Consider the following 54,680-nt stretch of genomic DNA (forward strand, 5'->3'; position numbering starts at 1 on the left):
AAAGGGTAAGTGAACAAATACGGGAATCAAGGCTCAAGAACAACGAAGAAAAACAGAAAATTTCAAAATTCGAACACGAGGTAACTTCCTTTTTTTTCGAGAATGGAACCGTCTGCATGAATGAGAGCAAGGCACGGAGGAAAACGACGTCGTGATATAAAGTGGGCCTTGATAATTCTTAGGCCCAGAGAAACACCACTTGGCACTTTAGCCCGGCAAAACAGTCGAATGGGCCAACCAGATAAATGGGCCCATGAGAGAACTTTCACAAAAGGAATGTGAACAAGAATCAGAGAGGGGTCAGCACAGATAATAAGACCAAAACTCCCTCCGATAAACAGTAATTGCTATTGATCAATAACGCATAAACCAAGAGAGGATCTGAGACTTTCAAACCGGTTAGCATCCAAAGCCTTGGTGAAAATATCTGCAAGCTGTTTTTCGGTGTGAATGTATTCGAGTTTGATCTTCTTTTCTTCTACAAGATCTCGAATGAAATGATGCCTGATCTCTATATGCTTGGTCTTACTGTGTTGAATAGGATTCTTTGAGATGTTGATCGCGCTAATGTTGTCGCAGAACAATGTCATGACATCTTGTCCAACATTATATTCAGTTAGCATCTGCTTCATCCATAGAAGCTGAGTGCAACTACTCCCAGCGGCGATGTATTCAGCTTCAGCTGTGGACAAGGAAACACAGTTCTGCTTCTTGCTGAACCAGGAGATGAGATTGTTTCCAAGGTAGAAACATCCACCAGAGGTACTTTTTCTATTGACCGTGCTACCTGCCCAGTCAACATCACAGTATCCCACAAGCGTGGAGGAAGTATCATAAGTATATAAGAGGCCAAAATTGGCAGTTCCTGAGATGTACCTTATGATTCGCTTGGCTTGAGCCAGATGACTAGCTTTGGGATTGGCTTGATATCGCACACACACACCTACAGAGTAGGCTATGTCTAGTCGGCTGGCAGTAAGGTAAAGAAGACTACCAATAATTCTCCTGTAGAGGCTTTGATCAACAGATTCTCCATGCTCATCCTTAGAGAGTTTGATGTGAGTAGCGGTAGGGGTCCGCTTGTGAGAAGAATTTTCCAAACCAAACTTCTTTACCAAGTTTTTGGCATACTTACTTTGAGAGATAAAGATACCATCATTCATTTGTTTGATCTGAAAGCCCAGAAAGTAGTTTAACTCACCGACCATACTCATCTCAAATTCAGACTGCATTTGTCGGACAAAAGGTCCACCATCTTGTTAGACATTCCTCCAAAGACGATATCATCAACATAAATCTGAGCTATCATGAGATTGTCATTCTCCTTTTTCACGAACAAGGTCTTGTCAACTCCACCCCGGGTATAACCATTCTGCACAAGGAACTGTGTCAGTCTCTCATACCATGCACGAGGAGCTTGCTTAAGACCGTAGAGAGCTTTTCTGAGTTTGTAGACATGCTGTGGAGAGCTAGGATATGTAAGCCCTTTTGGTTGTGATACATAGACTTCCTCATTCAGGTACCCATTGAGGAAAGCACTCTTAACATCCATCTGGTAAAGTTTGAAGTGCAGGTGACAAGAGAAGCCCAGCAGGAGTCTGATAGCTTCAAGTCTCGCAACAGGGGCAAATGTTTCATCAAAGTCTACGCCTTCCACCTGTGAATAGCCCTGCGCCACAAGTCTAGCTTTGTTCCGAGTTATATTACCATGTTCATCAGATTTATTCTTAAAAATCCACTTAGTTCCAATGACATTTACATTGTCAGGTTTAGGAACTAGCTCATAGACTTCATTTCTTTCAAACTTAACAAGTTCTTCTTGCATAGCATTAACCCAGTATTCATCATCAATAGCCTCATTAACATTCTTAGGTTCAATCTTAGAAACAAAACAGAGATTACCAATCATATCCCGATAGTTAACCGGAGGTTTTGGACGAGTCTTTATTCCTTCACTGATTTCGCCAATCACCTCGTGAGCAGGATGATTTTTCTGGATTCTTCTGGAAGGAATTCGTTGTTCAGTCTCAGGAGGAGATCCTTCATCTGGAATAATTTCGCTCACTTTGTCATCAGCACCAGTCCTGACATTTGGGTTTTCGAAAGAGATGTCGTCCAACTAGTTTTCAGCATCTGTCCTGACATCTGTGTTACTAGGAAAAACTTCATCCTCATCATTAGTACTGTTAGTAACATCATGATCATCGTTTACCACCACATTTATGGATTCCATCATAGTCTTAGTGCGTTTGTTAAAAACACGATAGGCACGACTATTTCTAGAATATCCAAGAAATATACCTTCATCACTTTTCGGGTCAAATTTACGCCGAGGATCTCTGTCAGCAAGTATATAACAAACAGCACCAAAGACATGAAAGTATTTCACATTCGGCTTTCTCCCCCTCCATATTTCATAATGAGTGATGGAAGTACCTGGACGAATAGTAACTCTATTGTGAATATGGCAGGCAGTATTGAGAGCTTCAGCCCAGAAATGTGGTGGAATATCTTTGGCCAATATCATCACTCTAGCCATCTCTTGGAGGGTTCGATTTTTTCTTTCAACAATTCCATTTTGTTGTGGTGTGATTGGAGCAGAGAATTCATGGGCTATCCCTTCTTCAGTACAAAACTTAGCAAAGCTCATGTTCTCAAATTCCCTCCCATGATCACTCCGAATTCTGATCACTTTGCCGATGCTCTCTCCTTTTTCTCTCTGAACCTTCTTACATAGAGCTTCAAAAACAACAAAAGTGTCAGATTTCTCACGAATAAAATCAACCCAAGTGTACCTGGAGTAGTCATCCACATACACAAACACGTATCTCTTCCCTCCAAGACTCTCGACCTGCATCGGTCCCATCAGATCCATGTGAAGAAGTTCCAGAACACGAGATGTGGTAAGATGTTGCACCATCTTGTGAGACTTCTTGACCTGTTTCCCAATCTGGCATTCACCACAGATTTTTCCTTCAACAATCTTCAGATTTGGGACACCGATGATGGCTTTCTCAGAGACAATTTTCTGCATGCTTCTGAGATTCAGGTGACCAAGCTTTTGGTGCCACAGCTTGGTTTCGTCAGCTTTGGTCAGGAGGCAATTGTTGTTTGGTACGGGTGACCACATGTAGCAGTTGTCATGTGATCTGGTTCCTCGCAGAAGTTCATCCTGTTCCTCATTAATCACCACACACTTATCACAAGTAAAATTGACTCGTAAGTTTAGATCACAAAGCTGACTAATACTGATAAGATTAGCAGTAAGTCCTTCTACCAACAATGCCTCAGTCAAGCAAGACATACCAGGATAGTTTAACTGACCTTTACCCACAATTTTGGCTTTTACTCCATCTCCAAAGGTAACATGACAGTTAGAATAGGGTTTCACGTTGGTCAGGAAGGTGTGATCACCTGTCATGTGACGAGAGCAACCACTGTCGAAATACCAGTCACTCCCGGTGGATGCACTCAGAGATGTGTAAGCAATATTGGCATGATATGACGTATTTTTCACTCTCCATTCCAGCCGAGTAGAAGGTTGTTGACGAGGTGGGACAGTCCTGTAACTGGACTTTTGCTGACGAACATTTCTCCCGTATAAACGATAGCAAAAAGGTCAAATATGGCTCTTTCTACCACAATAATGGCATACCCAACGAGGTCTGTTGACTAGAGACCTGATTCGTCCAGAGAGATGATTCCGAGGAAAAACATGAGCATTGTCATTACCAGATGGTTGAGGCATGTTTCGCGACATCTGGCCGGTCTGCTTTTGGGGAACGAACGTAGTCTGGGATGATGAAGCTCCACGGGTATATCCAAGCCCCTTCATGTTCTTCGCAGGTTTGCCAATGGTGAGGATTTTGTCCAGGCTGTCAGTCCCAGAGTTCAGCATTCTAACTGATTTAGTCATTTGATCAAGTTCCCCATTCAGCCGACAGACTTCCTTCTTCAGATCCACAATCGTCTCTAGGAGCCTTGCCTTATCTTCAGTCAGAGTAAGAATGAGAGCACTCTGTTTGTCTAGAATCTGGGATTCCTCAACCCATTTTGTGTGCAAGGTATTGTATGCTTCATTCATAGCATCGTCAGATAATTCTTCATCAAAAACATATTTCTGAGAGCATTCACCAAATTCATTAGTGGACTCATGAGTATGGACAGAGGCAGTAAAGGCTACAAAGTTACTTATCTGATCTGATTCGCTATCTTCATCTTCTTCATCCGAGAGAGTAGCGTTGTATCCCCTTTTCTGTTTCTTGAGGAAGTTGGGACACTCCTTTTGAATATGTCCGAAACCTTCACATTCGTGGCACTGAATGCCTTTGCCTTTGCCAGATCGTTCACCACTTTTACTATTCCTGTGAGGATTAACATTCTTCTGGAATCGTTGTGGAAATTGTCCTTGACATCTTGCGAGACATTTTTCTCATTCATCTGGTTGAGTCTTTTCATGAACCTACTATAATTTTTTGCAAGCATAGCTATAGTATCGTCAATATCATTGTCAGAGTCTGAGTATACATGTTCCTTTTGTTCATGAACAGAGCTTTTGAGGGCCATCCCTCTGTGTTTCTTTTCCACCTTAGGAAGGGAAAGCTCAAAAGTCATGAGGGATCCCATGAGCTCGTCGAACTTTAACGTCTTTAGGTCATGAACTTCTTCAATGGCCGTGATTTTCATTTTGAACCTAGGGCTCAAGGCTCTCAGGGTTTTTCGAACAAGATCTTCGTCGGTCATTGGTTTCTCGAGAGAATATGATTCATTGGCAAGATCACGGATGCGAACGTTGAACTCAGCAACTGATTCATCCTCGAGCATCATGAGGGCTTCAAAATTGGTTGTGAGTGTAGCGACTCAAAATTTAAGCTTAATGTCGTAAATTAAGTTAATCAAAGGACGAGAAAATTATGTAAATTAATTTTCTAAGAAGTATTTCCAGTATTTTTGGATTTGAAATATATTAAGGTAAGGAGAAATCTCGGAATAAAATAAAGGATTTATCGAGTTCGTCGCGAATAATAAATTATTTTCCGATGAGATATTCCGGAATTTGATTTAAGAAGATAAATTCTCAAGGACGAGAATTATTTCCGAGAAACCTTAAATATATTTGAATTAATCGAAAACGTACGAGAAAATTCTCGGTTTGAAGCTCTAAATTAAATGTTCGTTCAGTTACGGTTGAAGTCACAAAGTTTTGTGACAAGGATGTAATCGTCATGTTTTTCTGGGCTCATTTGAAAGAAAACTTGAGTTCTGGGCCAGTTTAATGGAAAAGGAAAGTACAAGGGGTTTATTTGCAAAAACAATTTGAAGAATTCTTCTACATTCTTCTTCTCCTTTCCTTTTTCTTCTTCTTCGATTCACTTCTTCTTCTTCTCCTCATTTTCGCTCACGCCACCTGCAAAAGAGAGCAGAGAAAAGAAAAAAAAAACACCACCGAGAAACCTTATCATCCCGTCCACCATCACCCTTCACTCATCTTCTTCTTCACTCTTCTTCCTCAGCTCTTCCTCGCGCGACCCAGCCCCGAGACCGAGCATCGCCGCGCGGGGCCCCGCCGAGGAAAGGAAATCGCCGCGAGCTCACCGTGGCCGCCGCCCGAGAAAGAACCACCGGGATAGAGAGAACACACCCCGGAGAGTCCAAATTCACAAAAGAATTGGGTAAGAAATCAAAACCCAAGATTGATTTCGTGAATTCTAGGGTTTGAAGTGGATTTTGGGGCTTTTTGGATTTCGGGTTGTTTGGGTAAAATTGTTTGGCTTTTGATGATCGTTTAAGCTTGATTGTGATGTTTAGAACTCGAATTCACGGATTGAAGTTGTCATTTGAATTTATTTGGATTTTTGGCCTTGGCCATGGATGTTATGTTTTGGCCGTGAGTTTGTTGGCCGTGTAACTTTGGGTTTAAAATTTTGGTTATGTGTAAGTGATGATTCGAGTCGTATCATGTTAACGTGTCTTGCCGTTTTGTTGTGAGTTTATGTGTCGAGGGTCTAGACTCTGATATAGGTGGGCTACGTAGAGCCCAAAACATCGAGTTCGGGACGGCGAGAGCGTGACCGGGAGACGACGGAGCTATCGCGCGAGCGTCGACGAGGCGAGACCGAGACCAGGTGAATAACGACGTTTCGGTTTAGGCTCGGAGACTCGCGAAGTGTTCGTCTAGATTTAACGAGTTATCGTTTTTATAATTTGTAATTACGACGTTTAAGTCATTTTGTACAAATTATTCTAGATTAAGACGTCTTTATATTTCAATTTTAAGTCGTTCCGAGTGTACGTTAAACGTTTAAGTTGTTTAAGGTTCAAATGTACGTTATCATAGTAAATGAGCTTATTAATTTCGTGAAAGCTCGTTTAAAGTTTTTTTTAGAAAGTAAGACTCGACTTGAGTTAACGTTTGGTATCTCGGTTACTCGAGCGTCGCGATAAGAAATTTGACTATGTTTTCCTTGAGATTCGGAAAAGAAAAGAAACGATCTTTATTTTGTTGGAGTTATTTTCTAATCTCATTTTGGATAAATGAAATTAGTTTTATTCAAGGAAGCACAAGCTCGCTTATTAGAGTTATTTCTCGGTTTTGAGAATTATCGTAGTTTCTCGTTCGAGTTTACACTTTCTCGTATCGTTTGAAGTTTTGTCCTGAGAACTTGGATTCCTTATAGTGGATATGTCTTTGGGTTCTATGATTTGTAAATCGTACGTTAGAGTTTGAGTATTATAGATTACTCGCAGGATTCTGATTAAGGATCGGTTTGATTTATCGTGATAGGACTCGAGATTGAAAGTCGTTTAGAGGGTTCACGGAGTAAGTGAACGTCTGGATTCTCGGTTTTAGTGAATATTCAGGTTCACAGGACGAGCGAACGTCTCGTGGAAGAGCGACATAGACGCTTACTCTCGAGGTAGGTTATTATAACCCTTTTCTCCTGATTTTATGGTTTGGCCTCAAGTATATATTATTTTCGAAATGAAAATGTTTGTGAACGTGCCACAAAACCCAGAACCGTTTTTAGAAAATGTGGCGGAACTTCAACTCGGGATATCCGATAATGAAGTTGATAATATTTTCGATATTATACATATATCCCGTATTTACGAAATGAAATGTTTCGTATATCCTGGACAAGCCGGTTTCACACACATGTATACGGTGCGGAGAGTGCACCTTGCTCTGATCAGAGGACTGTCACGAGTTATGTTGACAGGGGCTCAGGAAATAGTATACGTTTAAATGGGCGTAGATGCACATTTAAATTCAATTTCATTTCTTGCATTTACATTTCTAGCATCAGCATTCCGTCATTTACATTTCTGTCATTTACATTCATGAAATTTACATTCCTGCAAGTTATACTTGTGCGTGTATGGTGATTTACACGTATAAGACTATTATTATACTTGTACGTGTATGGTGATTTACGCGTGACAAGAATATTAGTATTATAAAGTAAGTATTATTTTCGAAAATCTTTTTAAAAATCAAACCATTACTATAGCACCCACTGAGCCTCAGGCTCACCCCTATTTCCTCAAATTTTTCTTATAATCAGGATGTGAGAAGGAGAAGGGTTAGGAAGACCTCGGGATTAAGTGTGGTCGAGAGTTTGAAGGTTTTCGTTGGATAGACTATCAAGTGTCGAAGGTTTGTTTTATTTTCGTTTTCTTTCTTTTATCTTTGGACTTGTAAAGTAATCAACTGAGTATGCACTGTGGGTTAGTTTTGTAAAGTTTATTAGTATTCATTTTATACAATAATCACACCCCACTTTTCCCGGGGCGTGACAGAGATATTGAAGCTTCTGCTCACGGACCTTTGTAGTTCCTTCATAGGCAACAGCGAGGATTTCCCAGGCCTCTTTGGCACTAGTGCATGTATTTATCAACATGAAAACATCTTTATCGACTCCGTTAAATATAGCATTAAGAGCACGAGAGTTACCAAGGGCCGCCTCATCTTCAGTGGGGGTCCAGTCTTTTTTCGGGTTTTGTGCCAGTACGGGCTCCTTTGTCATCAGTAGTCACAAGAGCTTCCCACCCGTGTATCACAGCTTTCCATGTTCGGCTATCAAGGGACTTCATGAAGGCGGTCATGCGTGCCTTCCAATAACCATAGTTGGTTCTGTCGAGTACTGGAGGGCGATTGACAGAACCTCCCTCTCGGGAACTATCCATAATAGGTAATCAGAAAAAAAAATCCAGGAAACCACCAAAAAAGATCAAGGCGCCTGCTCTGATACCAATTGAAAATCTGATTAGACGCACAGACAAGATGTCGCACACAATGTGTTGACAATGTGTCCGACAACTTACTTGAGCACAGATTATGGATAAACAACAAAACAGTGCAGTAAACAAAGTACACACGATATGGTTACCCAGTTTGGTGAAACACACCTACATCTGGGGGCACGCTGCCAGTGGAAAGGTTTTTCACTATCTTGTAGTCAATAGTACACATAAGGTTTATATCTGATTACAATCAACAAATCAATAAAACCTAGAGACTATTACCACCAGTGATCACCTAGTCAGGGACTCCCCCTGAATTTGAGCTCCGTCTCAATTCCACCCTTCGAGCAACCTCCTGGCTCGGATGACCTTTAGTCTTCAGCTGTACGTGAACCTTCAATCACGAGAACACAAAACCCAACTCTCACAGACACTCAATCTTTGTGGAATAGTGTTTGAGAGAAAACACCGCTTATCACCAAAACACACAACCTCCCAGTCCACCGGTCTTGTACGCCTAAGAGCTCTGAGTGTTTGATGAAAAACGTCGAGGCTGCTAAAGGGAGCGCATGGCTTTTATAGCAGCTGAACAATCCTGGAAGGTATCTCGGGTTTCCTTACCCGGCCTCAAGCGAATATCACAAAGTAAAGATTCCAGCGAGGCGAATATCGTGCAATGAAAACAGCAGCGAGAGATATATTGTAATGAAGGCACCAGCAAGGCAGATATCTCGTAATGAAGACAGCAGTGAGGCAATAACTCAACAATAAGTCACCAGCGAAGCAATCTGTCAAAGACTGGAAACTTGCCTGAAAAAGAGTCTGCACACTGGAGGAAAGATGTCATACCAGAAGATGAAACATAACAACCGACATCTTTCCACACATCTTGCACTAAAAAATAAAGCCAATAAATAACGAATCAACAAATATTATATGCACATGCTCTTCGGGAGCGACCTAACGCAAACATGCAAACTGACCATGTTATAATATGATTAGTTTTTAGCATCAATTTTGAGAAAGTATCATCTGTAACGGAGTCACGCAGACTAATAATAACAAAAAGTAGAGGAACTTAAACTTTAAAAAATAAAATAAAAAAGAATTTAATACCACACGTATTTCGGTTGAGAGGTCTTGGATTCAAGCTTTATGAGCTACAGAAATGTATGTCTCTTTAAAATTTATCATAAATTATGTAATTTTGGTCAATAATATCACTTGTGTTTGCACTGTTAATATATCATGTTATCTTGACCAATAATACCATTTAGCAATTTTTTTTAATAATAACAAAATATATAAAAAAAATAAATAATAATAATAATAAATTGAGGCATGAGGCACACCTACGTCCCTCAGTACGATAACATACATATTTATTACATATATATATAAAAAAAAGGAAATTTTTACTATTAATATAAAAACATTTAACTATTAACTAGGTTGTTAAATGTCAATTTTTTCCTTACAATTACATAACATTTACAAGTTTACCACTATGATTAAAAACCACATAAAATCACAGATTTTTCATGCATGTAAATATGAGAATCCTTTTAATATCCAAACATAAAAAATATTATAAGTTTGCCATTGTTGAACTTTCTCACTATCTCCAGAAAAATCTTGAACATTTCAAACTTCTCTATGTGTAGCAGCAGGTAATCTTCTCTTTGCAAATACTTGGTGGACTCCTCCTCTATATTTCATGCTTGGTGTTTGTTCTCAGTTTTTCTCTATTTTTGTGTCATCTCCCCAATGCCCAATAAATTATAAATAAAATAATATAAACTACAAATTGGTTTAAGTTGAGATAGACAAAATCAACCAAATTAACATTAATTTTGAAAGTAAATTCTTAGAAAAACACATATATCATCACTAAATCGATAATATATATATATATATATATATATATATATATATACACATATTTTCTTGATATATTTGACAGAAAGGAAGGATAATATATATATATATATGTATACATATATATATATATTCCTTGAGGCGATGTTAGTTGTTACCTATGAAATGTATGTATTGGTCACAAGTGACATGTGTGGTTCGAATCTCCTAAATCGTAAAAGTGGTGATATTCCGATGCAGCCTAACCACCGTCGTAGTCAGCGCTCTCTTCTCGTCATCTCTTGACTGTACTTTCTAGAATCAAAGTATGTAAATAAAATAGGAGATACTATTGATTAGAAGGCATATTTGACAAAATGGTCTCCCATAAAATAGGAGGGACGTAATTGTGTCATAGAGCTTCTGAGGCAAAATTTAGAGCAAATTTGGAAAGCACACAAGCTACCATATTACATAATCTTGGAATGTAAATGACAAAGAAGAGAAAAAATCCAATGCAAGAGTTCTAATATCTTCGAGAACCCGTCCAACCTCTGTGATGGGAAGTTCGCTGACTGAGGAGCTTAGGCAGGGTATCACAGTAGGTTTGGATCTGCATGTGAGTGATGTCGAGAAGATGGCATTCGAGATGATGTGTTTAATCGCGATGGCCTTAGCAATTGTGGGTCAGATGGTGACGTTGATCTTGGCAACGAAGGATCCGCGTACCAGCCATGTTGAAGTCCGAAAGACTCCACTGAGCCGCAATGACGACCATTCGCAGAGAAGGTAACATCGGTGCTAACGGCCACCACTCTAGGAGTCAGGCGATGTCAGTGTTGCTGGCTGGGGCCAACCTGAGCTGAGACAGGACATCGAGCTTTTGCAGAATTTCTCATGGTGGTGGAGCGTGTGGTTAATGAAATCCATCGTAGACCTTGCTCGATTGTTGTGGATGATGTCATCCCGACGATTCCAAGAGGCCCATGCAATCATTATAAGAGCATCAAAGTCATGCTTACCCAGTAAGTCTTTTACATGGGAGAGGAAATCGATCACGTCCTCGTGGAAGCTCGTTTGGATCATAGTCCACCAACCCGTCGACTTCCATATCCCTTTACTATCCGAGCAAGGCGTGGAAGGCAGTATCTCGATCGGCAAAGAAAGTAGGACAACGACGATCAAGCTTTATGCCTTGGGAAACCAGATTTTCCACGGTATCCAATCTTGACAAAGCTTTCAAGAAAAATAGCATACTTTTGGAGGAACGTGCAATTTCCAAAGATGTCGCCAACATCAAGATGTGATGAGAAAGGGTGACGATTCTCCAAAAGAGTTTCCTCCAAAGACCCGAGGCGTCACGGGAATTGAAGGCATTGAAGAAGTTAGGATCCAAAAAATAGCTTAGCTTAAGAACTCGGGACGCAAGTGATGAAGGGTGGCAGAGAGTTCTCCATCCGGTCTTAGCGAGGAGAGATTGATATGTCCACACAAGGTTCTGGAACCCTATGCCGCCAACCACTTTCCAAAAGCAATATTTTTCCCATCGGCCCCAATGAATTTTCTTTTTCTCCACTTCACTTTCCGCCAAAAACTTGCCGTGAGCTTGTGGAGATCGTCGAGAAGAAGTTTTGGGAGTTTGAAGCAATGCATGATGTAGCTCGGAATTTCTTGCACCACGGGCTAGATGATAACCTCTTTCCCAGCCGCGGAATAAAAATTGCTCTTCTACCCCTTGATCTTGTACCAGATCTTTTCTCAGATGAAGGAAAAAACTTTCGCTTGCTCCTACCAATGGCCAAGGGAAGACCAAGGTATTTATCGTGCCCTTCGGTAAGGCGAACCTTGATTTCCCAAGCCACTCTAGCGCCCAAGTGCGCCTTCACCGATTTCCCAAAGCACAATTTGGACTTGTCGTAATTGATAAGTTGGCCGGAGGCTCAGACATAGGAATCGAGGCATGAGAGGAACTCTCGCTGATCTTTGACCGACGCCCGAAAGAAGATCAAACTATCGTCCGCGAAGAAGAGATGAGACACAGAGATGCCAAGGTTCTCAAATCTTAGACCGCGAATAGAGCCGTAAGACTCGGCATTTCGAAGTAAAATGGAGAAACCTTCCGAGTACAAGAGAAAGAGGAATAGAGAAAGTGGATCTCCTTGTCTTAGCCCACGTTGAGGAGTGATGTCACCTTTGACCTCGTCATTGAGGACGAATGAGAAACAAACGGATCGGACGAACATGATGAGATCGACTCAAAAGGGACCATATCCAAGACTTTTTTTTTATTATTTATTTAAAAAAACTACTATTTTGTACTCATGTCCTACCATTTTAATCAACAAGACCTAAAGCTACACCAAATATATAAATAGGAGACTTTTTTCTTCTCTAATAAGTATTTGTCATAGTCGCAAATATTTTTTTCATACAAGGACAATATATTCATCAATAGACAAAATTGTATCCTTGTATGTTCTTAGAATGACGAGTTATATATTATTTGTTTGAAATTTAACTATACATGTTTATTCTGTTTATATTATCATTTATTAGTGAATTATTCATGATTATATCAGTATTAGTCCTTTACTCATTATTTTATTACTTTTTATGGTGTAGAAAGTCTAAAATAGCATGTTAAACTAATGTTTAGAGCATATTATCACATAAAATTAGAGATGAAATTGGATCAGTTCGGTTTGATTTTGGTATTCTCGAATCTAAATTTTCGGTTTTAAATATGGTCTAATAACCGGTTTAATTTAGTATAAGACCGAAATTTAGTCAGCCGAATATTCGGTTATCTTTCGTAATATATATATATATATATATATATATATATATATATATATATATATCAGTTATCTAGTTTCATAAATAAAATATCTAAATTTGATACCCGTTTTTCAAAATTCGGTTATTCAGTTCTAAAAAATTCAGATCCAGTTTTTAAAATCAAGTTAAATAAACCAGTTATCCAATTCTTAAAATCCATAACAACTTTGAAACTAGTTTTTAAATCCATACATGATTCTAAAAATTAGTTTAATGATAAAAAAATCATGTAAATGAGTAATATAATCCTAACATAATTATTTATTTTATTTTTTATTTTTTTAATTTAAAAAAAATCGGTTAAATATCGATGACTGATTTCTCCAAAATTAAAAATCAATATCTGGTCCAGTTTTTGAAACTGGATCGGTTATCCGAATCCAAATTTCAATTATGACGTGAAATCGATTTTTGGTTTCGGATTGATTTGGTTATAAATATTTTCAAAATGGATTAAAAGTGTAAAAAGAAAAATTTAGGGGGGGGACTTTAGCCCCTCGATCTACTGTAACTTCCGACCTTCAATTGTTGCGTTTTCTTGACTTTGTCAATTGTTAAACATGATTTTCAACTACGTATTTAGGTTCTAGCCCCGTTTGACATAACTTTGTTTTTAAAAAAAGTGTTTTTAGGTTCAGTTTTCGAAAAAAACTGTTTTTTTCAAAAACTGACAAGGTGTTTGGTAAACTGTTTATAAAACAGTTGTTGCTGGTAAGAAAAACTGATTTAGCGTTTGGTAAAACAAATATATTATAGTAAAAAGACTAAAATAGACATGTTCTTAATAATTAAATAATAATTATTAATATGCTTATTTATAATTAAAACATATATATATATATATATATATATATATGAATAATATTTTGTACGAGGATATTACAGTAATTTATATACCGAACTTAAAAACACTTTTTTTTTTTTCTAAAAACTAATAATCCTAGCTTTTTCATCTCATGTACAAAATCTAAAATCACTTTTGAAGTTTTTTGTACAAACAGTTTTACCAAACACCAGATAAACAGTTTAGTTTTTTTCTAAAAACAAAAACAAAGCTTTTAATCTGAACCAAAACTTTAGTTAGACTTGTTTCGAGTTTTGATAAGCATGGGATGTATACAAAGGCTGGACATATTTGAATTTTATTAAAAACAAACAGACTGATAAAAGAAAATAGAATATATTATTCATCCCCATATGGTAATGTAACTAAACTGTAGCCTTGGCAATTTTCAATAAATACGGAAGACCCAGTCAACCACCAAACTTGATTTATTATATTTGAAATTATTGCCTTTGGATTGGACTAAGAAAATTAATAATAGTAAAAAAAAAAGCATCTTTAACACATCATCTGTGCGTGCTAATTTGACATTTTTGAGCTAACTATACGTTGATTAGTTGACACCGACATGCTAAATATAAACTACTTATTTTATGTTGAAAAATAGAAGTTCTATGAGTAAAGTTAGAACTTCACCTAAGTATTTAACTTCGGTCAATGTTTGCTAAAAAAACAACTTATTAGGTCAACTTTATATTTCACACATTGTCTTACCAAAGTCTTTAAGTGATCTTTCTTCTCGAAGCAAACGCTTACGTGGCATTAAATAAAAAGGTTGGTAATCTTCCCATTTACATGCCTCCTTAGTCCCTATTCCCTAACAATTAAAATTGAGTGTTTGGAAAATCAAGATCTACTGGCCTAGCTGCGGCTAAATCATTATAGTATTGAATTATGATCCCCAAATTCATAAAATAATTTTAAGCCATCATTACGTCCAAAGTTTCTAATCCTTTTACCAAATCTTTGATCAAGTCCAAGTAGCATAAAACCAAACGCCACACTCTTCAAAGTAAAAATAAAGCGGCTTTTTTCAAGCATAAGAAGCGATAGACAATAATTAATAAATAAATTTGTTTGGAAATATTAAGTGTGTATGCTTTTTATGCGTTGTCTTAAAACTAATGCAATTTTTTTCTAACTCACATGACGTGAAGTGGGTTAGTGCATAAACATCATGTTTCATACGCGTGGAATTATGGCCAACACTAGTTATTTTAGCTAATAAGCAATCATGAAACTCAAGATTTTACATATTGTTAATGCTTGGTGTTCATAGTGAAACATGTGGGATAAATTATGGTTATGAAATGATTACATTGGCTAATTGATCGTCGAGTACAAATATTGCATATCCTACGTTTGATCGTGATATAATTAAAGGTGACTAAAAACATTATATTTGGAGTCCAAACCACTTTACAATGAAGCAAGGAATGGATAAAACAAAGTTAAATGTGCTCTTATCTAATTCTATTATTGAGTGAATGAATAATGAAATTTTTTGATATAAAATATTAAAATACTCTATTTAATTACAAAATAATTTAAAAACTTATTATATTTAACATGTTATGCGTATATATATTAATTAATAAAATGTTTTTCGTTTTCGATCGTTTTATAAAATCTTGTGGATATCCTACTACAATATGTCAAGACTGCACTCTTGATATTATTATAGTTATATTTACTCAATATAAATTATGGAGTGTCTACTAATATATTCACCACGAGAGTATCGATCTCTTTGGTTCCTCTAGTGACTAGAATAGTGGATATTATCATTATACCTTTCAAGTTAAATATGAGCCATAAATAATAGTGATTCTCTAGTGAGAGATTCTTTCACTTATATTATTACAAAGTGTGTACAATCTATCAATTTCCGTTGAGCATTAACTCTTTTTTTAGAGTTGGTGGCATTTAAATTTCTATATCGATCATACTTAGTCACCCAAAATACAAGTATTCAAACATAGATCTAGATGCCAATGGATAAAATACCTTAGAAACATAACTTGAAATCTATGATCACGATAGAATTTGGATTAATTATTACAGTGACCATAATAAATTTTTATATGTCAATCATAACGATACCTTAAACGACACATTAAAATGAAGTGTTTATAGATCGTGTATAAACAAATTTACACATAATGCTCCACTTAATGTACACATTTATTCTATATGTATGTGATTTAGAAGCAAGCTATTTAGATTAATCATGTACTAATTTTTAGTGCTGCATCAAAACTTATATATTTAGTACTCCTGTATAAACAGCTAAAATAGTTATTGCAAAAAACTATTGATACAATGAACACTATTAAATCAATATACGAAATAAATTTTATAATCATATAATAAAAAATATCTACTATCGAGAGCCTTTGTATTTAAAATTGATTATATCTTTTTTTATAGGCATCAAAACCCTTTTTATATATATATGCTCAGGCTTATTGCAGCTAGCTAGATATTATATAGGATTGATCCATCAACATATTATATATAATTGCACATGTATAATATAATTTATTTCTGATGACAGTTTATATTTAATAGATAATATTCTCTCCCAACACTGTTCGACAAAGACAAACTCGATCTTTTCTTCGATTACGTATATATAAAATAAACTATTGACATAGGCACTAGGGTGCTAAACAGCTCATAGTGTTGGATAATGAATTATAAAATAAGACATTTTGTTTTCTTATGTTAATCTGTGGAAAATATATATTCATAAATATAATTTTGGTATAAAGATTTTGGCTAAAATCGGCCCAGTACACTGCTCGTACGTGAACCATAATCTGAACGGAAAGCGTATGGATTAAGGAAAATATTATCTAGCATTTTCAAAATTGTTTAGAATAAAAGAAAAGATGTTCATCCAAGCAACTTCAATATATAAAAGTTTACCTAAAACTAATGTATTAAAAATCAACGAATAAGGAGGAAAAAAAAATCATATTTGGACAGAATTGAATGAGACAGTAATAATATTAGGCATCCCAATCAAGTAATTAGGTGAAAAAATAGATAGTTTATTGATTAAAATTTAAGATTATTAAAAATTAATATTTTTTTTTGAGGAATATTAAAAATTAATATTGTCACGTCCTTTAATTTTTTTTTTTAATTTTGTATTAAAATATTAAATCAAAAGTACACTTTTCTTTTAACCCGGATGCTTTTCCTAGGTTAAACTTAAACCATAGACCACGTGTTCCTAATTTTTAATGAAAAGTTTAATTACTACGAGAGGCGTGTTTGTTTGCTTCTCCGCTGGCCAAGCACGTGTGATGATTTGAGCTGGCTCAGACACGTGTGGTTGACGTGAACAGTGACAATGATTCTAGACTCGAACTACACACGGCTTGAGAAAGTAAAAGTGGTTTGACTATTTTCAGCTCATTTCTCAAGACCCTCTTTCATTCGTCTTATTTTAAAGATCCGACGGTCACACGTCATCATCCAAGAAGTACAGGCGTGCGCGCCGAACACGTGGCATTTCGAAAGGGAAGTTACAGTGCCCACAGGTTGTGACTGGAGTCTCGTCGCGATATCCCAACACGGAATAGAATCTTTTACCAGGTGTAGTAAAAAATTCGTTTCAATTATTTTTATTACCGAGGGTGCTCTTGTGATTTCCTTTTAAAAAAAAAAAAGTGGATGAAACGGTGGCGTTTTAAGAGTTGCCGACGGTCCCACGCTGGGCAAACCTGATCGCCAAACAAGGCTGTGATTCACGGTCACGTCAGTCCAAATCTCGGCCGTCGATTTCCGAGTGAACGTCGCGTCCCCTGAGCATCAGATCTATCCGATGAAACGTCGTTTAGTGGCTGAGTGGGTCCACTTGAGAAGACCTGACTGTGACCATATATCCTATTTATTTAGACGGCTGTCCCAACACAGCCCCGTGAGTTTATCTTTTATACCCAAAACTTTTATTAAATCCCACAATCCACTGGCTCATCATCTTCTTCACTCTTCAGCCAGCCTCTGGGTTTCTCTTTACTCTCCCCTTTTTATTTTCTTTTTCTTTTTCTTTCACCGCCATTACTACCACTTTGGCTGTATCAGTGAGCTCTAGTTTCGCCATGAGATTTTAATTGTTTGATAAGGCTGTAACTTTGTTTTGTGAAATTCTCTGAACTCGCTTTGGATTTTGACAATGGTGTCTCTCGAAGATTCGCACGCCGTTTCGAACCGATTTCCCCTGACTCGAAGCTACTACGCGGCGTCTCCGAACTCGTCAGGAATCAGCAGAAACATTGGGCGTTCGATGCGGACGATTCGCTCCACCTATTTCCAGGACGATCGGAGCTGTTCGTTCGCCGGCTCTGTGGCTCAGCCTTCAGGCTTCGTCTCCGAAAACCTAACGGAATCGGTGATGGACATGAGGCTCGGCGAGCTCGCCTCTCGATCCTCCAAGCCGCCTAAGCCGACCTCGACCGACGAAGAGCTTCTCGACATCTCTCAGGCCTTCAGCGACTTCTCCGCTTGCAGCAGCGACATCTCCGGCGAGCTCCAGAGGCTCGCCTGCCTGCCTTCCCCGGAAAACGCACCAATCACAGAGTCCGAGGCGGAGGAGGCTTCCTCGCCGGAGCCGGAACCGGAGCCGTGCCGAGGATTCCTCCAGAGGGACTCATTCTCAACGGAGATAATCGAGAGCATTTCTCCGGAGGATCTCCTGCCGACGGTCAAGATCTGCGTCGAAGGCCTCCAATCTCCGTCGATCAACATCAAACGCTCCGCCGCGGCGAAGCTTAGACTCCTCGCGAAGAATCGCTCCGACAACCGCGCGTTGATCGGAGAATCCGGCGCCGTTCCGGCGCTCATCCCGCTCCTCCGCTGCAGCGATCCATGGACTCAGGAACACGCGGTGACGGCCTTACTAAACCTCTCTCTCCACGAAGGAAACAAAGCTCTGATAACGAACTCCGGCGCAATAAAATCCCTAGTCTACGTGCTGAAAACCGGCACCGAGACATCCAAACAGAACGCAGCTTGCGCGCTGCTCAGCCTGGCTCTGGTGGAGGAGAATCGGAGCTCGATCGGAGCGTGCGGCGCGATTCCTCCGCTGGTGTCGCTCCTCATAAACGGATCGACGAGAGGAAAGAAGGACTCGCTGACGACGCTGTACAAGCTGTGCTCGGCGCGGCAGAACAAGGAGAGAGCGGTGAGCGCCGGCGCGGTGAAGCCTCTGGTGGAGCTCGTTGCGGCGGAGCAGGGGACGGGACTGTCGGAGAAGGCGATGGTGGTTCTGAGCAGCCTCGCTGGGATCGACGAAGGACGAGAGGCTATTGTGGAAGAAGGAGGGATCGCAGCCCTCGTCGAGGCCATCGAGGACGGCTCTCTCAAAGGGAAAGAGTTCGCTGTTCTCACTCTCCTTCAGCTCTGCGCTGAGAGCCTCAGAAACCGAGGGATGCTCGTCAGAGAAGGAGGAATTCCTCCGCTTGTCGCTCTCTCTCAGTCCGGAAGCGTCCGAGCCAAGCACAAGGTTTGGAACCCAGATTTTAGTATTGAAAATGAAAATTCGTGATTTTGTTTATTCATTGCGAGTAGGTTTTGATTGCTTGTCAATTTGCTTATATGTGCAGGCTGAGACGCTTCTTGCTTATTTGAGAGAACCCAGGCAAGAAGCTTCATCTTCAAGTCCTTGAACTACTCTTTTATTATTTGCCATTATATAAAATAGTGAGGAAATTATACAGTGTGGAATGTGGATGGTTGTTTATGTGTACATACGGGTCAGGTTGGCCTTGTTTTACCAGTTGTTTGTACAGCGTAGAGAGTGGGGAAGAAGAAAAAGAAGGTAAATTAGAGTGAAGCTAGTGAGTAAAATGTGATGACTTGCTTAGAGATGTATGGTCTTGAAACTAAGTTTTGGTCTCTCTTTTACCCTTTTTTTTGGTTTTCTGTTCAACTTTGTTCTTCCGTAGAGGCTGCGGAAGAACGAATTACATGTTTTGGCTTGTGGGGTTGGGTTAAACGTCCCTGTGTTTAATTGGGACGACCCTTTTTGTTTAAAGCTACATCTTTTTTTTTTAGTATTTTTCAACTGATCTTTCTTGCTCTATTATTGAGAAGAAGAAGAGACGAGGAAAAAGCATGTTTGTATTTTGGGGAGTATTAAATTTTCCCAATACTCACATCAGATCCAGATTGCAAGTTTCTCTTGTCTTATGTGATGGATACACTATTTCAATCTCACTGGGAAAACTCTGAACTAATTTCAAACCCATATTCAAGTATTTTGTCCGAACCTCTGTCTTATGTGATCATCGTCAGTCAGACCATTCTTTATTCTTGGCTTCACAAGCAGGATAAGAAGCTGGGAAAGCAAACTTTGAATAACAAGCTTCAGAAAACTAAATCTAGAATAATTTAATTGCCCATGGGTTATAAATTAAATTAGATATATGAGTAGGGTCAATTTAGCAGCATCACCACATGTCGTACACGTACACATCTGGCAAACTTCACCAGCCGATACAAACCCCACCATCACTACCACCACCTTCAAAAAGGCCAAACAATGCAAAAGAGAGATTGGAAAAACAAATTTTTTTTTTTTTCCGGAGCAAAGCAGTGTCAAATGTATGTGAATGTGTTATGTACTTATGTTTCTCTTTCTTTCCTTTGTCGTGACTCTATCATTCATTAGCTGGCAGAGCAGGTATGTTTCTGTCTGGCTGTTTTTTTTTTGGGGTTTGGTTTGGTTTGGTTTGATTGCAATCCTTAAAATTAAAATCCAGTCTACGCTTTGGGTTTGTACTTGTAGTTTTTTTTTTTCTTTTCGAATGACTAGTGTCGGTGCGTTCAATTATAACCCTTTTTTTTAGTCTGATAACGATGGTTGTGTATAGTGTTACATGCTAAGCTTGTAAAAGGAGACCCGGGAAGTTTTTTCAAACGTTGTAAAACTAAAACAAGACCAATAATACATATTATAGAAACTGAGAATCTTTTAGCTTTTTAACCGTTGCCCATTTTAAATTGTTGTTTAACTTCATGATGTGAGTTAATAAGTGTAGCGTTTTTAAAAGATGACTCAATTTGGTTACGGCATATAGATCATAAATGTTTCTTTTTTTTTTTTGTCAACGGGCATTGAATTATTTCTGCAGGCACAACTGTTGGTCAATGGATCAGCTTTTATGCTTGCCTCAAAATGTCAAAGAAAAAAAAACGTTGTATTGTAACTCGAGGTTTTCTGAGTCATTATCTATATATCTATTTATGCAATTACTTCCTGCTGGATCTTTATTCAATGGTCTATTTCCAAGAGCTATTAAGAGCTCTATTTCAATTTCCAATAGTTGTCAAATTGTACATGATATTGATGAGCTGTGGATACCTTTTAATTTTTAATTTCCTGTGAGACCGAACCAAAAAGGCACATTTTTAGGCACAAACATATCTGAAAACAGCCAAAACCATTGGCATTTATATTTTAACGCAAAAATATTTACATTATTGACAATACTTGGTCCACTGTGATTAAAGCTCTCGAGGACAGATCGGGAAATTTAACCAATTGTTTTTATCCCAAAAACAAACAGTTTACAGTCCTCTGAATCTCAGAAATAATTGTAATGTTTGTACCAAGTTTTACTTATTTTTACCAAAAAGGGCGGCACAGTAAATAAAAAAGTACCACGACTTTTACAGATAAGATTGTACTCTCACACTTATCCAATATCCTTGTCTTGAGTAAAATATATTTGTCAATATACATGCCAGTAAAATTGTACACGATACGCCCTGGATTCTATGCAAAATGGAACATATTTGTCTATTATGAGTTATCGATTTTTTTTTTTTTATCAAATCAAATTTTTAATGTCTCAGAGGCTAACTCGAAGCAGATAAACACCAAGAACAATGAAATGAAAGAGAATTCTTGATTAAATTTAAAGCATAGACTTTGTGATGATTTTATCTTGTGCTTAGTTTGGTAAGCTGTCAAGTTGGTCACGGCATTGTTCTAGCTTTAGGTGACTTTCCAAGGGAAAAATAACATTCAATCACATTCATACAAAGGCTTAATGATCAGTGGTCTTGTCAGTTCTAAAAATCAGCATTTGGTGGACTACAATTTTCATAAAACACAATAATTATCACTTATTTAGTGGTCTGTATTTATTTATTTGGCTCTCTAAATTTCTGTCAGTGATAGACCCCCAATGAAGCAATGCAAGCAAGTTGTGACGTTTTCCTTGGACGTTATTTATTTATCATTCCCAACCACTGAGATGTTGCATTTGAGACATTGAGCCCTGGTCTCTTTCATTGTTCATGTATATTACTAACAAAAAACTTCAATCAAGAATTAAATTGCCGATAACGATTTGGCCAAAGAAGATTTTTAGCCATGATAATTCAATTCAACCACACGCAAATAGATTATTAATTACTAGAGGTGAGCCCGGGGTTTGAACCATTTTAATGGGCATTAAAAAAAAAAAAAAAAAACAACTACGCTTTATGTTTTCAATGTGATAATAATGACGAGTTTTTTTTTTCATCTCATTAAGAAGATTTTTACAAGACAAACCAAGAGAAGGGGGGTGATGAGTTAAACAAGTAATTTAAAAATCTCCCCAAAAAAAAAAAAATCACAGCTGAAAATACATTCCAAGTGTAAGAATTTGATTTAAAAAAATCAAGGAATGTCTTGATCCTTGCCATTCTTCGCGACGACCTCTTTCGAACGGAAAGCCTTGGGCGTGTACCTCGTCTTGAGCATCTTCTCGACCTCCTCGAATTGCAAACCTTTGGTCTCGGGGACGAGGAAATAAATGGCGACGAGGCCGATCAGAGAGAATCCGGCGAAGAGTAGAAAAGTCCAAGACGAGCCGATGGCGTTGGTGAGAGTCAAGAAGGTCTCGCTGACGATGAGGTTGGCGGTCCAGTTCGAGACGGCGGCGATTCCTCCGCCGGTGCCTCGGTACCTGAGAGGGTATATCTCCGAGTTGACGATCCACGGCACCGTTCCCATTCCCGGGGCGTACGATATTATGTAGAGCCCCAAGAGCACCACCGCCAAGAACCCCACCCTGTTCGGACACCCTTCACTGTACCACACTCTTCTCTCTCCGCGGCACAACCTTCTCACATCATCTCCCCCCGCCAAACATGCCCCGGGACCGAACTGATCATGGCAACCCCAAAAATTAAAAAAAAAAAAAATCGCGGTTATGACCACTTTTACCGACTATTATTTAAGGAATTAGTATATTTGTTCCGTGCAAACTTAACTTTATACCTCTAGTTCGCCAAATGCTAATCAAAAAAATTATTTACTCTACAATTAGACTTAATACTATACTAAAAATTGCTGAATGATACTCCTTAATTATTACCCATTCCTTATTACTGTAATTATAGTACTAGAATTCTCTCACATTTAGAGGTTATTCAAGGAATCAGTATATTTGTTCCGTGCAAACTTAGACTTTATACCTCTAGTCCGCCAAATGCTAGTAAAAAAAAATTATTTACTCTACAATTAGACTTTAGACTAGAATAAAAATTGCTAAATGATACTCCTTTTATATTGTTACTCCTTAAAGAATTGGCTTGTTCCGTCCGAATCGAAACCTTTTGATTCAATTTGTATGTTTGTTTCTACTCACCGCATTTCCCGGGGCGGCGCAGAAACCGCAATCGGTCTTCAAGCACGACATACAGTTCCAAGACGGAGCGTTGACGGCGGAGGCGTAAGCGGAGCAGGTGGAGTTGCCGCCGAAACGAGCGGACTCGAAGGCGCCGACGGGAGGGGCGTGGGAGGCGGCCTGAAAAAACACGGCCGACAAGGCGACGAGGCAAGCGATGATCCCAAAGAGGGAGACGATCATGAGCCTTCGGCGGCCGTAGCGGTCCACCATGCTCATGCTTATGACGGTCCCGACGACGTTGAGCCCCGAAGTGACGAGCGAGAGAGCCAGTGCCGTCTGGTTCGAGGCAAACCCCGCAAACTGGACTATGGTGGGGCTGTAGTACATCACCGTGTTGATGCCCACGAATTGTTGGACCACTTGGACGGTGACACCTGCGTATAGACCTCTTCGGACCACTTGGTTCCCCAAAGCACCTTTCACCTTCGAGAAGAACCCCTCATCCTCCGACAACGCCTTCTCCGCCTCTACCGACTCGTGGAGAGCCGCCACCTCGCCCTCCACCTCCTCCGCCGGGTAAATCCTCCCCAAAATCTCCCTCGCCTCCGCTTCCTTGTTCTGATGATAAATAATCCCACAAATTTCATTTTTTTTTTTTTTTTACTTGGGTGTTATGGCTAGATTTGCTTGTCTAAAGTGAGCGCAATAGCTAAAATTTACAAAAAAAAATGAGCAGGTATCAGGTTTCAATAATTTTTAATGACAACGTTAAAAATAAAACGATTAGACCATGTAACTTTGACTTTTTTTGTTGAAAACTTATAAGTTTGAGGCAATTTCCCGTTTTAAATTGGGTGTTATATCTAGATGGCTAATTAAAATAAATAATTTTGCAAATTTTGGTCTGGAATCTCAATGCAATGGCTAAAATTTATGACAATGAGCAAGTAAAAGGTTTCAATATTTAACGGCGTAACTTTGACTATTTTGCTGATCATTCAACTTCAAACCATTATTTTGTATAATTTCTCCATTCGATTTCACACTCTCAAAAACCCTAATTTTGTTTACCTTTCTGTAGAGCCATCTAGGAGACTCGGGCAAGGAGAGCATGAGAACGAACTGGACAAGAGCCGGTACGGCGGCCACGCCGAGCATCCATCGCCACGTCCCGGGGGCCTGAAACCGATCAAATTCCTCTCGTCAAAAATCAAATATCTAAAACTTATCGTAAAAATTGGTTTCGGTAATAGGCTTGTAATCACTTTGGTAAAGGCGAGGTTGATGAGGTAGGCCAAGAACTGGCCGCCGGTGATGAGGAGCCCGTTGGTGCTGACGAGAGCTCCTCTGATCCTCGCCGGAGAGGCCTCGGAGATGTAGAGCGGCGAGGTCATCGACGCCATTCCCACTCCGAGGCCGACGATCACTCTCCCGATTATGATCACCCACGGCTGCGGAGCCACCGCCATCACCAAAGCTCCGATCATGAACAGAACATCCGCGACCAGTATCGACTTTTTCCGGCCAAACCTGTCGTTCATCCACCCGCCCACCGCAGCCCCGAATATCGCCCCCGCCACCGCCATGCTCACAATCGTCTCCTGCCATTTTTTTTCATCAATCAAAAATCACTAATTAATATTTATTTTTTATTTTTATGACATCATTCTCTCTCTCTCACACACACACACACACCTGAAGCCATGTTTTCCGGTCAACTTGATCGAAATCCTCCCGGATGTAGAGCAGAGCACCGGAAATCACACCTGATGTTTGTCGATTACAAAACATTAATTAATTAATTAATCAAAAGTGCAAAACATTGTCGTTTATGAATTACGTACCAGTGTCGTATCCGAATAAAAGGCCTCCAATGCCAGCTGACATGGCGAGTCTCATGATGTACGGAGTTTTCCATGTCGTTCGCCAGCACTCTGTGAAGTCAGTCCTCTCTCCGGCCTCAACAACGCTTTCCATTCTCTCCCACCAAAAAACCTAAACCCCAAATATTATAATACTAATAATAAAGTGCGGGATTATTTAAACTCCCCGAAAATCCCACTCTTTTCGGGGTTTAACAAATCTCCTAATTTCTCGAAAAATAGGGAATCCAGCCTTGTATTAGTCATCAACTCCCAGAATTATTTGGCTTTGATTTCCAGAAAGAATTCAAGATGTTTGAGGAAACAAACTTAACGATAGTCCAGTGAAGCTGAACTGATTATGCCTAAATATATATGAGAATGATTAGATATGTAAATTTCCAGATATGAACATACCTTACTCGATGCTTTTCTCTTCCGACCTTCTGTGCGACTTTTTTGTTTTTCTTTATTTATTTATTTAATATTACTATTTCCGGGATGTTTGTATGCAAATGATGGCATAAGTACGCTTTTAAGTCAAGAGTCAAAAGAAGACGAAAAAAAGAAAGATAAGGATGATTGTATGTTACCGATGAGTGTGACAATATATTATATTTAAGATAGGGAAGTGTGAAAAATAATAACAAAAATGACGAATAACATGAGAAAGACGGAATATAGTATCAGAATCCCGAAATTTTCGACTGTTTTATATAACTGAATGATTGGACAGAACAGCTACAGTGATATTGCATTTAAGGAAAAATGACATATATGTATTATATTTTTAATAAAATATTGAATTTAATATTCTGTTTTTTCGAATTTTATATAATTAAAATGACAAAGTTATATCATAAAATAGATAATGGTGTCACTAATTTTTTTTTTTTATTGGTTTTCATTAATGTTGACTCAATATTTATATGTAATCCTTATTGTTATATATGTAATTTATTTACAAATGAATAACAAACAACAATCTTTGAATTGTAGAGAATACAAACAGAGAAAGTGGGTCAAAATCGACAATCAATAGTCATCAAAATCACTTATTAGAGCGTGAAATCCAAAATTCAGAGTTGTAATTCGAATGCGGAAAGAAATCATTTATTGGAAAGTACGTATTTTATTAGTCTATTTCGATTTAAGACTATTTTTATGTTAAAATTGCGAATTTGGGAGTTAAGACATTGTTTGGGGTTTGATTTGATTTCTTATATCAAAGTTAACATCAATAAAAAGTCAATAAAAGGAAGATCCGTGATACTGTTATCTATTTTAAGGTATAATTATGTCTTTTTAATTAAACAGAGAGTATTAATTCGACATTTTTGAAAACCAAATGTTAAACTCGATATTCACTAAAACACGAGATATATATGTGTTATTTTCTCAACAATTAATAGAAAATATAATTTTGCAAATTAATAAAACAAATATCATCCATATCCCTGACCTTCACTCAAAATAATGTATTTATACCTTTGTTTTTATAATATAACAAATTTATATATAATAAATGTTTTAATTATTTTTTTGTTAATTTATCAAACTGGACATAATAAAAATACTATCTTATTACAATGTATAATAGGAATATGAAGCCAATGTTGTCCAGAATAATAAAGATTTATACGATAATATCAATGATGCTCATTAGCTAGTAAAAGTAACAGTAAATTAAAATGTCGATTTATAGATAATTTTTTAATAATTGTGATATTACTGTTATTTTATAAATTAAGAACAAAAAAGAAATTAAAATATTTTGTAAGGCATAAATTTAAAAAGAAATACCGTAAGAATACATAAATAGCAACTTTCTCCCAACAAAATTACATAAATAGCAATGAGGGTTATGATTGTAATATATTTGAAAAAAAAAGGTATGAAGACTGAAATTTGACTAAAACTAAGGGAATATGAATGATATATTTTTTCTTTTGCAAGCAAATATACGGATTTTACATTTTATTGTATATGAACGTCATAGAAAATTTGAGAGAAATAAAAATAAAAAGAGTGCAGAGAGAGACACACTCATTGTCCCTACAAATTCCTATCTTGTACTCGTTTTCCAAACGAAAATAGCATGTTACTTTTTAGAGGGAAAAAAAATATATATTTGAAAGAGTGTGCGAGAAAAAAATTAAATAATAAATTAAATTAATTATTGTGTTTGAAAGTGTTAGAATATTTGAAGGAAAAAAAAAGGGTGCAAAGAGAAGAACACACATCATTCTATATCTTCTTTTTTTCCACTCGATTTAGAGAACAATAAAATATTATCACTTCTAATTACTTCTAATTATACATGTTCTCTTCAGAAATGGTTTCAAACGTTACAATTCCATGAGGAAATATTAATCCCTACTCATTGTCTTTGTCGTTTCTTAAGTTTCAAACTCCAGATTTATAAGAATATATAAAAAGAGTATTCTATTATGGATGTACGTGGTGAAAAACAAGGCCGTGAAAAGACAAAATCTTCAACCAAAAGACGTACTTTTAAACAAGTTAAAAGATAAAAATTCCATTGAACAAGACAAGTAAAACGACATACATACCACAATCTACGGAAAAACCACCTAATCTTTGATGGCTATCCAGAAAGAAACCCCGCGAAGCTTTTACTCATAATTTCACGATTTACTCGATAAAATTAGAACCATAACTTCATATGTTGATCACTATCGGACTATCGGTTATAGAGTTAGTAAACGACTGGCGTATATAATATATAATATTCAACTCTACCGGCATAATTTAATTGTATATAAATTTAATTAAAAGGCAACCTTTATCTGAAATATAACTAAATTCATTTTTTTTAATCTGTAATTAAAAAAGTGAAATTCAAAATATAATCCTCAACCAAACAGGACTCTATCAATTATTTCACACAATTTATATTTATAACAAATAAAAACATATCTTTCATGTCGCATAAAATCCGCACTATAATCTGGCTATTGATCAGCTACAGAAAGCTCATGTTTGTTTTGGAAAGAAGAAAAAAAAAACAACGATTAGTTTAGTGGTGGGTGTGAAGACTCAAAATTCGGTGCTATGATTTTAACATAGAACTTATATGTGACATGGATGCTTAAAGAGAAGAACAAAAGCTCAATAATGAAAGTAGGCAAAATGCAAAACGACTAGAATGTACTGGATTGAAGCACAATACATATAGAAAACTTCCACGGATTAAACTACTTGAAATGTTGGATTTGTAATTTAGACAACGTTTTAAATATATTTAAAATTTAGTCATATTTGATGACGTTGCCTCATTAATAAGATAATATTTTATATTATTGTCTTTTAGTATTGATAGATATACGTTAATATTGGTAAATGACTAATTTACTAGAATAAACGAAATATTGACTAGTTCTTTAAAATCAATTTTGAAATTGGTTATATAACTACGGAGCCAATAAATATATGAATTTTAACATATTGTCTTATCTAAATAAGATGGTTGATAATAATTTAAGAACATTTTATCTAAATAAGATGATTGATAATAGTTTAAGAACATTTGAAGCTGGTATCAATGTTAGTTTTTTTACACGTCCCACCCCTCTCCCATGATGATGCAAAAATGACCTCGCCAAGTTTATGAGCAAGTTGAACAAAGCATCTACGGGATAAAAAAAAAACAAAATTGGTTTACAAGATGTGTGATGTTAGTGTTGGAAATTTTGTCGAGGTTTTGAAGACGTCCGAGCTTGAATCGTGTATGAAATGCGCTTTACTTATAACATTGCTTGCCCCTCGACATTATATTGAAGGTCTAAAACAATAATATCGTAGGATAAGACAAACTTGTATTCAGTCTGCACCAACACTTAGCGAAATTCAAATGTAGGGTAAGAACAATTTCTTGAAAAATGTGTTTACGAGGGAGATATGGAGCTTCAACTTAGGAGTCACGAATGCAGCGTGGTTTATATATAGAAGATTGTACACATTCATGAACGGAAATGATAGACTTCGCACCTCTGTATATTAACAGCATTTATAGTTGCAAAGGACACACGTGTTGGCTAAACAATCGTTCGTACAAAATAATGTCATTCTTTGTTCAAGGGAGTACAACTAAAAAATATTTGATGCACATAGTGAGAATTGGCACGTGAGAGCTCGCAATGTCGTGCCTTGGGTTCACCATAATGCACATGTCCCTCGAGTTCGCCTACAAGAGTCAATAGGCCTGGATGCTCGAGCCTAGAGCCTGAGTCCGCACCTGCTTGAACAAGCAACACACAAAGGATTTCAAGTGACGCTCTCATTGCTCGATAACATCTAATAGTTATTTCGCTAGACATATATAAAGAGCTCAACTTCGCATTTTTTTAATAAATCTAAAAAACACAATACACATTATTTTTTATACAACTCTTATATATATATATATACACACACACACACACTAGCCACCTTCTTTTGGCCGAGTAATTTTCTTGTACTCGAAGCTGTTTATGTCCACCTTCTGTTGCGTAGCCTAAACATAAACGGAGATTGCGAAGTGTGAGCTACAGAGAGAGAGAGAGAGAGAGAGAGAGAGAGAGAGAGAGAGAGAGAGAGAGAGAGAGAGGTGATGTTGGGAAAACAAAAAATGCAAAACATTATTATTTTTTAGTGTCAGATAAAAAAACTAATTGAACATGAGAAGTTGGGGAGAGATATATAAATAGGGAGAGAAAGAGAGAGAAAGGTGATGTTGGGAAAATAGGATTGAGGTATCGTGATGTTACAGGATGAAAATAGAATAAATAATATGTGAATAGTAAGTTATTCTGACTTGTGATATTGTGTATATATTTTAATGGTGCGCCGTTGATTTACGATATTGATGTTGTTATTCTATGATCTATCGCATTTGAGTACAATGAATATAGATGACTCGATTTCAATAGGCTTGCTAGCTCTGTATAATAAGCAAATGTCACGTCCATTGTGTAGCGAATAGATGTTTAGTTCAAACCAAGGTTTTAAATGCCGGTAAAAATCCCGACTTTCGCCTGTAAAGCTGCTGTCGGAGCATAAACGGCCGACGATAATTAATATAGTTTGTCGTTTCGTCGTTGGATGTAGTTCGAAAATCAACGAAACGACATATCGGGAAAAAGAAATGAGTTTACAATATTCGTTGAAGCATGTTTTGAGTCTGTATTTTATTGGAGAAGAAGATGAACAGTGTTTACCGTCTCACAATAAATTTCGAAATTTGCAAATCGTGAATGTCTCTTCAATGGAGTGTTGTTATATTTCATTCGAAGATGAAGACGGAGAGAGAGAGAGAGAGAGAGAGAAAGAACGCATTAAGGTTCAAAATATCCGCGGTCGTGTATCCCACCATCTCTGCGTTTCATTTTTTTTCTTTGTTTTTTTTTTTTTAAAAGCGGCAGGTGCCGTATCAGGTGGTTAAAAACAATTGAAGCAAATAAAAGAAAAGCCCACGTGGCCCTTATATGTATTATTGGCCCAAAAATATAAGTAGTTTTTCAATATGTATTATTGTAGTTAAAAAAAAACAAAAACCACTACGTCAACCTTATATGTAAATATGTCATGTATTCAATTTATGATTACAAAAATATCAATAACAATACCATAATTATATGCATATAGCATTATTATTGAACTTGTCTGTAGAAAATGTTTTATTGAACAAATTTAAGTGTATTTAACTGCCCTTGAATACTTTATTTTGTATTTATAATTTAAGTGTTTTAATTCTTATATATTTATTTATTTTCAATCATTTTGAATTTTTAAACAAAAAGGAAAATAAATAAAATGAAGATTAAATAATACATATGTAAAATTATATCTATTTTTATTATATTCTGCAATATTATTTCCGTTCGTTTTTTCATCGGCGTGTTGGTTTTCCATCGAAAATGTTATTTGAAAACGGCATATCATTTATCTTTTTCTTCTTTTTTCCGTTCGATTTTTCATCGGCGTATCAGTTTTTCGTAGATAAAGAAGCTCGAAACGGCGTCGAAAACAGCATTTCGAATCTTGGCTCAAACCCTTGAACTTTTATTTCTCTCTCTCTCTCCCAAAACTTAAAAAATCTCTAAAAATGAGGAATATTAGTCCTTAAACTTTCAAGAAGGCCGAACATCATCTTTTTTTTTTTTGTGGGATAAGCTCTTAATGACCTAGCTGAGTGCATTATTTGTTCTCTTAAGAGTCCTTCAACCCACATAAGGATATCCTTGTATAAAATAAGCATCAATTCTTGCCACGGGGAAAGCTTGATAAAATTATAGTTGGCCTTTAAGAACTTATTTTTTCATTATTTTTTTTTTCCTCATTTCCTTTACTTCTTTTTTTTTTTTTTGAAGAAACTGAGGGGCCTCCAAACCAGAGCACCCCAAATTCATTCCATAACAGTATCCCTTACAATCACATCTTTCACAGAGGATAAGATGTTTCCCAGATTACAAAAACCAAAAACAGTAGAATATAGAGCCCATTTGACCAAACCATGAGCCACTTGGTTACAATCTCTATGATTCCACACAAAGTTACAACTACTAAGACCATCACTAAGAGATAATATCTGCTCATACAGAGGGATACAATGCCAAACCGGACAATTTCTTCGCTGAACGTTTCCTTTACTTCACTCGATCTCTCTCTTAGATTTCGCCAATCGCGACCTCATTTTGCCACTGCTCCACCAGTACCTCTCCCTCATCTCTATAGCACTCTCTCCCTCACATTTTTCAGATCCATAAGTATTTTTTGTTCGTATATGCCATTACCGACTATTAGCAATTATTAGCATAAATAATGTGTGTTATTTGTTCGTATCCCTATTAACTGTTACATTCAATTATTATATTCTGCATAACATATGACAGTTATAGTTGTAAATAATCGTTAATGTGTATTATAGGCATAAAAAGGCAAAAAAAAAAAAAAAATGAAGAACAAATATGTAGTTCCCTTAATTCCACCACCATCACACATGCAACAATTATCGATTATTAACAGGTATTCCTAAACACCACCGCGTTGCCAATCTACCACCATGCATGTCGTTGTCCTGCACCCGAACTCCCCTTCCATAGACGACTCGCATATGCTTTGATCGTGTCGTCATCGCCAAAGTAGAGAGAGAGAGAGAGAGAGAGAGATTTTATTCATTATATCTGAAGTTGCAATCAACGTGGATATGCAATACTAACCAATACCTACCAATTAAGAAAGTTATGGGCCTTAGCTTCTATGATTTTGGGTTCTCCTCTTTACTTTATTCGTAGAAAAATTTAAGGAGTTTATAATTGTAGTTAATAAAATCAATCATTTAAAAAAAAAATTGAATGAAAAACACGTATTGTTGACCTGTAAAATTAGTACAACAATATCTCACGAAAATACACAGACTCCGAGTACGAAGCCTCCGAGTACAGAGGTGATTTAGGCGAGACTTTCTCTTTATACAGACGAATCAAATACAAGAGAGCAGTGTTTTCTAGAGATTTCAAGTGAAAGAAAGTGTGTGAAAAAAGTCCGTGCTTCGTTCTGTGCTGCTGCCTCTATTTATACTCGTCTGGTCGTGTCTTTGACGGTTATTCAGAGGAACGTGGGGTGATCAATCCCACGTTCTGGACGGTTATGGGTAACTGCCTTTCGCCTCTCTCTGAGGTGGGCGGTTAATGCTCCTCGTGTGGTTCCTGAACCGTCAAGGTGTGCGTTTTAGAGCTTGAAACATGTTTTCTATTAGTTTTGACTAGTCTTTGACCCACGTTCTTCTCTTCTCTTCGAAGTTCTGATCGGTGGGTTTCGTTCTTAACTTATGAACGGTTCGTTCCTTTTCAATGGATGGCCCTTGGGTTTACTTAACCTGAGCTCGGTGCTGGATTCTTCTCGCTGCTCGGTAGTCCGACTAGCCAGCTCGGAGTCTGACTAATTTATCCCGTAACAGCTGCCCTCCAGTTTCTTAGTTTTTTCTTTAGCAAAAATGGTAAGGAACTATTTCGGTTTGCTTCGTGACCGTGTTCATCTTTGCTTACTCGTCTCGGGATGATCCGAGTAGAATTCTTCATTCTTTTGCTCTTTTTCTTTTCTTTTTACAGGACGACGTCGTTTGTCATCTGGCCTTTCTGAACCGTAGCGTCTTTTACTTCGACGGTCAGATGTGTTTGGCTTCCTGAACAAGCTTAATCCTCGCCGTTCGTGAGGTCTTTATATAAGGCCTTTTCTCAACTTTTGACTTCATTTCGCTTTTTCTTCTAAATTCTATTCTTAGAGCGTTCTCGGCTTGATCTGCTTATTCAGATTGTGCTTTTGGCTTTTTCGTTTTTGCTCGGATCTTCCGATCTTCAATCTCGCGGGTAAGGTCTTTTTATCATCGTTTTGATACATTCCTTTTGTTTTGAGATCGTTGTTCGGCGATCGGTATCTTCTTTATTTATCGTATTCGGACCCTTCGGACTTTAGGAATCTTAGTTTCTCAACTTCATTAGGACTATGGGAGGACTTGCGCGTCCTGATCTAAGCTTTGATCCTCGCGTCGTTCGGCGATCGGAACCTGATCCCGATAGTGTTACTTTGTTGGATGGGTCCAAGTTTCCTTTCCTCAGGAGTCCCGTGTGGTATCATGTCCCAGAGATCGGATGGGACCGTCCTGTAATGGCATATGATGAATCATGCGTGCCTCCCAATCCTGAGTCCGAGGGGGTTGATAACGAGAAAAAGGTTTTTGACTCGTCTTCCCTGTCGTGTAGGGACACCATGGTCGTGGAGATATCGTCTTCGTCCGCTTCTTCGAGGGAGAGCGGGTCGGAATCTCGTGATACGACGAGCCTTTCTCTTTCGCAAGACCGAGGAGAGGGCTGCTCTCAAGGTATTCCGGGTCCAAGTGGGAGGACCTTTGGGGTTGATCTTCCAGAGGAAGAGGAAGAGGCCCTGGTCTTTGAACGGAAAGAGGGCCAGTTTTCGGCCAAGGTTTGGACTTCTCGGGTTACCGAGAAATATATACAAGGGTTGAGGGAGGAATTTGAGATAGCTGATGGAATTATCCTCTCGGCACCTTTGGAACACGAGAGAGCCGATCAGCCTCCTGTCGGAAAGATTGCGTTCAATAGGGCTATTTTGAACGTGATCGGAGGGTTGCCAATGCATCCTCTCATTTCCCAGTTCGTTTCCGACCTGGGTTGTTCTCCTACCCAGCTCGTCCCCAATGTGTATAAGATCTTCGTCGGGATGGCCGTGCTGTGGGCGAAAATTTATGATCGCCCTGTCACTTTGCAAGATTTTTCGCAATACTACTCGTTTAAGTCGGCCCCAGGGCAGCATGGTTACTATTATGCTCGGGCCAATGACGATCAGTCTAAGGTGGTTACTCGCCTGCCGACCAGCCAGAAAAATTGGAAAGATCATTTCTTTTGGGTTGAAGGGAATGCTTCTTATGAAAGGTGCCCCATAAGGGCTTCGTTCTCGGAATTGGGTGTGATTTTGGTCCAGAATTCTTGTTTGATAATCTGAGCCAGGCTTTTGTTCTGGGTTCTTATATGTTTTATGTTTGGTTCCAGGTTCCCTTCCGCAATACTCCGAGGAGGAGCGACCACTTCACTCGGAAATTTTTGATCTTTCAGAGGCTGATCGGTCGACGTTTTTGTTATCGGACCCGGACCTGCTCGACCAATATTATTATTACCCTTATTCAAGTAAGTATTTTACTTGCCCTTTATCAACTTGCATATGTTTCAGTCTCCTCTCATTTTCATTTGTGTTTCTTAACAGAGATTGCCCAGATGGCGAAAAAGAAATCCGCTCCCGAGCTGATCCCTCCCAATCCGAAACGTGCCTAGGCTTCTAAGGCTTCGGCTGCTGGCAAGCGGGCGGCCTCGTCTATTTCGAAGGTTTCGGAGCCTCTGAGCTCCTCTCCGGTTAAGAGCCTGGCCGAGCTTTCTTCTGCCTCTGATCCTTTGGCTCCGGTTGTCACTTTTCTCCGCGAGCGTTTCCCTGCCGAGAAGGTTCAGGAGGTTCTCAGGTTCGAGCCTTTGGAGAGGCTTAACCAGGCCACCGATTCGGCGATTTCGGTAAGTTTTTACTTGTCTAGTCGGCACCTTTTCCCCTTTTTGATAGCTCATTGAGGCTGACCATTTGCTCGTTGCAGAGTTTTGTCAGTATGACCGGTCTCGTCGGACTGCTAGGCTCCGAGCTCACTTCCCTGAGACAAAGGAATGATCGATTCCTCAAGGAGAGAGATGCTGCCAGGGATGAGACAGCCAAGGTTAGGTCTGAGCTAACCCGGAAGTTCCGAGAAGACCTTGAGGCTGCTCGTTTAGCGGCGGTGGAAGAGTACAAAGCTTCCGACGATTATCGTGATATGCGCGATGATCTCTATACCGCTGGAATGACCGAGGCTGTTCGGCTTCTTGGTCCGAAGAATCCTACTCTGGATGCGACGGATCTCGATCACGACTCGGAGTCAAGGGCCAGCGAAGAAGGCGACCAGGAGTAGAATTTATATTTGTTGTTGTTTTATTTTTTTGATTTCTGCTAACCCGCTTGGGTTTTGAACAATTGATCCGAGGTCGGATCTTTATTATGTAATTTTCGTTTTTCCCTTTCGGGATTTGAACAAATGATCCTTGGTCGGATCTATATTTTGTGTAAATTCACTTAAGTTTCAAAATTTCGGCAAAGTAAAGTATTACTAGGTATATTTTCTAAAAAACTGTTTGTTAGTTATCTAGCCGCCCAGTTCACTTTGTTGAAATGAAAGATAATTAACACATAACGTGATAAATAATACATAATGCGATTCTCTGACCACATAAGTAATTCCGAGCAGAAGAATGAAAGACGAACAATTACTTGAAATTATAAGCACGTGATTACTCGAAATTCCGAGTAGAAGATCGAAAGATAGAAAATTACTTGAATTTATAAGTACGTGCGACCAAGCCGCTTTTCGAAATTGTAAACATAATTCATGCGACCAAGCCGCTTTTCGAAATTGTAAACGCGATACATGCGACCAAGCCGCTTTTTGAATTTTTAACGAATAAACAACTTAAACGTAAAATTGGCGAAGGTGCTCAGCATTCCAGGGATTTTTCTCCATATCGCCGCTTAACTGTTGTAGCCGGTAGGCCCCGTTTCCGAAGTCTTCTCGGATGATGTAGGGTCCTTCCCAGTTTACGTTGAAGGCTCCTTCCTGGTGGATTTTGGTGTGGAGAAAAACTCTTCTGAGGACTTTGTCGCCGACTCTGAATGATCTTGGTCGGACTTTCCTGTTGAAATACCGAGAAACCTTTTGTTGGTTAGCTAGATTTCTTAATCTGGCGTTTTCTCTTTTTTCTTCTAACAGGTCTGGACTAATTTCAAGCATGTCGTTGTTTACCTTTGTTGAGTAATTTTCTCTTCTCATTGTCGGTATCAAGACGTCGGTCGGTATGGCCGCGTCGGAACCGTATGCGAGGGAGAAAGGCGTTTCGCCAGTTGCGGAGTGCTCGGTGGTTCTGTATGACCAAAGGACTTCTTGGAGCATATCTACCCACTCTGACTTCTGCTCGTCTAACTTCGTTTTTAGGCCGTGTTTTATTGTTTTGTTGACGGCCTCCACCAATCCGTTGGACTGTGGTCTGACTGGAGTGGAAAAAACTTTGTTAATGCCGTATTTTTCACAAAAACCTTTGAAGGAATCACAGTCGAACCGGGTTCCGTGGTCGGATACAATTTTGACTGGTATTCCAAACCGGGTAATGATATTTTTCCATACAAATTTCTCAATTGCATGGGCCGTTATTTTATTTAAGGGTTCGGCTTCAACCCATTTTGAAAAATAGTCGATGGCTACAATTGCATACCTGCATCCTCCTCGGCCTGTTGGCAAAACTCCGATTAGGTCTATTCCCCATTCTGCGAATGGGATCGGGCATGAGAGGGTGATGAGTGGATTAGGTGGAAGTCTCGGGATGTTTGAGAACTTTTGACACTTGACGCATCTTTGCGTCATGTGCCGAGCATCGGCCTTTAATGACGGCCAGTAGAGTCCTTGTCGGATGATCTTTTGCGCCAATGCTTCGCATCCGATGTGACTTCCGCATATCCCTTCATGGACTTCTTTGAGAGCGTACTCGACTTCGTCTTCATCTAGGCACTTGAGTAGAGCTTGGGAAAATCCCCTTTTGTAGAGATTCTGACCTTCGAGGAAATATCGGGCAGCTCTGAACTTCAAACTTCTAGCCTCGTTTTTGTCTTTGGGTAGAGTTCCCTGCTGTAAGTATTCCCTGATCGGAGTTTGCCAAGACTTTCGTTGCTCGATATGAAGCACATGGGTGGCTTGCTCGATGCTGGGCTGCCCTATTTTGATCACTGGGATTGACTCCGAGTCTGATCCTTGAGTGGCGTGCTTTGCTAATGCGTCGGCCTCTACGTTCATGGCTCTTGGGACTTGGGTGATCTCGCAAAGTTCGAATTCGTTTGCTAAGTTTTTAGCTTTCTCGGCATATAGCGACATCTTTTTGCCTTTTGCCTGAAATTCACATTTCATTTGATTAACAATTAACTGAGAATCCGAATATACTTTGAGCTTTTTGATTTCTAAATCTTTTGCTATTTGCAGCCCATGTATCATAGCTTCGTATTTAGCTTCATTGTTCGAAGTATTAAAATCGAATTTTAAAGCGAATTTTACCTTGTCTCCTGCTGGACTGGATAGCGCAATTCCGACCCCGGACCCCTTTTCGTTGACTACTCCGTCTACATACATGTCCCAAATCGGGAATTCGACTGGCCTGTATGTGAACTCTGCAATGAAGTCAGCGACTGCTTGTCCTTTAATTGCTGGTCGGGGGCTGAAGTGTATGTCATATTGTGTCAACTCAATTGACCATTTCATTAGCCTTCCGGATACGTCAGGCTTTTGCAGCACCTGGCGCAGTGGGAAATTGGTGAGGACCGTAATCGGATGTGCAAGGAAGTAGTGTTTTAGCTTCCGAGAAGCAGTGATGAGGGCGAAAGCTAGCTTTTCGAGTTCCGGGTATCTTCCTTCCGCCTCGTTAAGGCGCCGCGAAGTATAATAGACCGGGACCTGGTGTTTTCCCTCATTCTTGATCAGCGCTGAGCTTACTGCATGTTCCGAGACGGCTAGGTAGATCTCCAGGGGCTCTCCTTCCTGCACTTTCCTTAAAGTCGGAGGCCATGCCAAGTGTTCCTTTAGGGATTCGAAGCTTTCGTCGCACTGCTTGGTCCATTCAAATTCCTTGGAGCCTCTGAGTATATTGAAGAAATGAATATTTCGGTCGGTAGACCGAGAGATAAAGCGACTTAATGCAGCTATGCATCCTGTCAGTTTTTGTACTTCTTTGATGTTCCGAGGTGGTCTCATGTTCCATAGGGCTGTGATCTTTTCCGGATTCACTTCAATGCCTCGTTCATGAACGATGAAACCTAAGAATTTTCCTGCAGAGACACCAAACGTACATTTTAGAGGGTTTAGTTTCATGCGATATTGCCTTAAAAGTTCGAATGATCTTCTAAGATCATTCGTATGTTCAACTATTTTTCGGCTTTTAACTAAAAAGTCATCGATGTATGCTTCCATCGTGATCCCGAGTAATTCAGCGAACATTCGATTTACTAATCTTTGATATGTTGCTCCAGCATTTTTTAACCCGAAAGGCATTACCGTGTAACAGTATAGCCCCCGATCAGTTATGAATGCCGTGTGGTCCTGGTCGGGACCATACATAGGGATTTGATTGTAGCCAGAGTAGGCATCCATAAAACTTAGGATTTCATGACCTGCCGTGGCGTCTACTAACTGATCAATTCTTGGCATAGGAAAACTATCCTTTGGGCAAGCCTTGTTCAGATCTGTAAAATCCACACAAGTTCTCCATTTCCCGTTAGGTTTCCTGACCAGGACGGGGTTGGCTACCCATTTAGGATATTTAGTTTCTTTTATTGATCCGTTAGAAATCAGTTTGTCTACTTCTTCTTTTAGAGCAGTATACCTTTCGGAGTTTAAAGCCCTTCTTTTTTGTCTGATAGGTTTTTCTTTAGGATCTATATTTAACCTATGACATGCTATTTGGGGATCTATCCCCGTCATGTCGGACTGTGACCAGGCAAAGATATCTAAGCTATTAGATAGGAGAGTAATTAAGTTACTTTTGGTACCTGATTCAAGATATTTTCCAATCTTGAGCTTCTTCTCAGGTTGCTTTGGATCTGGGGCGACTTCCTCGACTTCGTCTCCTGGGCCAATTTCTTCTCGGCTCGGGAGGCGTGGGTCAAAATCCGAATCGATCATCATAACCTTGTGGACATCTTTGTCCTGACTCTCTTTGAGATAATTCGCATAGCAGCTCCTTGCGATAGCCTGAGTTCCGACTACTTCACCTACCCCGTGCTCGGTAGGGAACTTCATCTTCAAATATTCCACCGACGCGACGGCCCCGAGGGACTGCAAGGTCGGCCTGCCAATGATCGCATTGAACGAAGATTTTCCGGGGACCACTATCCATGTTGTGTTGGTGGTTTTACTCCTCGGGTTTTCTCCCACAGTTATTGGGAGTGAGACTAATCCTTTGGGCTGGATTGAATCTCCCGTGAAGCCATAGAGATTTTCAAGGGAAGGAGCCAACGCGTCTTGCTTAAGACCCATCTTATGGAACGTGTCTTCATAGAGCACGTCAACGGCACTTCCAGTGTCTACCAAAATTCGGTGTATATTCCTGTTGCCGATTAGAGCCGAAATGACCAATGGATCGTTGTGAGGGTACATCACCCACCGAGCATCTTCTGCTGTAAAGGTAATTGGCTCCGAGCTAGATTTGGCTATCTTGTTAGGCCTCTGTTCGACTGTAAACAAGATCTGCCGTGGTCCCGCGTAGGCTTCCCTTACATAGCTCTTTTGAGAGCTCCTTGAAGTTCCTCCCACATGTGGTCCTCCGACTATGAGTGAGATTTCGGCATATGCCTCACCTTTCTGTTCCTCTTGCTCCCCTTGCTCGGCCTTGAATTTCTTCAACGCTCCTCTTCGGATTAGAGCTTCTATGGCTTCTTTGAGGTTGAAACAGTCGGCAGTGCGGTGACCGATGTCAGCGTGGAAAGCGCAATATTTTGTTTTATCTCTCCTTGAGATATCTTTCTTGATCGGCCTAGGCTTAGGGAAATCTTCTTTGTCCTGTGTAAGACTAAATATCTCCTCTATCGGGGCATTGAGCTTATGATATTTATCGAACTTACTGGAAAAAGGTTTCAGAGGTCCTGCTCCTGACCGGCTCTTCTTCGGTGGGCGGTTGTCCTCAGAATGTCGTTCCCTATGCTCTTCTCGGTAGCTCTTCGGCGGCTTTGCTTTTCTTGCCGCCAGCCTTGCTTCCTCCGCGTTGATATATTTCTGAGCTCTCTTCAGGAAATCGTTGTAGTCCCTTTGACTAGTCTTCTGAAGAGACCACCAGAATTCTGATTCTGTTCGGACGCCGGAGGAGATCCCGAAGAGCTTAAAGTCTTCGTTCAGATCGTCAACTTGAAGTGCTTGCTCCGAATAGCGATTAGTAAAATCTTTTAGAGACTCGTCATGGGCTTGCCTTACCGCCAGCAGTCTTTCTTTGGGAGTTTTCCCTGAGCTGGAGCCGACAAACTGTTCCATGAATTTTCTAGATAGCTGTTTCCAGGATCCTATGGAGTTTGGCTTTAATTTTCTGTACCATCTTTTGGCTGAGCCAGTTAGAGTGATAGAGAAAGCTCTGCACATAACTTCTGGTCCGGCTCCTTGCAGCAGCATCCAAGAGGAAAAGGTGTCTATATGGTCTCCCGGGTCGGTCTTTCCATCGTATACTGGGATGCTTGGCATCCTAAACCGATCAGGCAACGGGTGTTCTAACACGCGGGCCGTGAAAGGGGAGATAGCTTCTCCGACCTTTGGAACAGACTCCTTCTGACCTAGAGCTACCTCTTCAATCCGACGTTCCAATCTTCTAAGATTTGTTTTGTTGGTGCTTGCACTGTCTTCGGTCTCCGAGCTTTCTAAGCTGTGCCTGAAAGTGCTTGAATGTCCTTTGTCCATGCTGGGCTAGTACCGATCAGGAATCTTTTCCTGACTGTACTGCTCCTTCTCGGACTCAGAAACATCTTCCATCCTCTCATACCGATCTCTGGCATGTTTCCGAGGTTTCTTAACCTGCGGATCTTGTCCGATGGGTTCTTTCCCTGATCGGTGCGAGGGCTCTTCATCTGGGATCACTATCGCGCTTCGCAGTGTGACCCTTTTTGCCTGCAACCTTCTCTTCAAATCCCTGTTATTTGCCTCTAAAACTGAGAGACGCTCTTGCATCTGTCTGAATTGTTCTTCGAGGCTGGGTTCCGGAAGGAGTTCAGCTATTTCTTCCGAGGTGAGAGGCAGGGTGCGGTTATGGTGCTCTATCTCCGTCTCCCGGTTAGAGACAGCGTTCACGGGTGCGGACGAACTAGCCATATTCTTCAGCTGGTCCCCCCTCCTTCTAGCGCCAACTGTTGACCTGTAAAATTAGTACAACAATATCTCACGAAAATACACAGACTCCGAGTACGAAGCCTCCGAGTACAGAGGTGATTTAGGCGAGACTTTCTCTTTATACAGACGAATCAAATACAAGAGAGCAGTGTTTTCTAGAGATTTCAAGTGAAAGAAAGTGTGTGAAAAAAGTCCGTGCTTCGTTCTGTGCTGCTGCCTCTATTTATACTCGTCTGGTCGTGTCTTTGACGGTTATTCAGAGGAACGTGGGGTGATCAATCCCACGTTCTGGACGGTTATGGGTAACTGCCTTTCGCCTCTCTCTGAGGTGGGCGGTTAATGCTCCTCGTGTGGTTCCTGAACCGTCAAGGTGTGCGTTTTAGAGCTTGAAACATGTTTTCTATTAGTTTTGACTAGTCTTTGACCCACGTTGTTCTATTCTCTTCGAAGTTCTGATCGGTGGGTTTCGTTCTTAACTTATGAACGGTTCGTTCCTTTTCAATGGATGGCCCTTGGGTTTACTTAACCTGAGCTCGGTGCTGGATTCTTCTCGCTGCTCGGTAGTCCGACTAGCCAGCTCGGAGTCTGACTAATTTATCCCGTAACAAACCCTTATATCATTTTTCTACGAGGAATTGTAACCGGGTTAAATCCCTTGTTTTTATGTGTATGTGGTACTCGAATGATTGCTACAAATAGGACTATTAAATTCAATTTAAAACCATTTTTTTACAACAATTTTAACAATTTGTATGCATAAATAGAACGACATGTCCTTGGAGTGCTTTTTATTTACACATTTGAATAGTTGAATGGATAGATGTACTTGTCAATTATAAGTTTTTCTTTTTAAAAGAGAGATTTACAAGTTGGTTTCAAAAGAGAGATTTACAAGTTGGTGTTTAATGTAATGTACTATGCAAATCTTCAGAGCAATCCCGGTTTATGCTAAATGTGTGAATAAGAATAAACAAAAGGGCGTCCGAATTATAACATGTCACATGGATCGGCCAAAAAACACACGTTGCATTGTTAATTTCATATTTGATCTCCGTACGAGATCTATATTATTTTGGTAGCTCGACCACACCATATGAGTAGTTTGGACTTTTTCTCTGCATACGCATCATAATCATATGATATTTCACGAGAAAAAAAAATATCTTAATTAGTACACTAATCATTGATCACTAACATGTGAAGCCTCAGAGACCCCCTAGTGCCTATTTTTATCGATCAGATTCACTCGTCCCAGCCAGTTCTTCCTCCAATAATAACATTTTTTTTATTCGCAACGTAGTCTTTTTTCACTTAAAAAAACACTGTAAGAAGACGGTAAAGCCCTCGGCGTTCTTGGTATATTTACGGAAAGAGCCATTTCGCTCGTTTGTTTTGGTTTCGTTTTGATCCTCTGATTTTTCTTTTATTTTTGTCCGGTGAGTCTGTGTCTCTCTCCGAACCCTTCTTATCTCCATTGATTAATTTCTCCGTTTACTCTCTCAAACCCAAAGGTCCACGCCCATCTCTCTCTCCGTTGACCTTCGATTTCCACCGTCCATTCCTTTCCGATCAACATCGCGCGGTTACTCTCTCTCTCTCTCTCTCTCTCTGAATGGTTATCAATGACAACTTCTTGTTCTTTTTCCTTCGATTATGAATTGGCTATTTCGATTATATTCGTAACCATTGTGAATTTTGGATCTCGATTATTTTCTGTCAGAATTTTATTTGGAGATTTAAGCCTTTAGGTTTATTGTACATGACTGGGATTTTCATTTTCATTTTGGTAAATTCTGTGGATATTAGGAATTCTGAATGATTTTTGTTTGTTTGTGGCAGGGTTTAATCAAGTTGAAGTGAATGATCTAGTGTTGTGCACGAAATGAGGTATCGCGATATTTTTGGGAAGAAAGAAAACATATATTTCTGGATTTTTGTGCTGGTTTTGTCATTTTGCTCTTTCAATGTCGGCGAGATATTTACTCGTTGACACTTGACACTATCTTGTATCTGCCAGTAATTTTTTTTTTTTCCTTTGTAGTATTCTTGAGTAAAAGGTAATGAAGGATATTTCGGAGATGTGAAACTTTTAAGTAATGATGGGTCTTAAAAGTGGGATTTATATGTAGAAATGCGAGCATGTTCTATATTAGATTCCTTGAGCCTTGATGTTTATATCGGTGTTGAGGCAGAATAAGAACTTTCTTCTTTTCCTAGGCTCCTTTGGAGAATCGCTTCTGAATTTGGTTTAATTAGAATCTATTCCCTGATTGGCTTTAAAGAATAGCATTATACTATGAGGTTAACTTTAGTCGACCATGAAATCGGTAAGGCAAAATGCCAGTGGATATTAGAGATTTATGTTGTCCTTAAGATAACTTGGGGATGAGTTTCAGATTGATTTCTGTAGCTTCAGGTAGATCATCACTGGCATAGAGCTCTTTTCCGGGTAAGAGTTGATAGGATAAATAGGATTCTGCTGTGCATAACACCAACAATTCTTCATTCTTATCTTGCTGTTGCTATTAAATCACTAATGTAGGGTCCTCAATTATTGCCAGCCTTGACAACATTTCAATAATGGCGTAATGCAAGAAAATGACTCATCAGCTTACGCCCTAACTTATTCTCTTGACTCTTTAGATGAAGTTAAGATTTTTTATAGCCTAAAAAGATGTGTCAAAGCTTCATTAAAGTCGGAAGTTAGTAAAGAGGACTTTGACTACTCAGTCCCATTTGTTTTTCCAAAGCCTGATGTACATTACACAAGCTCAGTTTCTTATCCGGTGAAGTATTTCTTTGTTTGTGTAATTTTAAGTAGTTAGATTAGGTGATGTAGGAAATTTTGAAATCTGGGCTCTTTTTCTTGTTTAGCTTTATAATTTTGAGTGAAGGCTTCCGATTGATGGCTAAAGTAAAATCTCGAGCTGTGTCAGTACGCAAACAATGCAATGTAATTTGCTGCAAGAGGTTGTCTAACACATATTGTTCATCCCCAGAGTTTTGTCCCAGAAGCAGTGATCTGTAGGGAAAGCCAGGGAACAGACCGAAATTTGGATAAATAGGGAACAAGGTACGACCTACTTCTCTCTGAGTATTTTTCATTATGCATGCAATGTAAACAACAAATCCCCACATGCGCTTTTTACTGCTTGGCCACTGTAAATGTGTGATATTAGAATTCAAGTAGCTGGAATCTAAATATGGAATGTAAATATGTGACCCATACACAGACAGCCACCAGATAAAAGTCTTCTCAGGAAGCTGAAAGCGGAGCCCAATACATAGTTCTAAATATGGCTTCACAGTTCGTAGTGTGTTTACCTTATTTGTGCATAATTTCGTGTCCGTCCTTTGATAATGGTAATGTTGGACTTATTTGTAGGTCAAATAGTAGTCCTGGAAGACCCAAAATCCAAATGGCTGCGCTTTACTAATATGGTCCTATCGAGTGCCATCTCTCTGAAGGCTTACCATGGCGTTCCATTCCGAGGAAGAGAGAACTGAGGACTATCTTTTCAAGATTGTTCTAATCGGCGACTCGGCCGTCGGAAAATCAAACTTGCTAGCGAGATTTGCGAGGGACGAGTTTTACCCAAATTCCAAATCCACTATCGGAGTTGAGTTCCAAACGCAGAAGATGGATATCAATGGAAAGGAAATCAAAGCACAGATATGGGACACTGCGGGCCAAGAGCGGTTCAGGGCTGTTACGTCTGCGTATTATAGAGGCGCCGTGGGAGCTCTTGTGGTATATGATATAAGCAGGCGTCAGACATTCGATAGCATCCCAAGATGGCTTAACGAACTTCACAGTAAGAGTCTTACCACCCTTTTTTTCCCTCAAAATACCTTTAGGGAAGATATCAAACGGAATCCTTTAGTGTTGTTGAAATTCATCTTTTCTTCCAGCGTTTTTCAATATAAAATATATGACCCTTAGCTTAATATATTTTTTATAACCGTGATATCCGGGTTAAACCCGACTAAAATCCAAGAGCCTTGACATTATCATCCGGGGAACTACCTAGTGGCCCCAATTATTGGTTTCCAATGGGAATCGAACTAGGGACTTATAAGCTCCCAAAAATCTCCCTTAACATTTGACCAACCCCTTGGGGTTTATGACCCGTAGCTTATGATTGATACCAATGTATCCTATGAACCAACTCTTTCGATTTTTTAATTTGTTTAAAAAAATTTATCAAACCATGACAGCTTATGATTTTTGCATGCTAAAATATGTGAAAAATGGACTGATGGGATAGGCATATATATATATATATATATATATATATATATATATATATATATATATATATTATGAACAATACTTGCTATTTCCTAAACATAAATATCTTTAAAAATGGAATTAATCCGCATACATATTCAACAGCTCATTCGGACATGAACGTGGTCACGATTCTCATTGGCAACAAGTCGGATCTGAAAGACGCCCGAGAGGTCACCACGGACGAAGGCAAAGCGTTGGCGCAGGCACAGGGACTGTTCTTCATGGAAACGTCGGCTCTCGCTTCGTCCAACGTGGCGGCGGCGTTCCAGACGGTCGTGAGAGAGATATACAGCATTTTGAGCCGCAAAGTGATGATATCGCAGGAGCTCAAGAAACAAGATCCCACGTGGATGGGAAAAACCGTGGTCGTTCTGCCAGGCGACGCAGAGCCTCAACCTAGAAAAGGTTGGTGTTGCTCATACTAAGGAAAAAAAAAATCACAAATTCAAATCTTTTGCTTTGGTCTAACACGTCTCTTTTGCCACATTGCTTCCTTATGTGACCTGATATCTGGGATTTGATACAAATGTTAATCCAATTTCAATTCTTTGTTTTTTTCCTTACCTTCTTTTTACCCCTTTTTCTTGGGGTGAATGATGTTGTAGAAGAGAAAGTTGTAGTAGAAAAATGTAAATGACGTGAAGGAGTACTGAGAAAGTTATGTTATACTTCGTTCAGTTTTTTATCCCTCTGTCATGTATAAAAATCTTTTATTTCTGCCCGTTTGATGTATTGCTTCCTCTTTTACAAGAATTTATTTAACTTAATATACTACAGCGGGGTCTGAATTTTTTTATTTTTATTTTTTTGTCCATGACGCTTTGCTGGGATTTAGAAGTCAGTCTATGGAGAGCAGAAACAGCTCTTAATGTTTCTTTCTTAATAGACCAGCTCCACCTAGCCGCTTTTATTATACTAAACTTTTTGTAACATTTATATAAAAGAAAATAGGAAAATCACATATATTTTTAACCATTTAAGGCTGTTTTAGACTTTGTACAACCCAAAATATGTGGAAATAACATGAACTAATTACGAGAGCAAACTCTAATCGAGTGTTAAACAAAACATTTCATGATAAGAGCAATTGATAGTAGTACTCCTTGAACAAACAAAATGGATAAGTTGACCCTATTTCATTCATCAAGATAAAATGGTAAATTTTAGGAATAAGACTACTATTTTAATATTTTAAGGATATTGTTAAAATAGTCAATTAAAACTAATAAATTTATAAAAATAGCAAAGGTTTGTCTACAATTAACAAAATAGTCTATTTAAAAAGAAAAGATAAAAAAAAGGTAAGTGCAGTATATAAATAAATTTATATGCATGATATATATTTATAGACAACTTTGTATATTTTGCTAAAAACCTTAAAATCATAGCTATCTTGTAAATAATTAACAAATAAACATGAATTTTTTTTTTTTTTTTTTTTTTTTTTTTTTAAGGAACTGAAGAATTTTATTAGCCCTCATGGAGCAGTAACCAAATCAGTAAGAAGAAGCTGAGAGATACGATCAGGAGGGACAGTCGTTCAAAACCAAGTCAATAGCTCTTTTGGAATTAGATTCCATCTCAGAGACTAAACCTGGCCTAACGGTAGCGGGACGGGACGGAATCCCCGCTACCGTTAGGCACAATAACGGGAGCGGGACTCCCGTTACTGATAATGGTACGGGACGGAAGTCCCGTTACTGGGACTAACGGGACCGGGACTCCCGTTAGTCCCGGCGACAATTTTTTTTTTTTTTTTTAACTCTGGCCGTTGGATCAAAGATCCAACGGCCGAAAAAAATAGCCGTTTTTTTTAAACGTTATAATATAGCCGTTGGTGGCTATTTCGAGCATTTTTTAATTTTTTTTTTCCCACTTATTTTTAAAATCTATAAATACTTTTCTTCACACATTTCCTTCAAACTCTCTCAAATTCTCTCAATTTCAATCTCAAATTCTCTCAATCTCTCTCGATTTTAATCTCAAATTCTCTCTAACGCTTTCAATTTTTCATGGCATCCTCATCCCACAACCGAGGAGGTCGAAGGGGAAGAGCTTTCCAAGGTGAACGAATACACCGTTTTGAAGAAAATTAGTTGCACTTGTCTCAAAACGCCCCCAACCCAACCACCCAATACTTTTTCGATCCAAATTATGTTGCTCCTACTTTCAACAATTCGGAATTCACCGAAATTCCAAACACCCAAATGCCATATTACCCTCAAATGGATCCCGAACAAGCTTATCAAGCTCAAATTCCGCCATCCAAAGTGGCTTTTCAAGAATTTCAAGTATTAGAGCAACATTATCGTGAATCCCAAAATCTAAATGAAGAAGAAGATGACGATGAAACCCAAAACCCAAATGAAAAAGAGGAGGATGAGGAGGAGGAAGAAGACCTACCACCACCACCACCTCAACGTCGAAGTCAAGTTCCACGACCTCGACAACGTGAACAACAAGAGGAGACACAACAACGACGACAACGACGAGCACGACAAGAACAACAACATGTAGGTGCTCAACAACAACAACAACCACCTCAACAACAACAACCACCACGACGTCGTGCAAGGTCCGTTGTGTGGACTTTATTTGAAGAGGTGATTGCGAATGGCGAAAAAGCAGGAAAATGTCACAGTTGTGGCAAAATCTTCAGCGCTCACAACACAAGAGTCGAGACGTCGCTATTGTGGAGTCATCACAGGCAGTGCCAGGGGAATCAATCTGGAGCCTCGTCAAGCCAGGTAAGTCACATCGATCCTGTAAGCTTTAGACGTGATTTAGTAGAATATTTTGTTTCCACCGATCAATATTTTAGTCATATCGAATCTCAAGGCTTCGTTAGATTCATGATTTCTATAATTCCAAACGTTCAAATAATGTCTAGAAAAGCCTTGAGATTCGATATCCTAAAATGGTTTTTAGGAGAAAAGGAACAAATGAAACAAACAATATCATCTGGTAGGTATAGCGTAGCCTTAACCTCGGATATCTGGACTGGTCAATCTAAGATGGATTTCATGAGCGTTGTAATGCATAATATAGACGACGATTGGAACCTAAACAAACGTATCATAGCCTTTAGGAGGATAGAAGGTTCTCACACTGGTGAAAACATCTTAGACATCATAGTTAGTGTTATAGCTGAGTGAGGTTTGACCAATATGATTATATCTGTAACCTTAGATAATGCCACAAGCAACAACGCCATGATTAGAGAGTTAAAGGAGAAACTTAATGTTGACGATACCCTTTTGCATCAACGTTGTGCTACCCATATCATAAACCTCATAGTTCAAGCCGGAGCTGCTAGTTATGACCATTCGATCAACAAGATTAGGAATTACATTAGTTGGATAAATAGTTCAACCTCTAGAGTAGATGAGCTTAAGAGATGCCTTAGAGTAAACGGTCTCCGAGAGCGCACCTTTCACATAGATAACAAAATTAGGTAGAATTCTACCTTTCTCATGTTGACCAACTTCTTATCCGAGCATTACGTCGATGTTATTGTTTCTTACATTAACAGCGAACATGAAGAAAACGCTATATCCGAATATGATATTAGGATGGCTGAATCATTTGTTTCTTTTCTCGACATTTTTTACAAAGAAACTTGTTATCTCTCTGCTGTTTAGACTCCTACTTCTTTTCTCGGTCTTCATACTATGACCGCAATTGTTGTGCATCTTGATAAATATAAAAACGAAACAATTTTTCAAGATTCTATTCAAGCAATGACAGCCAAGTTTTTAAAATATTGGGGGGCTGGAAAGGTTCCATTACTATATGGTTTTGGAGCCATTTTAGACTGCCGATGTAAAATTGGTGGTTTAAAAAAATTTCTTAAGTACATTCGAAACCATTTCGAGGACTAAGATTACATTTCACTTGATCTCGCGAGGATCGTGCAAGCTTTTTTTTTTTTTATCTTTTCAAGGTATACGAGGCGAAAATCCTACCGCAATATCGAGCACAACCATCTCAATCACAGACGCGGTATCCGAGAAGACACCAAAACACGAATGTCTTCGTCAACGCGCCCGCTTACAGCCCATCGCCTCAACAACAAGAAGCTGTGACAAGTCAGACGAGGTCGAGCGCAACCGACGCACGGTCACATCTGGAAATCCAAGAGTACGATCGGAACGATTGGGTCAGGACGGATGACGAAGCCATCGACCTATTGGTTTGGTGGAGACAGAATGCGAGGAGGTTCCCGGTCTTGTCATCTATGGCACAAGACATCCTCACCATCTCTGTTTCAACCGTGTCATCTGAGGCGGCTTTTAGTGGCGCGGGCCGCGCGCATCATCGACGATAGAAGATGTAGCTTGAAACCGGAGATGGTCGAAGCATTGGCGTGTGGTAAGGATTGGATTCAACATAGAAATCGAGCACAAGAAACATTCATATGCTTCGATATTCTTGACGATTTTGAAGTTGATTTCGCAAATGTAAACATAAATGGTTAGACTAACTTGTATAACTAAGGGATATCACAGCCCTTGTCCGGGATAAATGTTCAAATAATTAACGAGGAAATGAGTGCTCTCTTTCTTCGCCGTCGCACCTTTTAAGGGGTCGGTGAGGTTTTTTAGGAGGCCCATTTTTAATTTCACATTCTTCTTTATTATGTTTTTTCTACCCACTTAGTTTAAAATCCTTTCAATTACATCATTTTATTTAATTACTGGGATTGGTTCACATTCTTCTTTATTATTTTTTTCCACCTATTTACTTTAAAATCTTTTCAATTAAGTCCTTTTATATAATTATTTAAATTCATTTAAATCATTTTTTTTTATTTTTTTATTTTTTTTACGCCAAACGGGGTCCGAAACCCGTTAGGCGGTAGTCCCGCTACCGTCCCGTTCATTAACGAATGAACGGGACGGGACTCCGGGATTGGCGGGAGCGGGAGTCGCGGTACCTCCCGCCAAGCCAGGTTTATCAGAGACAAAACCGAACCTCGACCTCCGACGCCAACGCCAACGCCAGCATAAGATATTATATATATATATATATATATATATATATATATATATATATATATATATATATATATACAAAGGAGAGGACATAATCCAAGACTCATTTTACTATTCATTCTACAATAATCATAATGCCCTTTCAACGTTAAAAGATTTCATTTTACAATAATCATAATGCCCTTTCAACGTTAAAAGATTACACATATGTCATTCTAAATAAATATGAAAATAACTCTGAAAGTTTAATAAATTATAAAATTGTCAGTGTCATGTAATAATCTTGAAAATTTATTAAAAGGTAATATAGCTAAATAGTCACCCATATTTAGACAGATTTGGATTTAGCCAACATTTGGTTAATTTCGTGTTAATAGCCAGCCCAAATTATTTACATAGATAAAAATACCAAAATAACCTCCAACCGTTCCCGCCCATTAACATGCTGAAAATAAAACATTTAATACAAAATATTCTGATATAACCGCCCATTAATGTCATTAAGATCATTTTATCCTACCCCATTAATGCCTGCATTTCTAGGGTTTCACTTCCCTGCACGCGAACCTCTCTGCGAAGAAAAAAAAAACAGCCCCTCTCTCTCTCCAGAAGCTCCGGGAGAAACTTGATCTCCCTCGTCGAGCCTTGCCTCGGCGGCTCGAGCAGAGGCTCTTCGATCCCCTCCAACGCCTCCTCGGGCGCGCTGTGGACGAGAAGCCTGCGCTCGGACCGTCCTTTCGCCGCTGATTCTTCTCCTCCGATCCTCTTCATGGCCACGATGGTCGTCTTGGTTGAGCGGGAACGCGACGATGCCGCCGGGCTTCTTCGCGAGGCGGCCCGCGAGCTCGGCGTCCCGGGCCAAGTTCCCGGCGTAGACGAGGTCGAAAGTCTCATCTCTCGGCGTTGACTGGTCAACCACGGTGTGGGGACCGTAGGCGCGAGGGTTCTTGAGGCCGCCGGGGAAGACAATGGCGGCTCTGTCGCTTTTTCGGAGGAGACCCTCTTCGGCGAGGCCGCGGAGGAGCGAGAAAAACTGCTCAGAGTCGAAACTGAAACTGGGTTTATTCTCTTCGGCGCATCTGAGGCCCTTCGAGAGAGAGGGCCAATGCAAGGGAAGGCTATGAAAACCAGAGCCTGGATACGCTGGTTTTTTTTTTTTAAATACAGTATGTTCGTGTAAATAGATAGCCTATTTACAGTATGTTCGTGTAAATAGATAGTCAATTTACAGTATATTCGTGTAAATAGATAGCCAATTTACAGTATATTCATGTAAAAACGAAGCTTATTTACAGTATATTCACTGTAAATACAAAGCCTATTTACAGTTAATCATGTAAATAAACTGAAAAATTCTGAAAATATTTTGAGCACGAAAATTCTGGAAATTATGAATATGGAAGACAAAATAATATCAATGAATGAAGAATTAATTCGAAATTAATTACCTAATGAATTGCAACAAAAATAGAAACTAATTACCTAAAGTCAATATTGAAAATTTCCAAATACATAACAATTAATGGTTGATATCTTTCAAAATCTGCTCAAAATTCAAATTTCAAATTTGAAAACTTCCCTTTTCGGTTTCAATATTTAATTCGATTTTTTTTAAAAAAAAATGCATAATTAAAATAGCGTAAGGACAAAAAGGTAAAACTAATTCAATTAATAAGCTGCCACGTAAGCAAGAAGGCTATTTATGAAAAATTAACGAAAGGTTGGCTAAAACCAAATTGCTAGTGTTTTAGATGGCTAAACAGCTAATTATTTGTTTATTAAATTACAAAAGGACTCTAAATATTAATAAAATTCTCAAGATGCTGAAATCATTAGATATTTCAAGAAATAAAATCATTAAAAATAGTACACTCTAACTCTATCACATATATTATATATACAATCATAATTTATTATTATTAAAATATATCAGTCATATATGCCTAATTTATTAGTATTTAAATGTATCGAATCATCGCGAGAACATACTGCTGTATGACACTCAAATTTTTATTTTTTTTGTGTTACTTCTCGGTGAATTAAAGTTGGAATATATGAATGAAAGATGAAACGACAGAGAATCACTCGTTTTCCGCGACACGTCAGTAGTCTGTTATAAGAGCAAAGAGAAAGCACGATGAAATCGTGATCAAAATCGAAAACAGCAAATCGGAAACAGAAATCGGGGCGTTCAAATTAGGGCCGAAGAGAAGAAGAAGAAGAAAAAGAAGATGGGAAGGCTGTTCGTGGCGAGTGTGAGCGGAGCCAAGGTGTTCAAGTGTAAGCTCTGCAACGTCGACTCTGCTTCCATCGACGACCTCATTTCCACAGACTTCCAAGGCCGATTCGGCCAAGCCTACCTCTTCACCCTCGTGTACTCTCTCTCTCTCTCTCTCTCTCTCTCTCTCTCGATCGCATCGCTAACTAATTCATTCCTCTCAATCGCTTCAGCGCGAACGTGTCGGTGGGTCCCAGCGAAGAGCGCCAGCTCATCACGGGCTTGCACACCGTCAACGACATCTATTGCAGCTCTTGCCAACAGATTCTCGGCTGGCGATACGTTAGTTCTTCTTCTAATTCATCGTTGGTTTTTTTTTTTTTTTTTTAAATAGAGATGTTGCTAGTGATACACATTGCTAACAATTTTTTATTTTTTATTTTTTATTTTTTGAGTTTAGGAGAGAGCGTATGAAGCGAGCCAAAAGTATAAGGAAGGGCTCTACATTCTGGAGAAGGAACGGCTCTTGAAGGGCTGGTGACACTGCCACGTGGCGGAACGAGAGTTTATGTAAATCTAGATTAGGCGTGGAGAAATATATATCACTGCAATTTGGTTTGAAGAATTGGATTTCTGTTGAAGAACAAGTCATTTTGGAACTCATGAATTTGCCTTGAGAACATTCTGCCAAACTCTTTTTTTTTTTTTTTTTTTTTTTAATTTCGTGTTTATATGTTTTGGTGACGGTTAAAAAACTTATCCAAAGATACACCAACGAGTATATAGAAAGTAAAAGAGTTAAACATAAACATAAAATTTACAATTAAGAATGTTAGAATGAGCCGTGGCGGAACTAGGAATTTAGCATTTGAAAAAACAATTGAAGGGGCAATTTTTTTAAAAAAAAAAACATATAAATTTAAGCTAAAACAAAAAATTCAAGGGGACATTAGCCCTCTTGTCCCCATGTGACTCCGCACTTGTTTATGAAAATAACAAATAATGATATGTCATACCTAATATTATGATATTTTACTAAAAACTTTAAAGACGAGGTGATACAAATACTCAAGGTTATATTTGATATTGTTCTATTTGAAGTGATTTATATTGAATATAAATAATATAAACCATTATAAAAAAGAGGTAAAGTAAAGATATATGATTTTGGTGTACTCGGTAAAAATGCCAACGATTTTATTATTATGATGAGAAGAGTGCAATAAATGATGTATTGGATAAGAGTCAAAATGACCACACGTTCAACACCTTAGCAAAGAACCCATGTCTATCTTTGCTTTGTGATCCAGTTGGTGATGGAGTGCTTAAATTTGTATGGAAGAGAAGAGATTAAATCACCTATTCTATTGCATAGTAAGAAACAGTTATCTTCTTTTTAGTT

General features: G+C 38.8%; 4 protein-coding genes and 1 pseudogene across 7 annotated transcripts; 3 read left to right on the plus strand and 2 right to left on the minus strand.

Moving 5' to 3' along the window:
- Positions 1–17,726: 17,726 nt before the first annotated feature.
- On the plus strand, positions 17,727–19,984 carry LOC149385427 (ARM repeat superfamily protein). The gene is made up of 2 exons (XM_089624953.1): positions 17,727–19,298; positions 19,399–19,984. Exons 1-2 carry the CDS (start codon positions 17,970–17,972, stop codon positions 19,459–19,461), a joined length of 1,392 nt encoding a protein of 463 aa, XP_089481079.1. The 5' UTR covers positions 17,727–17,969; the 3' UTR covers positions 19,462–19,984.
- Positions 19,985–22,286: 2,302 nt separating this feature from the next.
- On the minus strand, positions 22,287–25,896 carry INT4 (inositol transporter 4). Of its 2 annotated transcripts, none has more exons than XM_089624951.1 (7): positions 25,701–25,896; positions 25,266–25,416; positions 25,117–25,187; positions 24,687–25,022; positions 24,493–24,600; positions 23,440–24,039; positions 22,287–22,955 (listed from the first exon to the last, which is right to left on the minus strand). In XM_089624951.1, the coding sequence occupies exons 2-7, from the start codon at positions 25,396–25,398 to the stop codon at positions 22,467–22,469; spliced, it is 1,737 nt and encodes a 578-aa protein (XP_089481077.1). In that variant the 5' UTR covers positions 25,399–25,416; positions 25,701–25,896; the 3' UTR covers positions 22,287–22,466. The 2 variants fall into 2 exon arrangements, with proteins under 2 accessions (XP_089481077.1, XP_089481078.1); XM_089624952.1 differs by having other exon boundaries at positions 25,266–25,438; positions 25,701–25,891.
- A 17,177-nt stretch (positions 25,897–43,073) lies between these two features.
- On the plus strand, positions 43,074–46,753 carry RABA5A (RAB GTPase homolog A5A). Of its 3 annotated transcripts, XM_089626988.1 has the most exons (5): positions 43,074–43,354; positions 43,612–43,659; positions 44,772–44,845; positions 45,158–45,587; positions 46,169–46,753. In XM_089626988.1, the coding sequence occupies exons 4-5, from the start codon at positions 45,248–45,250 to the stop codon at positions 46,489–46,491; spliced, it is 663 nt and encodes a 220-aa protein (XP_089483114.1). In that variant the 5' UTR covers positions 43,074–43,354; positions 43,612–43,659; positions 44,772–44,845; positions 45,158–45,247; the 3' UTR covers positions 46,492–46,753. The 3 variants fall into 3 exon arrangements, with proteins under 3 accessions (XP_089483114.1, XP_089483116.1, XP_089483115.1); XM_089626990.1 differs by lacking the exons at positions 43,074–43,354; positions 43,612–43,659 and adding an exon at positions 44,099–44,221; XM_089626989.1 differs by lacking the exons at positions 43,074–43,354; positions 43,612–43,659 and adding an exon at positions 44,315–44,558.
- A 4,739-nt stretch (positions 46,754–51,492) lies between these two features.
- Positions 51,493–52,967, minus strand: LOC149385430 (uncharacterized; annotated as a pseudogene).
- Positions 52,968–53,012: 45 nt separating this feature from the next.
- On the plus strand, positions 53,013–53,986 carry LOC149385431 (putative yippee-like protein Os10g0369500). The gene is made up of 3 exons (XM_089626991.1): positions 53,013–53,434; positions 53,512–53,620; positions 53,739–53,986. The coding sequence occupies exons 1-3, from the start codon at positions 53,292–53,294 to the stop codon at positions 53,817–53,819; spliced, it is 333 nt and encodes a 110-aa protein (XP_089483117.1). The 5' UTR covers positions 53,013–53,291; the 3' UTR covers positions 53,820–53,986.
- Positions 53,987–54,680: the final 694 nt, after the last annotated feature.

This window comes from Urtica dioica, chromosome 9 (assembly GCF_054948205.1).
Source record: "Urtica dioica subsp. dioica isolate 48M chromosome 9, U.dioica_male_clone48M_v1_H2, whole genome shotgun sequence".
NCBI lineage: Eukaryota > Viridiplantae > Streptophyta > Magnoliopsida > Rosales > Urticaceae > Urtica > Urtica dioica.

Coding starts and splice junctions, on each gene's coding strand:
- LOC149385427 (XM_089624953.1), top strand. CDS start 17,970: ATGGTGTCTCTCGAAGATTCGCACGCCGTTTCGAACCGATTTCCCCTG. Junction 19,299..19,398: donor GCGTCCGAGCCAAGCACAAG/GTTTGGAACCCA, acceptor TTATATGTGCAG/GCTGAGACGCTTCTTGCTTA.
- INT4 (XM_089624951.1), bottom strand. CDS start 25,398: ATGGAAAGCGTTGTTGAGGCCGGAGAGAGGACTGACTTCACAGAGTGC. Junction 25,023..25,116: donor ACCGGAAAACATGGCTTCAG/GTGTGTGTGTGT, acceptor AAAAAATGGCAG/GAGACGATTGTGAGCATGGC. Junction 24,040..24,492: donor CTAGATGGCTCTACAGAAAG/GTAAACAAAATT, acceptor ATTTATCATCAG/AACAAGGAAGCGGAGGCGAG.
- RABA5A (XM_089626988.1), top strand. CDS start 45,248: ATGGCGTTCCATTCCGAGGAAGAGAGAACTGAGGACTATCTTTTCAAG. Junction 45,588..46,168: donor ATGGCTTAACGAACTTCACA/GTAAGAGTCTTA, acceptor CATATTCAACAG/CTCATTCGGACATGAACGTG.
- LOC149385431 (XM_089626991.1), top strand. CDS start 53,292: ATGGGAAGGCTGTTCGTGGCGAGTGTGAGCGGAGCCAAGGTGTTCAAG. Junction 53,435..53,511: donor GCCTACCTCTTCACCCTCGT/GTACTCTCTCTC, acceptor CAATCGCTTCAG/CGCGAACGTGTCGGTGGGTC. Junction 53,621..53,738: donor AGATTCTCGGCTGGCGATAC/GTTAGTTCTTCT, acceptor TTTTGAGTTTAG/GAGAGAGCGTATGAAGCGAG.